Raw genomic sequence first — 72,089 nt, 5'->3', positions numbered from 1 at the left:
ATCTTTGCCATTTATAATAATAGTCATTTATAAATATCATTTTAGAGCACACATTTGAAATCAGTAGGCGAGGCTGTAATTTCCCCAGCTGTTACTCTCATGAGCGAGGCAGAAAATAATAGTTTTAACATGTCAAAAAGCTGCTGTGTCATTTATTGCACCTCAAAAATTAAAACAAATCCAGAGTTACGTGTTTCTGTACTTCCTCTAAGAAGAAAGGACAGTAACAGAAGGTCTCTGTGACGCAAGATGTGGTGTTGTTAATGCGATATGATATCCGGAAAAAAAATTCAGTTTAGGATGGCCGAAGAAACTACACTACCCATAATCCCCAGCTATCGTTTGGGACTACAGTCCCGTTGACAAACCCCGTGATTAATCTTCAAGCTCTGGGTTTTGATGTTGGAGTGGCAGTGCGCCAAGGTTACGCCGAGCGTCAAGCTCTTTGAAATGGAACGAAACCACGGCAGACTATTCAAAATTGGACTTGAACGCCCCCCCAGAACTACACATGCTGGCTATTGTGTTTTGCAAGTTCGCAACATGTTCTCTATGGCACGTCTCTACTGGGAATTGTAGTTTTAAAAGACGTTTTTGGTTTTCCCAAAATTAGAAGTTGACAGTATTAAACTGTGTACAGCCCTGGAGGTTTAGGCGATAGGAAACAAATTGGTGTGTACAAATTTAAAACATGTAATTACTGAATGGGTGAAAATCGCTTGTGTCCATAATGGGCAGCATTAATATATACCCACATGACAGCTCATTGTTACTTTGTAATTCTACTCCACCACAATTCAGAGGTTAACCTGATATTTTGACTCCACTACATTTATTTGAGTTACTTTGCAGATTCTGATTAATGATGTGAAATATAAACAACCCTTAAATCAGACTTTAGTTACACCTGAGTAAAATTCAGGGAAGGTGATTGTCAAGTGCCAACAATCAGGAGAGATATTTGATAGTTGGTGCTTGAGAAGACTAAACATTTATCTGCAGATCTCTATACAGTATAGGTCGTAATAAGGGCTTGCACAATCGACCTATTTGGTCATATGAGTTGTCAGCTGATTTTCAGACAGGTTTTTATAGAAATGGATCAGGACAAAAAGAGAGAGAATCTTTGTTCCTGAAACTTTCAGAGTGTCTTTACACAGAGGGGACACATGTTGATGTAGAAGAGACATGAAGAAGAGGGGACACATGTTGATGTAGAAGAGACATGAAGAAGAGGGGACACATGTTGATGTAGAAGAGACATGAAGAAGAGGGGACACATGTTGATGTAGAAGAGACATGTAGAAGAAGGGACACATGTTGGTGTAGAAGAGACATGAAGAAGAGGGGACACATGTTGATGTAGAAGAGACATGAAGAAGAGGGGACACATGTTGATGTAGAAGAGACATGAAAAATAAGTATTTGTGTTCAAAATGTAAGAAGTCAAAGTAAAAAGTCGTCAGAAGAAGAATAAGTAGTGGAGATACCAGAAACATTTACTTAAGTACAGAAACTAAGTATTTGTACTCCACTACTTCCCACCTCTGACTGGCAGCCAGTGAAGGAGTGGAGGAGTGGAGGAGAGGAGAACTGGAGGAGGTTGAAGACCAGTCTGGATTCTGAATTAGCTGTAGCATTCTGATGGTGTTTGACAACTCTCTGTATTTTAGACCAATCACGACCAAGCCCAGTTTCTACAGACTCTACTATTTCTACTTTCTATTCTGAGACGCGTCATGTCATTGAGGAAATAAACATGAATAAAATGAGGAAAAGAAGCAACTTGTTTTCAGTCTGAAGAAACCTCTGTTCTTGTGAAACTGATTTAATCAGAAATGTTAGTTAGTTTATTATTTGACAGCATTGTAACATCTGTTTGCTCTTCTCTCATTACATGTGATTGTTGCTGCTTTAATAATATGAGTGATATCATTATTCATATTAAAGAACAACTCTATTGTGAAATACATGTTTTTATATATTCATAGTGCACACATTATTTATCTTCTCCAATATATATTTCACTTTGTTATATATTATTATATTGTATTAAACGTCTTGAATACTCAACTCTGATTGGTCAAATTAGAAGTTTAAGAGGTTGTTAAAAGTCGATAACACACCGCTGCCAAGATATCTGTACTTTAGATTGAGATTAAATCCTTTAGAGGTAATAAACGTGTGCATTTGATAATCCACGCTGAACAGCAACGGGTCGTCCTCTCTGTTTAGGCTTCTCCTGGGAAAACTGTTTAACATTTACTCCGTATTTAAATACTTAGAAATCTCTGAAAAACATTTATTTTATTCCCTGACGAAGAGGTCTGTCAGGGAGTTCATTTAAACCGAGTAGCTCTGTATGTTTTATATGATTATACAAGTTTAAAATGTAAAAATGCATTTAGTAAAACTCTGATTTCAACTATTTAACCTCAATATTGTCTGAACTGGAAATTAAAATGCATTTTATTTTGGAGCTGATAAATGATTGGCTGCTCAAACTTGCAGTTGGATTAAACATATTTTTTATTTATTTTCCCATCATGCACAAATCACAAATGAACAATTTATAACGACATAGTTTCAATAAAACAGAGAAGGTTGAACTATAACCTGACAGAAAGCTCTGAATCTGGGAGAGATCATTTAAAATGTGAAGAATATATATCTCTTACTTCCTCTAAAGGAAGCAGATCAGCATATTTGATGAACATGATGTTACTTGGATAGAAGTGTCAGCTAAATGCACGTGTTTCAATTTAATAAAGTTTGACAGTATGATCAAAAAGCAGATTATCAAACTCAATAACAACAAGAATAAAAACATGTTTAGAATAAAGAGACAGCAGGAGGACAGGTTCAGAGGTCAGTGAATGATCCCTTTAAGAGATAAACATCACAGATATAATGATCCTGTTTATCTCTACCTGCTCTGATCCACTGTCACACACACCTTCAGTGGTAATATCTGCACTTCCTCAAGAGTGCTGATGTATGGAAACATCTTCTCAGTGAAAGTGTGTGTGAAGGTGTGTATGTGTGTGTTAGTGTCAGGATCAGAGAACGACACCTTTCCTTTGTTCCAGTCCAGATTCACTCTGACCCTCTGGAGCTTCTTCTTCAGGCGGAGAGGAATGTCTGGATCTGATGGTGAACCTGCATAGTATTTACCTTCATTGAAACCTATTCCCCAGAATCCAGACTCTATGCCTCCCTTCCTCTGGACAGACTCTGATAACACACCCAGTGACCAGGCTGTACTGTCTGTAACCTGGACATCCCAGCTGTGAGTCCCTGAGTCAAAGCCCTTAGAGCTCAGGACTAAGGGGACTTCATCAATCCTCTCTGGATTATCAGGAAGTCTCTCTACCTCCTGTTTGTCGTCTCCTAGTCTCACTCTGGTCAGATCTTCAGACAGGATGAGTTGTGGATGAGCAGTGTTTGGGTCCAGGATGAGAGGAGAGTAGGACACCATGTCCTTCATCTTGCTCCAGATGTTGAAGCTGAGGTTGCCCAGGTGTTTGGCCTGGTCTATCAGAGCTCCTGAGGGCAGCTGTGGATCCTCCAGCAGGGGGCGCTGCAGCCTCTCCACTGCAGCCTTGTAGTTGAGCAGGAAGGAGACGTCTTCAGCTCTCAGCTCCTCCTCTGTGGCTCTGACTGTGTGTGAAAGAGCTGCTATCTCTCTGCTCACAGGCTCCATCTTCTCCTCCATCATCCTCCTCTTCTGCTCCTCTTCCTCCCTCAGTGCAGCCATCCTGGCCTCCTCTTCCTCTTCTAGAAACTGGTGAAGCTTCTTGAACTGCTCCTTAATCTGCGTCTCTGTGTGTTGAGCCTGGACCTTCATGTGTCCTGCTGTTTGATCAAACTTCACTTTAACTTCTTCAAAGAGCTTCAGTTTCTCCTGAAAGGGCTGCAGAGACTTCTGGAGCTCCTCTCTGAGATCCTGAGCAGCTTCATCCATGGGAGTGATTCTGTGGTTTTTGTGTGTTTTTGAATCTCTGCAGACGAGACACACTGGCTGCTGATGGTCCAGACAGAAGAGTCTGAGTTTCTCAGAGTGCAGACTGCAGACAGCCTCTGAAGATCTCCGGTCTCTCTCCTGTACGAAGGTCTCACACGTGTTCTTTAAAGCCAGGTTACCGGGAGGTTCATCTTTGGAGGATTTTCTCCGACAAACTGGACAATCCTTTTCTTCTTTCCCATCCCACCAGGTCTGCAGACAGGCTTTACAGAAGCTGTGGCAGCAGGACAGGATGACAGGATCTCTAAAGACGTCCTGACAGACCGGACAGCAGAGATCTTCCTCTAACCTGGAAGCCATGTTGTCTCTGAGTGAAGCTGAAACACAGCAGACAGGAAGTTCAGACAGGAAGTTCAGTCAGGAAGTTCAGTCAGTCACCGTCTGATCGTCTGTTTCTCAGTCGTCTGTCTCTCTGCAGTGAGGAAGAATAACAAAGTGTTTCCTGGTTAGTCTCTCTGTTCACCTGCAACACACAGGTGTGTCTCACTCCACAAACACCAGCCACTCCTTATCAGCTCACCATAAACTGGTTTAACCTCATTGTATCTCTGCAGTACAGAACATTTTAACCGTCAAGTAGCTCACAGAGTATCATTCAGCTGTACAGTCTGAATGAAGCTTCTAAAGCAGGACTTTCAGCTCCACAGAGGAATTACCTTTGTTTTGGTGACTTGGCCCATTTGCCTAATATTAAAAAGCAGTGTCGCTTTTAAGTCAGTTTTTTGTCTGCAGTCTTAAAGAAGGCCTCAAAACCCATCTTTTCAAAATAACCTTTTCCTAGACGCTTTTATCCAAAGCAACTTACATTCTCAATACTGTGGACAATCACCACAGGAGCACTTTGGGGTGAAGTGTCTCAGGGACACAACGACATGCTGACTGCAGTGGGGTTTGAACCTGTGACCACCCGATCCGAACACCAACGCACTAGTCCACTGCGCCAGACGCCTCCATATATTTTTTATTTTGTTACCGTTCATTCTACCGTGTTCTGTTTCTATACTTACTGCTTGTAGCACTTCAGGATTTGTCTTCAACTATGAAGTTACAAAATAAAACCCATTGTTATCATCATTACTCTCACAGAGACCATCTGCTTTAATTTGCACGTCGAGTCGTAGCCAATCAATTTACTGGCAGGGAAAGCAGTCGATCACCTCAAATCTTTTAGCAGGTTTTAACGGGTATTGAGTGATGTTTGGAGACTCACCTTCAGGGGGTGGAGGGTCCGCAGGTTGAAGCAGCAGGGTTGTAGCTTCCACTTTTCTCTCCTGTAGCTGAACTCAGAGGAAGTTGTTAGTTTGGTCTGAAGGTGAATGTGATCGTCTGTTTTCAGTCCGTCTGTCTCTCTGCAGTGAGTCAGGTGAGCTCTGTCAGACCTCCTCTGCTGAACTCTGTCTCCTCTCGTGTAACTCAGGGAGTGTCTCAGTCCAAAGTGCTGATTTATTGCTGGATTAAAGGTTATAGCAGGGTTTGAGTTAAAATATGAACTAAGATGTTGTTGAAGAGGTGAAGGAGGCTCCCATAGTGTGAAGGTTTCACAACTAGACATTAGGAGTGTTTCATTTATCATTAATGAGGCTTACATTTGACTTTTTTGTAATATATTATGACCTGAGGGTTATATCATACTAACGTTTGATTAGACACCATGAGTAATATCTGAAAGGTGATATTTGAGCAGCATCAGGAATCAGAACAAACTGAGACACTGGTTTTTATCTTTTGGCTGAAAAAAAGTCTATTATTTAAACATATTTCAGGGTTTCTTGACCCTCAAAGACATCTGAACACCTCCATGTTAGAGTGTGTGTATTCACAAGTGTTTTAGTGATTGATAAGCAGGTGTTCAGGTGTGTGTTGTTACTCTAGGGAAACTTACAGGATAGTTTTAAAATCTAAAAGTTAACCGTATTGGGCTGAATATACGGAAGTTTTCACAAATATGTTTTTAATTATTAAAAGATCAGACCTTTACTCAAATTGATTTCTTTATTGGCATAATGATGTACGGATCTTATCCAGCTGTGTTTTCTGACCACACAAATAAATATAAACAATATCAACAAACATTTTAAATGTTCTTCACAAACAGAAGCTCGTCGTTCTTTTCGTCAGGTCAAAATATATTTAGTAAGATTATCGTGTAAATAGTTTCTGACAAATCAAGCGCTATTGTACATTATCTAGCATTCAACTCGTCTTCCTCTCCTGTCAGAGGTCTCTACTTTTTATAGAGATTTTACTGGGAAATTAATATTTTATTAATTACCGTTAATTAAAAAAGAAATGCTGTTATTAAGCTTTTTATGTTGTATATTGCTGTAAAGAAATAGGTAGAAAAGTGCCATGGAGTGTGTGGTATCTACACATTAAAAACATTTTACATCTGCTTTTGTTTATTCATTGTTTTGCTAAAAGCACATTAGCAAAGTGAAAAACTAACCACGTGTTAAATACAAAATAAAAGAGTTGATATTTGCTCCCAGACAGTTGATAGTTAAAATAATGTGAATGTGTGAACAGGGAGTCATTCTGTGTCATTGTCCCAAACTCTTTTAAAGGAAATGTGGATTTTCCAGGTGTTTTGTAAAATAAAATGTACTTTGATCACTAAATGTTCATGTTTCTGACTTCTGCATTTTCTTTTCATTTCCTCATTTAGGCACATTTTTCATTTAATGCTATTTTTTGTTAAATAATTCCTGATTTTTATTTTACATTTCAGTTTGTTCTTAACTTTGGAAACTCGTTAAACATCTCAAATGTACTGCTGTGTAGTTGATGATGTAGAAAACTGACCTTAGTTTCTCAACCATATTTATTTAATATGCTATATGAACATCGTACAACATATATACAAAGAAATGACATCAGGGACTCAGTGGTGGGAGAAGTACTTAGATGTTATACTTAAGTAAAAGTGTGGTAAGAGTGTAGTAATACTGTGTTACAAGTAAATGTCCTGCATTCCAAATAATAATATATATATGATATTACTGTATTATAACTATTGATGCATTCATGTGTCTATGATTTTAATTGTGCAGCTGTTAAAGGGTAAGATAACATTATTTACTGCCAGTTAAATATCCTTTGGTCCGTCACAAACCTCAACAAAAGCACCAAAACTAGGGAGGCGCCTCGAGTTTCTGAGGTTGATTTCATTCGCCTCCTCCACGTTTTTAATCCCTTCTCTCGAGAGGGCAGCAATGTACGGCAGGTCTTGACACCTAACACAAAAAACGCTATTAATGCAATTAGATGCAAGGCCTGCCACAGACTCTATGGGGAAACGCGCAATGAGATCAGCCTCAGAATAAAACAACACCGATACAGAATCAGAGACGGGACGGCACGAGCGTTTTATACAACCATTTTAAACTCCATGGCCTCAAGGACGTACAGTCTATGGGCCTGGAGTGCAGCAGCGGCTGGAGCACGGGTCAGAGGCGAGCGGCGGAGCGGAGGTGGATCCATCGCCTGGGCACCATTGACCTGGGCGGATTAAACGAGAAGTACAATTGATGGGTCCGCCTTTTTTTACTGGTGTGCTCCATTTTTTTAATCTTATTTATCTTAATGGTGTTCATATTTATGTTTTGATCACTTATTACATGTTTTATTCTATTTTATTAAACGTTTTAGCTGAATACTCCACTCTGATTGGTCAAATTAGAAGTTTAAGATGTTGTTAAAACTCGATAAACACCGCTGCCAAGAAATCAGTATTTTAGATTGAGATTAAATCCTTTAGAGTTAATAAACGTGTGCATTTGATAATCCACGCTGAACAGCAATGGGTCGTCCTCTCTGTTTAGGCTTCTCCTGGGAAAACTGTGTTTAATATTTACTCTGTATTTAAATACTTAGAAATCTCTGAAAAACATGTATTTTATTCCCTGATGAAGAGGTCTGTCAGGGAGTTCATTTAAACCCAGTAACTCTGTATGTTCATTATACAAGTTTAAAATGTAAAAATTGCATGTAATAAAACCTCGATTTCAACGTTTTAAAAACAATATTGTCTGGATTGGAAATTAAAATCTATTTTATTTTGATCTGATAAATGATTCGCTGCTCAAATTTGCAGTTGGATTAAACATAATCACACAGTGTAATGAAAATAATATATATTTGACATTTTTAAACCTCTGTTAATTGTTAATTTGACTCGGATACTGAATATGTGTTCAAATCAGTCCCACTTCTTTCTTCCTATAAAGCATGAAAATACATTTGATGACTCATCTTCAACACGGGGACGGTTACATAACTTTATCAACACAACCCTTCATGTCATTATGTCAACATGGATTTGGCAGCTTTAGTTAATTTTCAGAATCAGATTAGTGATACAAAACACAGAAATATGGTATAACTTTAAACATGCCTATAACACAAACTAAAAGTCATAAAAAATAAGCTTATCCTTTATTAGAAGCAACATTAAATCGTTGAATACATTAATGCATCGCTAACTATAAATCAGTGTATCGTAAGATTAACTTTTGGAACTTTAAAGGTCCCCTATTAAAATATTTTCAACAGTAGGCAAGGCAAGGCAAGTTTATTTATATAGAACCTTTCAACACAAGGCAATTCAAAGTGCTTTACAAAAAATGAAAGACATTAAGAAAATGGCATTTAAAATCAGTCAGCAAAGATAATAAAATAAACATTAAAAGAAGAAATACATGAATAAAAGTTACAGCGCAGTTTAAGATATGAATAGTTCAATTAAAAGCAGCGACAAAAAGAAAAGTCTTCAGCCTGGATTTAAAAGTAGTCAGAGTTGCAGCGGACCTGCAGGTTTCTGGGAGTTTGTTCCAGATATTTGGAGCATAATAACTGAAAGCTGCTTCTCCATGTTTAGTTCTGACTCTGGGGACAGAAAGCTGACCAGTCCCTGAAGACCTGAGAGATCTGGATGGTTCATCATTTAGCAGGAGGTCAGAAATGCATTTTGGTCCTAAACCATTCAGTGCTTTATAAACAGCAGCAGTATTTTGAAATCTATTCTTTGACACACAGGAAGCCAGTGTAAAGACTTCAGAACTGGAGTGATGTGATCCACTTTCTTAGTGTTAGTGAGGAACCAGTGTAAAGACTTCAGAACAGGAGTGATGTGATCCTCTTTCTTAGTGTTAGAGAGGAACCAGTGTAAAGACTTCAGAACAGGAGTGATGTGATCCACTTTCTTAGTGTCAGTGAGGACTCGAGCAGTGGTGTTCTGAATCAGCTGCAGCTTTCTAATAGATTTTTTAGTGAGACCTGTGAAGACACCATTACAGTAGTCCAGTCTACTGAAGATAAAAGCATGGACAAGTTTTTCCAAATCCTGCTGTGACATTAGTCTTTTAGTCCTAGATATGTTCTTTAGGTGATAGTAAGCTGATTTAGTAACTGTTTTAATGTGACTGTTGAAACTCAGGTGAGAGTCCATGACTACACCTAGATTTCTGGCTCTATCTGTTGTTTTGAACATTGCAGACTGAAGCTCAGCGCTAACTTTTATACGTTCTGCCTTGGCTCCAAAAACCATTACCTCAGTTTTATCTTTGTATAATTGGAGAAAGTTCTGACACATCCAGTCATTGATTTGTTCAATGCACTTACTCAGTGTTTGAATTGGAGCATAGTCTCCTGGTGAAATTGTTAAGTAAATTTGTGTGTCACCCGCATAGCTATGGTAACTTATTTTGTTGTTTTTCATTATCTGAGCCAGTAGTAGCATGTAGATGCTAAAGAGAAGAGGCCCCAAGATGGAGCCTTGAGGTACCCCACATGTCATATTTGTCAACTCAGATGTGTATTTACCTATAGAAACAAAGTTTTTTCTGTCCTGTAAGATTCAAACCAATTTAGAACTGTTGCAGAAAGTCCCACCAAGTTTTCTAGTCGGTCGAGGAATATGTTGTGGTCAACAGTGTCAAACGCAGCACTGAGATCTAATAATACTAACACTCAGGGCCGCCCCTGGCCAACTTGGGGCCCCAAGCGACATTAAATCTGTATTCAAATGTAGTTCCCTCTGTCAGCAATGTATCAACAACTACACACACATTTCTATCAGTATTTATCTGTGTTGTGGTTGACATGATGATGACTGTTAGGAGTTAAGGGGAGAGGCTGAGCGTCACCATGAAATGTGCAAATTGACATACAAATGAATAAAAGGGGAAAAAATGCTCCACGTTTTTTAGGCTGTAAACTTTAACTGTTATGTAAGCCAACTAGACAGACAGTTTATCACCCTTCCTCCTGTACATTAGCAGATAAAAGGCATAACAGACTTGAATGAATGGTAAATAAAGAATGCTGGAAATAACTGCATCTCCATTAGCCTATATGCTATGCAGAGACTGCCTTCTTCATGTCGTGAATTGCAGCTGATGTTTTAATATGGCAATTGGCAATTTGACTTATACAACATTTGCAAGTTGTATATTAGACTCATACAATAACCCACCTTCGAGTGATGCTCTAGTTTCTTCATGTTTTGTTTTTTTCCCTCTTGCTTGCGCCGGACTGAAACTGTCTTTTCACCGTCATCTCTTCAGCTGCACTAGTGGCCGTATCAAAGCCGTGATTGGTCAGATGTCGATTCATTGCAACGGTGTCGGGTTACAGACGTGCTCCCCTTGTCACCTCTCTCTCACTCTCGCCGGGGGTGCGCGGAGAACTGAGAAAAATTCTGAGTAAACATTTCCCAAGTATTTTCAGTTAAATATCACTTTGTGGTTACCTCTTTTTTGACATTTTTTGTGAACAGAAATAGAGCTCTCAAAGAAAACACAGGAATGATCAGAGTGCAACATCATTCACCACAACCTTAGAGATATTCAGACCCTTTGAGATAATTAAGTCCGGAGTGTGCCCCTTATTGTGCATGGGCTCCGTCACATGCTGAGTCAGTCCATAGCTATCAAGAACACAAAACAGTTCTTTAGCCCCTCTGTCCTGGGGGTTGTCAACATGGATGTTAAAATCACCAACAATGACTAGACGGTCAAAGTCATTTACAGGTCTCAGATATATACAGAACATGTCTCTGTTTGTCTGAAACATCAAACAGATCATTGCCGCATCCCATAATCCCCTCTGTTTCAGCCCTGTTCCAAAAGTGCTGATTCTGCGTAGGTAGCTTCAAATGCTAATGATCTGCTGCTGGCGACGCCCCTCTGTGAAGTGATTGGTTTAAAAAAAACACAATGGTGTTCTAGGGGGAGATTCAGGTGATAAGGTGTGGGGAGGGGGGTTACCTTTGTTGCTGATTGGTTAATGGTTGCACAACCCAAAAAACATTGTGACATCACAAAGTGGCCAAAATCTGATCAGCTCATTTTCAGACAGGTTTTTATAGAAATAGATCAGGACAAAAAGAGAGGGGGTCTTTTTTCCTGAAAATGTCAGAGTCTCTGAACACAGAGGGGACACATGTTGATGTAGAAGAAACATGAAGAGGGGACACATGTTGATGTAGAAGAAACATGGAGAAGAGGGGACACATGTTGATGTAGAAGAAACATGAAGAAGAGGGGACACATGTTGATGTAGAAGAGACATGAAGAAGAGGGGACACATGTTGATGTAGAAGAAACATGAAGAAGAGGGGACACATGTTGATGTAGAAGAGACATGAAGAGGGGACACGTGTTGATGTAGAAGAGACATGAAGAAGAGGGGACACATGTAGATGAAGAAGAGACATGAAGAAGAGGGGACACATGATGATGTAGAAGAGACATGAAGAAGAGGGGACACATGTTGATGAAGAAGAGACATGAAGAAGAGGGGACACATGTTGATGTAGAAGAGACTTGAAGAGGAGGGGACACATGTAGATGAAGAAGAGACATGAAGAAGAGGGGACACATGTAGATGTAGAAAATAAGTGGATTTTGCATCATTTTTATGGAACTTTGAACTTTCACTTTGCTAAGATTTTGAAAGAAGGACTTTCTTTGTTTTTTCTCCACTCTTATCCCAGCATTTATGACTACATTTCTTAGGACAGTATATCGCTTCTGAAACTATTAGAAATTGCAATATCACATCATACACAGACAATTATGTTTATGGTGGTTCAATCTATAACAAATCAGCACATTTGTATTTGGAAATTACCCATTGTTTGAGCTGACACAATAGCAAAATTAGCCAAAGTGTTTATTGTTAACCTCCATTTACACAACGTCATGGTCTAACTTTGCATTGAGGGGTTATTATTCAAGTGTAGCCTTCTTTAAAACTTCTATGAATTGTAATGCCATTTTCCAAGGTCTCAATCATTTGTAGGAAGTCAATGTCGTTTATAACGATTAGAAACTACTGATAAAAAATAAATTGCAATAACCTGGAATTACCCTGAAAGACACAATACAGTGCATCTCCACAACTTCAAAGAAGTTGGGTACACAGGCCAAAGAAGATTCACTTTATCTTACACTTAGCAATACATCTGGAAGACAATGACACAGTGCAGACACATTCTCTCATTTCCAGGAAAGAACTAATGTGGAGTGAAATATTTATCCCAGAAAGAAGTACTTGTATTTGTATTTAAAATGTTAGTTAATGTCGTCGTTATCGTCAAGGAAATCGTCACTGAAACCGTCAATGAAATCGTCAGGGTAATCGTAACGGTCGTCATCAAGGTAATCGTCACTGAAAGCGTCAATGAAATCGTCAGGGTAATCGTCACGGTCGTCATCACGGTAATCGCCTTCCTCTTCCTCATGGTCGTCAACCTTATCCACCTCTGGTAAAATATGTATTGGGAATGTATCTCTGTTGCAAATGTATGGAAACATCTTCTCAGTGAAAGTGTGTGTGAAGGTGTGTATGTGTGTGTTAGTGTCAGGATCAGAGAACGACAAATTTCCTCTGTTCTAGTCCAGATTCACTCTGACCCTCTGGAGCTCCTTCTTCAGGCTGAGAGGAATGAGTGGATCTGATGGTGAACATGCTGAGTATTCACCTTCAGAGAAACCTATTCTCCATAATCCAGACTCCATGTCTCCCTTCCTCTGGACAGACTCTGCTAACACACCAAGATACCAGTATGTACTGTCTGTAACCTGGACATCCCAGCTGTGAGTCCCTGAGTCAAAGCCCTCAGAGCCCAGGACAGAGGCGTAATTATCAAACCTCTCTGGATTATCAGGAAGTTCCTGTCTCCTCCTCCTCTCACTGAGGTCAGATCTTCAGACAGGAAGAGTAATGGATGAGCAGTGTTTGGGTCCAGGATGAGAGGAGAGTAGGACACCATGTCCTTCATCTTGCTCCAGATGTTGAAGCTGAGGTTGCCCAGGTGTTTGGCCTGGTCTATCAGAGCTCCTGAGGGCAGCTGTGGATCCTCCAGCAGGGGGCGCGGCAGCCTCTCCACTGCAGCCTTGTAGTTGAGCAGGAAGGAGACGTCTTCAGCTCTCAGCTCCTCCTCTGTGGCTCTGACTGTGTGTGAAAGAGCTGCTATCTCTCTGCTCACAGCCTCCATCTTCTCCTCCATCATCCTCCTCTTCTGCTCCTCTTCCTCCCTCAGTGCAGCCATCCTGGCCTCCTCTTCCTCTTCTAGAAACTGGTGAAGCTTCTTGAACTGCTCCTTAATCTGTGTCTCTGTGCGTTGAGCCTGGACCTTCATGTGTCCTGCTGTTTGATCAAACTTCACTTTAACTTCTTCAAAGAGCTTCAGTTTCTCCTGAAAGGGCTGCAGAGACTTCTGGAGCTCCTCTCTGAGATCCTGAGCAGCTTCATCCATGGGTCTGAATCTGTGGTTGGTGTGTGTTCTTGAATCTCTGCAGACGAGACACACTGGCTGCTGATGGTCCAGACAGAAGAGTCTGAGTTTCTCAGAGTGCAGACTGCAGAGAGCCTCTGGAGGTCTCTGACCTCTCTCCTGTAAGAAGGTCTCACTCAGGTTCTTTAAAGCCAGGTTACCGGGAGGTTCATCTTTGGAGGATTTTCTCCGACAAGCTGGACACTCCTTTTCTTCTTTCCCATCCCACCAGGTCTGCAGACAGGCTTTACAGAAGCTGTGGCAGCAGGACAGGATGACAGGATCTCTAAAGACTTCCTGACAGACCGGACAGCAGAGATCTTCCTCTAACCTGGAAGCCATGTTGTCTCTGAGTGAAGCTGAAACACAGCAGACAGGAAGTTCAGTCAGTCACCGTCTGATCGTCTGATTCTCAGTCGTCTGTCTCTCTGCAGTGAGGAAGAATAACAAAGTGTTTCCTGGTTAGTCTCTCTGTTCACCTGCAACACACAGGTGTGTCTCACTCCACAAACACCAGCCACTCCTCAGCAACTCACCATAAACTGGTTTAACCTCATTTTATCTCTGCAGTACAGAACATTTTAACCGTCAAGTAGCTCACAGAGTATCATTCAGCTGTACAGTCTGAATGAAGCTTCTAAAGCAGGACTTTCAGCTCCACAGAGGAATTACCTTTGTTTTGGTGACTTGGCCCATTTGCCTAATATTAAGAAGCAGTGTCGCTTTTAAGTCAGTTTGTTGTCTGCAGTAGTCACAATACTTATCAAAGGCCTCGAAACCCATCTTTTCAATAGAGCCTCTTCGTAGACCTTTTATTTTTTATACTATTCATTCTACCGTGTTCTGTGCTGTTTTATATTGCTCTATACTTACTGCTTGTAGCACTTCAGGATTTGTCTTCAACTATGAAGTTACAAAATAAAAGTCATGGCTCCCCTCCCCCTCCTCGAATGACTTCACTGAAATTCACTATGATAGATGTTTGGAGTCAGACTCACCTTCAGGGGGTGGAGGGTCCGCAGGTTGAAGCAGCAGTGTTGTAGTTTCCACTTTTCTCTCCTGTAGCTGAACTCAGAGGAAGTTGTTAGTTTGGTCTGAAGGTGAATCTGATCGTCTGTTTTTCAGTTCGTCTGTCTCTCTGAAGTGAGGGAGAATAACAAACTAAATGGTTTCACTTTCCAGTCAGGTCAGTTGAGGGAGGAGCAGTGTCAGACCTCCTCTGCTGAACTCTGTTTCCTCTCGTGTAACTCAGGGAGTGTCTCAGTCCAAAGTGCTGATTCATTGCTGGATTAAGGGTTGAAGTGGTGTTTGAGTTAAAGTATAAACTGATTTATTGTATGTAAACTTGTAGGCTCACATAGTGTTTCACAAACCAAATATCTGTCAAGTGGCACATCAGTTAAAAAGTGTGAACTAATTGAACTATGAACCTATCCACACTGAAACTTATACTTTTGTTTATCTTGTGAAAGGTTGGTTCGTTTAGTACGCTCCGCCCTCTAACTCTCAGCGTGAGCCTTCAAACTAAAATGCAGATTTCCCCCCGTAAAATGTTAAAGTGATGCCATACAACAATATTTCTGTTCTTCAAAAAACTGTATAATTCCTCCAGAAATATGAGTATCAAACAGAGCGTCAGACGGCAGAGACAGCTTTGTTTTTACGTCTCGTTGTTCTTTACGTCCATTTGTTTGCGGGCGTCATGTTCTCGATATAATTGATATATCTGATAAACAAGATCAGCGCCACAGTATCACCTCATACTATATCTTTCTAGAAACACCCCTGATATATAATATGATACAACATTAAGTCTGCGTTCAGTTCTTTCTCATCAGTATTTAATCAAAGTGATACAAGTTTGAAAGGTTTTTCGTCAGCTCTTGATCAATTAGCTTCTGTTTTATTGATCATCAACAACATATTTCACCTTCAAATGCAACAGAAAAAGTTTTCCAAACACATGTCATTGTCAAGTACAAAACCCTTGCACAGAATCTCTTTTGGAGATAATCAAAACATTTAAACTGTAATTCGTGGCTATATTCCAGAAGACGAAAATAAATTCACCTTGTTTTATTAGGTTTTACAATAAAAAAAAGATGAAGTGAAGGAACTTCAAAACTCTTATTAAGACACTTAATGCAATATTTGAAATTTTGAACATGAACAGTCTTAAGCCCTGAGCCTGCTTTTCAGGTCTCAGGCTCGAAAATGACATTCCCAGAACAAATGACCATATCTTCCCTTCTAAAAGGGTTAAATTAATCATCTTTTTTCTCAAAGTAATGATAAACCTGTGAGTTGGATGTAGAAGAGTCAGAATCAATATGTTTTTTATTTTAAAGAAAATTCAGATTGAACATAGTAAAAAACTGTAAATTATCGTGTCCGTCCAAATATGGGAATGAAAAGTTGATTTTAAAGAATAGTTTTTGACATGAGAGAGTTACTGTTTTGTTTATGTCTGCACATGATGTACATGGTGAAACCATCTATAGCAGTGGTTCCCAAAGTGGGGGTGCAGAGGCATGACAGGGGGGGGCGCGAGAGACCAGGAGGAAAAGTGGTTATTAAAAAAAAGATTTAAAAAAAAAAATTCATTATTGGAAAAATTATTGATTCGAAAATAATATGATGCAGTACTATTACGTCTGGGTCTCTGTGTTTCATTAAAGCTCGGCTCTCTGTGTGTGTGAAACGAGCCATTTTGTGTGCGTGCGAGAGAGAGCGCACCGGTACCGGAGATCATTGTTGTTAGCTTCTGGTTCTAGCGAGCTGCGCTAACGGATATTAGGAGTTTTTTCAACAACAAAGTGGAGGAGAGTCCTCTCCTGTCAGGCTGAGAGGCTCAGTGAGCTAAAGGACTCTCTCAGTGTTATCTCAGTGGGTCTCAAACATTTTGGTCATAGCCGTGGGAACATGTTTCAAATGGGGGGTGCTGTTGGTATGACACCAGGGCCGGTTTTGACCAATTTGCTGCCCTATAGGCAAGATTTTAGCTGGCAAGGAAAAACCTCTACAAAAGACCAATACATTACAAAAAGATAAACATATTGACATGGTGGACAGCTTATATAACAAGGCTTCACATGTATTTAGTATTATAACATGTTTTAATTGGGGGGTGGACTTCACATCCTCTAGGGGGGTCCGGGGGTGCCCCCCCGGGAAGATGTTTTTAACATTTTAAAGTAAAATGCTTCAATCTGGTGAACTTTGAGCGCCCAATTAGAGACTGATCTAGGGGGTACAACTCTAAAACACCCATATGAAAAAGATCGGTTTGCATTTTATTAATCAAATAAGTATGTGAACATTTCCAATAACCTACAATAAACAAAAACAAATAAATGTAACTTATTTTATTTGTGTTGTTCATTCATATCTTATTTGACCAGTTAACATTTATTTATTTATGCATATTTTTAAATCTCTCCAGTTTTAAACGATATTTTTGGTTCACTGTCCTATAGTATACATTGGAATGACTTCAAACCTGTTTTTATTCATCCTAATAATTATAAAAGGTGTGCCTTGGAAATATTTGTTTACATCAATTGTGATCAAAACGTTTGAGACCCACTGAGATAACTTAGACTAAAGTGAACTATCTAAGCCCTCAGAGTCCTTTACCTCACTGAGCCTCTCAGTCTGACAGGACAGAACTCTCCCTCCACATTATTGTAGAAACAGCTTCTTATATCCGTAAGCGCAGCAGAAGCTAACAACAATCCCCGCCGGTGCCGTGGTATCCCCGCGGTATCCCCTCTCTCTATCTCTCTCACTTTGGCTGTGAGCTGCGGGCGCCTGCTAAGCCAACATCCCTCACTTTCATCACTTACAGCGCCCATCGTACAGGGCAAATGGAAAATGTAACCGGGGTGAAAAGGGTGTTATCTTTACTTAATTATGAATGTTGTTACATCAAGGCTGAAAATTCGTTCTTTTTTTATTATATCTTGTGGAAGTGCAGATCCCCTGTCCTCCACAAGGGGGTGCTGCAGCACCCTCAGCACTCCTACTTCCCACGGCCCTGATTTTGGTCACCATTAATGGAAACAATTTTTTCCGAGGCACACGTTTATATGATCATTACAGTTATAAAAAATAAGAGAATAAATGAAAAACAGGTATGAAATACTATATGACAGTAAAAAAAGAATAAAGTTTAAAAGAGTGATTTGTAAAATATCCATAAAGAAAAAGAAAATCTGCTTACAGTTCTGCTTCATATGGGTGTTGAGAGATGTATCCATAGATCTCTTAATTTTGCTCTCAAAGTGCACCAGATTGATGCTTTTAACTTCAATATTTAAAAACAAAATCTTCACGGGGAAGCATGCCCCCGGACCCCCCTAGAGGAGGTTAGGTACCCTCCCCCTTAAATCATGTCCACATGGATATGAATTTAAATGCATTTGCACACATCTTGTGTCCATATCTTTCTGTTTTGGTGGTCGTGCCACACCGTGCACGTGCATGCGCGAGTCATGTTCAGATATCTGGATTAAGAGGTTGTTTTTTCTTTGCACAGCATGAAAGAAAGGCGAATGGATGGGCTGTGATTTTAGTATTTTTAAGCAAAGGTCAATAATTTGTACGGCCCTCAGAGGATGTTGAAAAGATTTAAATGGCCCTCGAGAGGAAAAAGGTTCCCCACCCCTGCCTTAAGGTTTCGAACCTTCGTCGCCAACAGGGTTTCAAAAATACGCAGCGTATCAAATCCATCTTAGTGGAGATATGTTCCCACCGCAAGCAATCCTGCCGACTGGGCTTCCAGGGGAGTCAAAGTGGAAACGCTCCTTAAAGATGACACATGGGTGTCTGGACCTCAGTTTCTCACTGGACCTGAAGAACAGTGGCCTGTGAACCCTGATGGCTCTGAAACGGCACCAGAAGACCCTGAGGTCAAGATAAGTCTGAATGTGAACGCTGTGCAGGTTGAAAAAGAGATGGATGCTGTAACCCGATTGATCAATCACTTCTCTTCTTGGATCCACCTGAAGAAGACGGTTGGTTGGGTCCTTAGGTTGAAAAACCTGCTGCTGTGCCTTAGTCTGAAGAGGAAGCAATTGAGTCTGACTCTTGCTCAGTCTGGCTTGAATAAGGAAGAACAAGACCGAGAGATAAAAAAGGAAATGCAGACTATCAAGGCTCAGGTGGTCTCTGGTTTTCTTTCTATTGAGGACCTCCGAAAAGCTGAGAAGGAAATTATCTGCTTTTGCCAAAGAAAAAGGTTTCCTGATGAAATCAAAGGCTTGCAAAAGGGACAAGGTGTGAAAAGGACTAGTCACATCTACAAGCTCAACCCAGTACTTGAAGATGGTGTTCTGAGAGTGGGAGGACGTCTCAGTAGAGCAGCAATGCCTGAAGAATCTAAACATCCTGCTATATTGGCAAAAGATCTTCACATTTATGACATCATTCTACGGCAAGTACACCCAGATGTGGGACACGGTGGTCGTAACCACATGCTATCTAGCCTGTACAAAGATACTGGATTCCTGGTGCTAGTGTGGCTATAAGGAAAACCCTGTCAAAATGTATTGTTTGTCGGCGACTAAATGGAGCTCCAGGAATGCAGCAGATGGCAGATTTACCTCGAGACAGAGTTTCTCCAGATGAACCTCCATTCACTCGTGTTGGAGTTGACTATTTTGGACCTTTTGAGGTCAAGCGAGGAAGGATTGTACAAACCATTCCAGACAGAAGAGGACTCGTACATCAGGTGCGAGTGAAGACAAAATCTAGCTATCTGGACAGGCCTATCACAAAGATCTGCCTTCTACAGGAAGCAGAAGAGCCGTGAGGAAATTAATGAACTTCATAGACTTTGACATTGACGTTTTTTCCGACTTTTTACTAAGTGATAGTAAAGATCACTCCTTCATAGGCTAACAAACTATATATTTTTTATTTTATTTTCTATTTTTTGCCTAAAGAAGAAAAGGTTTTTCCTTGATTGTCTCCTACATCATTTTTCAGTTGTGTAATTATTATTTTGATATAATTAGGGGCCGGAATGTAGGAGCCACATATGAAGCCATTTCTGTGTTTGTTACGATACATGTTTTCTGAGTCACTATAGGTGGTGGGCGTGTCATTGGATTTGTGTGGTGACGTTTGTACTTATAATCCGGGTGCTTTTACCTGCGCACTTGGTAATAGATGGGCGAGTGAGCTAGAGAAGGACAATTTTTGTTGACCGCACGCACGTACGCATACAAGGATATACGCATATGGAAATGGAATATTGCATTTTTGCTTTGGAAATTAAAGGTCAAACGCATACTTTTGGAAAGACTCAGTTTTTGCGTGTCCACAGTGTTTTTTCTCTTGTTTAGTCCCTCGCGGCACTTTGTTTAAGATTACTGCTGCAATACTTGTAATAGGTGCTATACAAATAAAAAGCTCATTACTAATATTATTATTTTTATTGTAAATGACCTTTAATATGTCTAACTATATTTAAAATGGGTTACCTTTTTAGAGAAGTGATTATATTTGTATACCAATATTTTCCTATGGTAAAGTTTTCTTTTTGCACTTTTATTTTGATAGTAATAAGATCGGGACTCTTATTTTGAAGGAACTTTTACCGGTTAAATCGGTTTACTAATAAAGATTTAGCCCCAGAAAGCACATGGTTACTTAGCATCCAAAATGACGTCATTCTGCATGTTAACCTGTGTTGAGATCTCCATATCAGGTTGAATAATTAAAACGAAAGTTAGTTATAATCAAATATAATCAATTATATTCTTGTATAACCCACAATGAAAATGCTTCATATTTTAGGTTTTTCTATATTTACAGACAAAACACAAGTGGTTCGTTAAATTGAGTGTAAGGCCTATAATGATTTATGGGTGTCACTGATAAGGGAGAAGGCAGTTTATTCCCTCTCCTCTCACAGCAGTTCACAGGGAGGGGGCTCCGGACTTAAGGAGAAACACACTGAGGCCCCAAAAAGGTGGTTATGTCATAGCCGAGAATAATATTTTGCAAGTCCTGCAGAGTAGGGGTCATGTCCTTTTTACACCAACATGGGAAGGTGTGTCTTATGCCATAGCCAATAGAATATGTCTGGTCATGTCCAGTCCTGTACATCAGAGGCCATGCCCAGTTTCCACTAATATGGGTATGGAGGAGGTGTCTTAGGTTTTTATATCCTGTTGTTGAGCATAAAGACACTGCTTTTTGGGAGAGAGCGAGAGAGAGGGGGGGGGGGGGTTTCCCCTGGTATGCTCTCTCTCGGTAAAACATGGAGACATGTTCCAGTATGAACCTGAGAATAATAGGGCCCCTTTAAGTGCATTATGTAAGACGACCAAACAATGAAACCTTAGAAAAGAAGAAACCAAGACATTTTTAAAAGATGGTTCCTGCATCAGCTAAACAGAGAGGACCTTTGTGATTCCTATATAGGCCTTCAACAGGACAGACGGGTGCCATTTGTGTTTTATTGAACTAAGCCTAAATTACAGCATTTTGACACTTTTTTTTTACTTAAAAAAAATAAAATCTACCAGTTATAATAGTTTGGTAAACCTTTATTTTTCAGCATTTTGTTGACAAACCAAAAAACACAGATTAATATATAATAGGGGATGCACCGAATATTCGACCGCCGAAAATTATCGAATGTCAGAGAACAGGGTTACGTTGATCATACTCCGCATATTTGTCCGGGTGTTTTGATTTCAAGTGGTGGAGTAATCCCGAAGTGGTGAAAGTCTTTGCAGTTACACCCCCTCGAGAAATGTCAGCTGAACACGTTTTACAAATCGCAATCCGCGCCTCTCTCTCTGATATTTTTAAATATCTCCAAGCGGCAGACATGTTGGCTGTGAGCCAGCCGCGAGCATGGTCGCGCGCCGTGCTTGTCGCCGCGTTTTGATTACGTCATCACAACAACACGTTAGGTTACCAAACTTATAGGTGCATTTGTTGTTGTTGAAGGCCTGGCTGTTACAGTCTTTATTTACACTATTTTGTTGTAGGCCTACTGGCCTAGATGTTTATGCAGTTTTAAAGCACCTTGTCTTTGTTCTGAATGCACTTTGTTGTAGTTATCCTAGAGAGAAAAGAAAATGCACTTGACTTGGAATTAATGTACTGTATGCATTCAAAAGTGCTGAATAAATGTTTTATGGACCCATAATAGTGATTATTATTTAAGTTAAGTTTTGCCATAATCATGTTTTTTTTCCATAATCAGGCAGCTGAACCACATTGGTAAAAAATGTATACATTATATATATATATTTCTATATATATATTTCTAAATATATATATATATATATTTCTATATATATATATTTCTATTAATCATTTTCGGCCTTTCGGCATTCGGTTTTCGGCCAACTGTTTCCTATTTTCGATATCGGTTTCGGCCTAGAATTTCCCATTCGGTGCACCACTAATATATAATGTATTGTGCTTGATTCAAATGTAAAAGTAAATGGATCTGATCAGTAGTGCATGTTGCTGCACTTCTTTATATAGCTGTAATAACAGCATTGGATTAAACAAAACAATCTAATCTAAGAAACAAATCTGGCAGAGTATGACATCCAGTAATTAAAAAACTCAAATCTTGCTACACTTCCTGTTGTTGAAAACATACATTCTTAATGAAATATTTTACGTGAAGTTTCCAAATATTGCATACGGATTACACTTACAACCTGCTGTCATATAACAAAGTCCACCTGCTTGTCTTCTGCCTCCTGGAGACTTTTTAAAACCACATCAATTGTCCATTATTGCAGCGACAGCGTCTGGTTTTATTCCCTTCAGTTTGACTGGCAGTGGATTGAGGCTAGCATCCTCCACAAGTGGCTGTTTTTAAAAATGTCATTTATAAATGTTGGTACATTTTTATTTCTCAGCATTTTATTGACAAACCTGAAACAGAAAATTCCCGAACACGAATAATATATAATGTGTTGTGCTTGATTTAAATGTAAAAGTAAACGGATCCGATCAGAAGTGCATGTTGTTGCACTTCTTTATTTACCTGCAATAACAGCATTGGATTAAACAAAACAATCTAACAAACAAATCTGGTAAAGTATGACATCCAGTAGTGAAAAAACGACATTCTCTCTACACTTCCTGTCATCTGTCATTGAAGATATAATTTCTTAATGAAATATTGAACGTGATAAAGATGATTCTCAACCTGCTGTCATATAACAAAGTCCACCTGCTTCTGTCTGTTTCCTGGAGACTTTTTAAAACCAGGTAAATTGTCCATTATTGCAGCGACAGGTTTTATTCCCCGATCCTTCAGCTGAGCTCCTCCTCGTCTAACCTCAGAACCACTTCGTCTTTTCTCTAGTCTTTTCTCTAGTCTTTCCTCTAGTCTTTCTTCTAGTCTTTCTTCTAGTCTTTCCTCTAGTCTTTCTTCTAGTCTTTCCTCTAGTCTTTCTTTTCCTCCTCGTCTAATCTCAGAACCACTTCGTCTTTTCTCTAGTCTTTCTTCTAGTCTTTTCTCTAGTCTTTGCTCTAGTCTTTTCTCTAGTCTTTCTTCTAGTCTTTCTTCTTCTCCTCGTCTAACCTCAGAACCACTTCGTGTTTTCTCTAGTCTTTCTTCTAGTCTTTTCTCTAGTCTTTCTTCTAGTCTTTCCTCTAGTCTTTCTTTTCCTCCTCGTCTAATCTCAGAACCACTTCGTCTTTTCTCTAGTCTTTCTTCTAGTCTTTTCTCTAGTCTTTGCTCTAGTCTTTTCTCTAGTCTTTCTTCTAGTCTTTCTTCTTCTCCTCGTCTAACCTCAGAACCACTTCGTGTTTTCTCTAGTCTTTCTTCTAGTCTTTTCTCTAGTCTTTCCTCTAGTCTTTCTTCTAGTCTTTCTTTTCCTCCTCGTCTAACCTCAGAACCACTTCGTCTTTTCTCTAGTCTTTCTTCTAGTCTTTCCTCTAGTCTTTCTTCTAGTCTTTCTTCTCCTCCTCGTCTAACCTCAGAACCACTTCGTCTTTTCTCTAGTCTTTCTTCTAGTCTTTTCTCTAGTCTTTCTTCTCCTCCTCGTCTAACCTCAGAACCACTTCGTCTTTTCTCTAGTCTTTCTTCTCCTCCTACTCCTCTTCTTCTTTGTGCTGAACCACTCCTCCTCCTCCCACCCCCTCCTCCTGTAGTCCTGCAGTCCAACACCTCTGTAACCCTGTTTTCTTCAGAAGTAGACGGACACTCATCCGCACCTTGCACCGGGTTACGTAGATTCCCTGAGGCTTGCATCCTCTTCATGTGGCTGTTCCTCAGAGGGCTGCTGAACCTCTGATTTCTGGAGATCCTGTCCGAGGAAGGGATCCGACTCTCGCTGTAGCTCCTTCTGGGAATCCTGGACGTTGATCGACAGCAGGAAGTGCTACAAGCGGAGTATCGTATCCGGCAGATAGTGCAGGCGCATCCAGAAAGTAGTGCCGAGTGATTGGCCAAAGAGGAGAGGAAGGTGAGAGGGAAGGAGCGCTGACACTGAAGGATACACTTCGGAGAGCTGAGGCGAGAGGAGGAGGACGCAGGAGATTTATGGCAGCTGGAGGAAAAATCTCCCGAATTCCCACCTTCCTCCTCCACGGACTGGATTTGCCTCCACTCCAGTTGAAGAAGCCTCTCTAAGTATCTTTCCAAAGGGCCCACAGCTCTGGGTCTTGGAGCCCCCCGACCCTCCGTGTTGTAGAAAACCGCCAGATGACTCAGACTCCACGAGTTAAAAGGCGGAGGCAGGAAGTCCGGGAAGTCAAAAGCACCGAGTCCGTGTCCTCTGGGTCGTTGGCAGCGAGAGGAAAGGTCTTCAGCCTCGATGACTTCTGGTCTCAGGTTGAGTTCAGGGGGAACACGGCTAAAAGAGCCCACAGGAAGTCTCTCTGATTCGGACAAGTCGCTGTCGCTGTCGCCATCGACGCTCAGAACTCCTACCTGTAGCGGACACAATGATATAGAAATAAAACAGATAATTAACTTAAAGGTCACCTATTGTGCAAAATCCACTTCTTCATGTCTCTTCTACATCAACATGTGTCCCCTCTTCTTCATGCCTCTTCTACATCAACATGTGTCCCCTCTTCTCCATGTCTCTTCTACATCAACATGTGTCCCCTCTTCTTCATGTCTCTTCTACATCACCATGTGTCCCCTCTTCTTCATGTCTCTTCTACATCAATATGTGTCCCCTCTTCTTCATGTCTCTTCTACATCAACATGTGTCCCCTCTTCTTCATGTCTCTTCTACATCAAGATGTGTCCCCTCTTCTTCATGTCTCTTCTACATCAACATGTGTCCCCTCTGTGGAAAGAGACTCTGAAAGTTTCAGGAACAAAGATTCTCTCTCTTTTTGTCCTGATCCATTTCTATAAAAACCTGTCTGAAAATGAGCTGATTAGATTTTGGCCACTTTATGATGTCATAACGATGTGTTGTCTTGTGTAACCATTAGCCAATCAGCAACCAAGGTAACCCCCCCGCCCCCCCTTATCACCTGAATCTCCTCCTAGAGCACCATTGAGTTCTTTGTAACCAAATGTCTCTCAGAGGGGCGTGGGGAGGGGCTCCTTATTTTCATCTAAAGTAACAGACAGAGAATCAGCACTTTGGAAACAGGGCTGAAACAGAGGGGATTATGGGTAATGCTGCAATGATCTGTTTGGTGTTTGGAGTCAAACACTTCAGAGACATGTTCTGTATATATCTGAAACCTATAATATATTGATGAAAAACCTTATAATAGGAGACCTTTAACAAACTTCAATAACTAAGAATACATTTACTAGAAACACTAACAGCAAGAAATGTTTAAAATATAAGGCGATATAAAGCTCCAACAGTACCTCTGAAGGTGTTTCCAGGAGATCAGGGCTGGTTTTTGACAGATTGTGGCAGGGAAAAGCTTCTGAGTGTCGGCTGGTTCTTACACCGCTGTGTTCTTTATGCTGAGAAGATCTGTCCTCTGCAGGAGACGGAGGATTGCTCTTAGACTCCGAGGATCCCTGAGTTCTGGAGGGAGAAGTTAACATGATGTTAGTAAATATATTCCGTTACAATAGTTAAGAAAATGTAATCAGTAACCTAATGAGTATCTTTTGGATTGCCTCAATGTTAAATGCAATGCAAATAAAAACAAAGAGACAAGAAATATCAATTGGATGTTTTCAAGTGTATTGTGTAAGACAACATAACAATGTGACCTTAGAAAAGAAGATGCCAAGATATTTAGGATCAGAAATCATTTCATCAAGCATGTAGTGAGAAAACCTCCAATCATCATTGTGACTCGTTCCCAATAAGCAGTCCGTACTGAGGTTACGTTTAATAAAGTTTAATAAAAAAAAAAAACAGACAATAACCAAAGTAGAACCAAACAGTCAACAAACGGTATTTGAACCAAATCACCTCCTTCTCTTACCAAACAAACCCAACAGGTAGACTACATACCTTAAACCAGATCCACGTGACAATTGTGGTGTAAAAAAGTATGATAAAACAATCAACAATGGCCAAATTAGTATGTTGCTCCTACAAAGCATATCCAGGCAGCAGCCTACACACCAACACTGAAACACATGAGCACATACTACAGTTTAAAAAAGAAGAAATAAAATCTGAGCTGACAGAAAATGCTCCATTTTAGTTTAATACAAAAAGTTCAGCTGACACGCACTATTTTATGAACATATGGTTCACCTGCTTAATTAAAAACAGAGCAAATGAAGCAAAGAAAGTGGAAACCATAAAGCAGATTCAGGCAGTAGAAGATTAGATTCACACTGAAAGTATTATCAAACAGAACAGCACAGCTCACAGAGAAGAGATAACATCTGATCCTTTACAACACACACTATCTGCTGTTTTTAGGGTTTTAGGAACACTGTAATCCTGCTCTCTGAACTCTGAAATCAGTCTCACCTGTGATGAGAGGTAGCTTGTTTGGTGGAGGGGGGGTTCGGCTTCTGCTTCCTTATCTGCTGAAGCCTCTATGAACAGAGAGATGGTATTAATAATAATAATAATAATAATAATAATAATACATTTTATATAAGGCTCCTTTCATGCCTCACACACAACTACTAATACACCTTCATTCTTTAAACATATCCTCACTTCACAGTAATGGTGAAACTTTTTCACTGTTGCTTCATCGGACAATCCAGAATATTTTGATTCCCATTGCAATTTCTAAGAGCTCTAGGTCTAGGAGATGTCTTCAAATTGCTTGGCAAAAAGATCAAAATTCTATTAGCAAAAAAATATGTCTAATCATAAAATATGTAACATTGCTGCTTAAAAAATGATATGTAGTCATCAAAATGGTTTCCAAGCGGTTTACAGGATGGATTATTCCTCTCATACCTCCAGTTGTGCTTCACTCTCACCTTCTCATTAATATTTTCTTGACTTGGTAGCATGTACTGCGGCTGCACCGGCTTCCTTTGTGCCTGCCGCCGGCCCATTCTGCTGCTTTGGAAGAAGAGAAACCGAGGAAATATTAACAAACACAGCCAATGCATAGAAAACACACAATTCAAATCTAGCAACACCATTATATATCCTGTCGTTTGCGTGTATTTCGTTTTATTAGGAAGGGGGATAAATGCATTTGCAGATCAAACCGCGGATACACGGATCCATGGAGGCGTCAGAGCATCTGTCTGAACATTTTATTAGATCATATTGAATCATATGTGAGATACCTGGCCACACTAGGCGTGTTGTTGTTCTTCCTGTCCCTGATGATGGAAACCCTCGACGCGTGTTGTTGTGGCGCGCGCTCCTGCAGAATGGTGCCCATCCCAGCTTTTAAAAGGCACCAATAAAAAGAGGCAGAGGGCTGAAACACGGTGGTGTGATCATATTGAGTGGGCTATTTAAAAAAAACAAAAAAACAAGCCCCCTTATTTTGTATAAAAGATGTCGACCTGAGAATGGATTCAGCTGCGGGTCCGTGCGTAAGATGCGCGAGCACCGTGACGCTTCTCTGTGTAGTAATAATTATTTAAATGTGTTTTCTACAACCCCAGAATGTCAAATAAAAACGCCACTTTTATTTCTTGTTTTTACATCCTTTATTAGAAAGATGCCTAATTATATAAAAAATAAAAACAGTTTGCCGTGCACCCTCCTCCCTGTACCTTTTCGTATAATTATTATGTCATTCGAAATAAATAAACGTACACCAAAAGATACAACATATTACTGTTGCTTCATAATGCAATAAAACCAGCCTGCTATTTGGCAAACAGCCCCCTTCGTTGTACAGTAATCCAATGTATGCTCGTGATGATTTACGGTAGGAGCGTGCAGAAACAGATTTCAAAATAAAAGTCCGTCCTCGTGAACATTACTGGTAATTTATTCCGTGCACCTTACTAACAATTGATTTTCTTCCGTGAACAAGTTAACAGAACAGTGACTTGACTGCAATGCTTTTTTACGTGTGCTTTTCATCTTACTAAATGGTCAAATGATGAACATTGGAACTGGGGGGCGGGGCAGAATACCCGGAAGTTAATTCAAAACAAAAGCCCTCGCACGCTCCATCTGAAAACTCCTGGGAATATCTTGGATGAAGATGATGTGTGGTAGGTTTTGGCAGCACTGGAGTCCAACTCTAGTCATTATGTTAAAAAAAATTGGTTAAAATATGAACATTAATAACTTTAACCACAGAGATGAGACGCACCCTTACAATAAGTACTCAGATATTGAGAAAGTACTCAGATAATTTACTTTAAATAGCTTCCCCCTAAAAAGTAAAAGTCCTGAATTCAAAATGTTATTTAAGTCGCATTACACAGTCAACTGAATTTAGAATTAAAACAATACATGTACTGTAAGAGCATTTTAATGTTGTAGGGCTACGTTAAAATACTGAGATATGTAGTAAATTACTATAGAATATCATGTGTTTTTATACTCAACCATAGATCAGTGCAGTCAAAATGTGGATATCAGCTGTTGACCTGATTCATGTCATCACTGCGGCTTCATACCAGAATAATGGCAGAAAACAGATTAAACCCAATTGCAATACTCTAAAGTGTCATAATTTAGTTATTTTCTGAACATCGACATAAAAATCTGTGTGAATTGAAAAAATAATTTCCATTGAATTATTTAAAGTCAAACTTCATCATACATGAACTAATAAGAATACAAATGGACACAGTGGTGAGATTCACAGCAGTTTTTATTCAGAACCTGTTGTTAGAAATGTTATATTTCTTAATACTTCTCTGACCTAATGTAAGCCATATAAGAAACTCAGGCAGTCTGTTACAAATATTTCCATTTCGTAACTCAATCGCATGGATTAATAACAGTCTCTGAGGTCACTTGGGTGTGGTTCACAACAGCATGGATCAGGACTAAACAATCATCTATTAGACTAATTACAAGGCTTAGTCAAATACTCGATTCTGATTGGTCGATTGGTACATTCCAGAAGTCTTTTATTTTTCGCTAGGAGACTGTTGCTAAGGAGAACAGACCGTTGCTAAGGGGAATCAAGTGACTATGTGCAGTGATATCAATCCGCATAAAGAAGTCCGGTCAATTTCACGTCAGCTGTGAACAACAAGCTTTAGTTTATCCATGAGAAAACACCATGATTAGTTTTTGAAAATAGATTATTATATTTGTGGAGAGCCGGAAACTTTGGATTCATGACGGCTAAACTGTCCACAGAAAAGAAAAGGGCACAAGAGAAGGAAAGAGGTTAAAAGACAGAGCGCTGGACGTCAGAGAAATCAGCAGAAGAAGACAGACAGGAAGTAAACACAAACAGGAAAAGCAGAAGAAGACAGACAGGAAGTAAACACTAACAGGAAAAGCAGAAGAAGACAGACAGGAAGTAAACACAAACAGGAAAAGCAGAAGAAGACAGACAGGAAGTAAACACAAACAGGAAAAGCAGAAGAAGACAGACTGTGGTCGTTTCTCAATGTCGAGTACACATGCTGCAGAGCAACCATTTCAAGTATACTACGTCATAGTGGCGCCGAAGGACTGTTTAAATGCCCAGCATTCTGCGCCACTCTATGACGTAGTATACTTGAAATAGTTGCTCTGCAGCATGTGTACTCGCGATTGAGAAACAGACAGGAAGTAAACACTAAAGGGAACAGCAGAAGAAGACAGACAAATTATTTTTAAATCATTTTTTATCAATATTCCTGAAACAAGTCGTTGGTTTATTTTGTACGCAGCCGTGTAATAAACTGGATAATGTGCAGCGATCCTGATGTTTCGACCACCTTGCTCATCTCTTTCCTACTAAATCACATTGATTACAAACAGTCTGAGGTCACTTGGGCGTATTTATATGACAGTCCTTACTACAGCATGGATCAGGACTCAACATTCATTTGTTAGACTGATTGATCGTGTTAAGGCACAGGATTAGTATTCACTAATGAGAGGCAGTCACTTATAGCGAGAGCAAATCACTCCATCCTCCACTTTTCACCGCTTCCTCCTCCTCTTAATACTCGATGGTCACTGCCTTCGTCCTCAGGTATTCATTCAGAGCGTCTTGTCCTGTTGCAGAGAAAGACAAACAGACAATAAGTACTCAGATATTGAGGAAGTACTCAGATCCTTTACTCTAAATACTTCAAATACCCCTAAAAGGGGATTGGCCAATGGCTGAGGGAAATGAGTAATTGCTGTTCTAAGGAGAAGATAACTTATATTCTGAAAAGGAAAAACGAAACCTTTGATAGGGTTAGGGACCCGTTTACTCAGTTAGGGAATGATAATGTTTCAAACATGCTTCGAAATAAGAACAATGAGAATCCACGAGAGCCATGTGGCTGAAAGGAAAAGTAAAGTGCTTCTTAAACTGCTGGGACTATGAACACTTGTGAGGATAATGTTGCTACTGACCAATTGTTTTTATCTTTATTTGTTTTCATTTCATCTCTTTTTTATTATATATTTAAATTGTATTTGTTGCCTGTGTGTGTTTTGTCATGTTGTTTAAAATAATGAAACATTAATAAACATATTGTTTAAAAAAAAAAAAAAACACCCCTATAAAGTAAAAGTCCTGAACTCAAAATGTTATTCAAGTAGAAGTACAGAGTCAACTGAATGTAATGATCAGAAGTTAAAGTCCAAAGTGTGCAGGATGGCTTTTTCACATCATTACAAAATATATAATCCTGTTTTTATCAATAACAGATACTTTTAAGAGCATGTTAGGGAGCTCCACAAATCATGTAAAACCCAGATTTGGCACAAAAAAGGGGGAATACACGTTTCGCAATTATGCCACATCAAGGTGGAACGCTCTTCCCACTACTGTAAAGGAAAGTAAAACTATACTTACCTTCAAAACCTCTCTTAAAGAGCACCTTCGGGTAATGGTACAAATCTCAACCTGTCGTACAATGGACAGCTTCCCCCCCCCATCTATGTATATACTCGCATTTTAGACTCTGTTACTAACTGTATATCTGTAGATTTGGTATGTCTTAAATGTCCGGTTAGGATGTATTAGAACAAAATCTAAAATAAATTGTAAGTAAGCCATCTGTATGTCAAATATGTCTTAAATGATATGATGGATTGGAAATGGGGGACCCTGATGTAAACAAGACGAAAGTATTTCTCTGGTCTGCATCCCCTTAACAATTGTATGTTTTGAGCTGTACTGTACTGTACCCAATATACAAGCTGTTAATAAACTTTTCAATCAATCAATCAATGTTGTAGCGTGTCAGTATGGAGACATGTCCATCGTGTTTAAGTGATTAATTGTTTAATTGCAAAGCCAATTCTTCCCCCCTGCCCGAACAACAGATCCAGAGTCAGCGGTTTCTTACCGAGGTCTTTTCCAAATCCGGACTGCTTGAATCCTCCGAAAGGTGAAGCCACGTCCGTCTTGTTGTAAGTGTTGACGAACACGGTGCCGGCGTTCAGCTTCTCGCTGACGTACAGGGCTTTGCTGATGTCCCGCGTGAAAACCCCCGACGCCAGGCCGAACTCTGTGGCGTTGGCTCTCCTCAGGACGTCGTCCACATCACTGAGGCAGGGAGAAGAGAGGAGGGAGGGGATACACAAGAGGGGATGAGGCAGAGAGAAAGGCACAGAACCTCTTCAGCATTTTCTCAAACATACGTTAAGTATTAATCACAGCAGCTATTATGGGGTCATAGTTTGTTGGAACGAGGTCTTCTATTTCAGGTTTAATCTGTATTCCTAAATATTTAAAACCTTCCAGGGAAATCTGTTTGAAGAGCTGGATTAAGTCTTTCAGATTCTTTAGGTAGAAGAATGTTACATTTTGAACTATTCACTTTATACCCTGAAAACGTACCGACATCCTTTATCAGTTTATTGAGCGCTGGAAATGACAGTTTTTATAAATAAAACGATATCAGCGTAAAGGGCCAGGCGATTTTCGATGCCCCCCAGCTGTTACATTAAGTATACATTGTACATACAACCAGTACAGACCACTGTCTCATTTTATGCATATATTTTGCTTTTCATTTCTAAATGACAGACCCTGGTTACGCATTGTCGAAACGCAATAAAAAGATTTTTGATCAGGAAAATTAGTTAAGTGTTTGCCGGTCGATCTGTTCAAACAAATGAGCTTTTGGTCTTTGTCATGGTTTGATACACAGGGTCAAGACAAGCTTCTTCTCCAATTTCTACAGCGTCTTCAGCACTGCTTTTCTGAAGCCTTAAAGGATGTTTCCTTTGAAGTGTCGGAGAGGCAGCACAAAAAGGGCAGACTGCTCAGAATAAAGACTTTGGGTTCTGCCATTTGTTTTTAGATTACATGATCTCCTAATTGGAAACAATAGAAGACAGATGCTCAGAAATGGACACAGGCTCTTACCCGCCCTTGAACGAGGAGATGATCATGATGGGGCCGAAGGACTCTTCTTTAGCGATGAACATGTGGTCCTGAACATCGGTGAAGAGCGTGGGCTCGAAGAAGAAACCTGGAGGCATACATAACAACCAGAGAGAACGTTACTTATCTGCCTGATGGCACCTTATAAGGAGTAGCGTTACTCTTCTCGTCAAAAACAATGGAGTCAACCTGCCTCCTAATGGCTGACATCATGAAGGTTTACCTGGTCTCTGCACCTGTTTTCCTCCACAAATCAGCGTGGCCCCCTCTTTGATCCCAGTCTGACAGAAATCCACCAGTTTGTCCAGGTGGGCTTTGTGATTCTGAGGTCCGTGGTCTGTGGACCGGTCCAGAGGATCACCGACCTTCATCTTCTTCACCTCCTCAACCTGAGAGAAACACATACAAATGATCAGAGATGGCAAAAGTACACACATCCTTTACTCAAGTAGAAGTACAGATACTCATGTTTAAATACTCTGGTGAAAGTAGAAGTACTGACTAAACTTCTTTACTCAAGTGAAAGTAAAGAGGCTTTGAAATGTACTTCAGTAAAAAGTACCCATAACTAGCATCTGTTTTAAAGAGTACCTGACCTCCCTTTATATTAATAGAACAATAATGTCATTGTTAGCTAATGAATGTTTCCATGGTGACCAACGGCAACATGACAACGTTTCCATTGGTCCCTCTTCTTTAGAGAAGACCAGGAAATGATGGATACACGGATCGTGTTCAAATCAATAGGCACGCAATGACTCTAAATAATAATGATCACGCCACCAAACACACATTCAGACTAAAGGAACCAGCCTGTTTGGAAAATGAGAGAAGTAGAAAGTACAGGTATTTGAGTTCAACATGTGAGAAGTAGAAAGTACAGGTATTTGTGTTCAACATGTAAGAAGTAGAAAGTACAGGTATTTGAGTTCAACATGTGAGAAGTAGAAAGTACAGGTATTTGTGTTCAACATGTAAGAAGTAGAAAGTACAGGTATTTGTGTTCAACATGTAAGAAGTAGAAAGTACAGGTATTTGTGTTCAACATGTAAGAAGTAGAAAGTACAGGTATTTGTGTTCAACATGTAAGTAGAAAGTACAGGTATTTGTGTTCAACATGTGAGAAGTAGAAAGTACAGGTATTTGAGTTCAACATGTAAGAAGTAGAAAGTTCAGGTATTTGAGTTCAACATGTAAGAAGTAGAAAGTTCAGGTATTTGAGTTCAACATGTAAGAAGTAGAAAGTACAGGTATTTGTGTTCAAAAGGTAAGAAGTAGAAAGTACAGGTATTTGAGTTCAACATGTAAGAAGTAGAAAGTACAGGTATGTGTGTTCAACATGTAAGAAGTAGAAAGTACAGGTATGTGTGTTCAACATGTAAGAAGTAGAAAGTACAGGTATTTGAGTTCAACATGTAAGAAGTCAAAGTAAAAAGTCGTCAGAAAAATAAGTAGTGGAGTAAAGAACAGACACCAGAAACATGTACTTAAGTATAGTAAGGAAGTATTTGTACTCCAATACTTCCCACCTCTGCACATGATATACCTGCACTTTTTTTACAAGACTGTAACCTGCACTCACATCTGCACACTTATGTACATATATTAAACATGTTCATACAAATGCTCAACTGTTTACTGTGATACCCTGTACCAATAGTTAATTTATCACTTTATTTTTGTTGTATTATTATTTTAATTCTTATTCTATTTTATCTTTATTTGTACCTTGTGTGAATCAATTCTGCCCCTGCTGCTGCCCCCAAGGGGATAAATAAAGTTCCATCTTATCTTATTTTATTTTATACACAGATGCAAACTCAAAAAACTCAGTGAGTCAGGGTTTCATTTCAAAATCTCTCTCCATCTCATTTCAGTTTCAGAGCTTTTATGGAATTGAAGATTCAGTATAACATTGTGTCCGCCAAGCTCAAGCATTATTGGCTACATTTAAAATATAACTAGCTATGTGACGATGAGATGCAAAATGACAGGGAATAGGATTTTTATGTCATCAATAGCAAGATGGCCAACTTTTTCGAGAATACGAGCAATCTGTTGACTTCACCTGTACGACTCGTCACTGTGTTGGCAGTCACTATTGACACATTCAATATTTAGAAAACAGGACAAAAGCACTGAAATATATCCAATGCCTCTAGGGCAGGGGTAGCCAACACGGTGCCCGCAGGGGCAACGTGAGTCGCCCGCCAGGCATGTTCTAAAAATAGCTCGCCAAGCAAATCCAAAATGTATAAAATACACAAGGAAATGTAATTAAAAGAACCTACCCTATGCATAAACGAAACCTCAATCATAGCGAACCCCATCTACTTACTACAACTCTATATCTATCTAACACCCCTCCTCCCCCCACCCCCACAATGAATATCGACCAATCACGTTCTTGCTTGATTTGCGGGACCAGCGTTGCAGTCGGGAAGAAAAGCAATGTGGCACCTCCCCGCTGATTTTCCTTCTGGCAGAATCTACACATCAGCCCCATTGAACAGCCTATCATGCCAGCCTATACCACACATGAGGGGCAGAGTTTTAATGTGTGTGTTGTAACTTGCATATATATTTATTGCACTTGACGCACACACACACATGGCGTAATTTCCTTTAAAAAACTGTTTAAAAGGGGAGTGATTAGTCAAATATGCATAAATGAAAAGAAAGAATGCTAACTAGGTAACATAAGATAAGAATAAACAAGTTGAAATGATTTGTTATTGGTTCTGATCATATCCTAAAGATGTTTGGATTATTGAAAAGTATACAACTCCCTTTCATCTGAGTGTTGAGAGCTGTATCCATCAATTCATTTTGTGCTCCAGATTGAAGCATTTCACTTCAACATTTAAAAAAAAATTCCCCTGGAGGATGTGAGGTCCCCCCCCAAAATAAAGCAGGTTAAAATAATTAAATTGCATACATGTTATTTTAGTAAACACTGAAAACGGGTCCCACAGACCCAAACAGCACACAAAGGTTAAAGGTAAGCATATAATAATGTTAAAATGTGCTAAATATATACACTGCAAAAAACTAAAAAAGAGGAGTAAAAGTAGCCCCCGACTTGTTGTTTTTTGAAAGTAGCCCTCGTCCTAAAAAAGGTTGGTGACTCCTGCTCTAGGGAGTGTTTTGCTGCTCAAACCTCTGAACATACGGCATTCTCAGTGCGAGATAAGAAGAGAAGCACGTACCACTCTCTTCACGAAGTGGTCATGAATGGAGTCTTCCACAAACAGTCTGCCGGCCGCGATGCAGTTCTCTCCTTTGTTGAAGAACACGGAGCTCATGCCCTGAAACAAAGTTAAAAGCACACACCCAAATGTAAACCAACACTGAAATAAAAGGAAGTTGGAGACGAGCCAAAGACATTCAGCATTCATCACCGCCGCCATCTTGGCATTGTTGGGGGAGCTTGGGAATTAAGATTTCCATTTCTACACAGGACAATAAAGCCTTTGGATGTTTGGATCTTTGGATGTTGAAACACACCAGCGTTTAATTCCTGCAGCCATTTCAACAAAACAACCACAACCCTTCTTCCAATGACTCACCATGCGCACGGCCTTGTCCATGTCACAGTCGCTGAAGATGATGAGGGGGGACTTTCCTCCGAGCTCCAGAGACACTTTCTTCACGTTACTGACGGCACAGCTTCAGAACAGAGGAGGTAAACACACAGATGAGCAATGATGGAACATGTTGTTTACAGTTTTGTAAATATGTGTTACTTCTCCTCACCTCTTCATGATGTGTTTCCCGACTTCAGTGGAACCTGTGAAGCCCAGTTTACGGACGTCAGGGTGGTCGGACAGACGCTGACCCACCAGAGCTCCTAGAAGAATAGAATCGGAGGATCAATCACATACACACATACAGCACAGTGACATTTGACCTCTGCCTTTAACCCATTCTAGTACTAGGAGCAGTGGGCAGCTATTGTACAGCGCCCGAGAAGAAGAAGATGAAGAAGAGGAAGAGGAAGAGGAAGTTCACTTTGACTCTTGTGGAGCTAGACGATGAGCTGCCGATAATTAATCCAGCATAAAACAGATTGAGAGTGAGACCCCACCTGATCCAGGCAGGATGTTAACGACTCCTTTGGGAATCCCCGCCCTCGCCGCCAACTCAGCAAACTTCAGGGCTGTCAGTGGAGTGACCTGCAGACACACAGCAGCATTTATTAAAACCATCTATTTTCCAAATGCATGTGTCTGTGTTGTGTTTCGGAAACGAGGACGCTTGATAGCGAAAAGGGGCTCTAATATAATCATCTTCAGGTGTGTATCAGTATGTAGTGTCTCTACTTTAAAGAGTCCTCTCCTGCTGATGTTCAGGTGTATATCAGTATGTAGTGTCTCTACTTTAAAGAGTCCTCTCCTGCTGATGTTCAGGTGTATATCAGTATGTAGTGCCTCTACTTTAAAGAGTCCTCTCCTGCTGATGTTCAGGTGTATATCAGTATGTAGTGTCTCTACTTTAAAGAGTCCTCTCCTGCTGATGTTCAGGTGTATATCAGTATGTAGTGTCTCTACTTTAAAGAGTCCTCTCCTGCTGATGTTCAGGTGTATATCAGTATGTAGTGTCTCTACTTTAAAGAGTCCTCTCCTGCTGATGTTCAGGTGTATATCAGTATGTAGTGTCTCTACTTTAAAGAGTCCTCTCCTGCTGATGTTCAGGTGTATATCAGTATGTAGTGTCTCTACTTTAAAGAGTCCTCTCCTGCTGATGTTCAGGTGTATATCAGTATGTAGTGTCTCTACTTTAAAGAGTCCTCTCCTGCTGATGTTCAGGTGTATATCAGTATGTAGTGTCTCTACTTTAAAGAGTCCTCTCCTGCTGATGTTCAGGTGTATATCAGTATGTAGTGTCTCTACTTTAAAGAGTCCTCTCCTGCTGATGTTCAGGTGTATACCAGTATGTAGTGTCTCTACTTTAAAGAGTCCTCTCCTGCTGATGTTCAGGTGTATATCAGTATGTAGTGTCTCTACTTGAAAGAGTCCTCTCCTGCTGATGTTCAGGTGTATATCAGTATGTAGTGTCTCTACTTTAAAGAGTCCTCTCCTGCTGATGTTCAGGTGTATATCAGTATGTAGTGTCTCTACTTTAAAGAGTCCTCTCCTGCTGATGTTCAGGTGTATATCAGTATGTAGTGTCTCTACTTTAAAGAGTTCTCTCCTGCTGATGTTCAGGTGTATATCAGTATTTAGTGTCTCCATTCTTTAATGTTTAAAAAGCTCTTTATTTCTCTCTGACCTGAGCAGGTTTCAGGACCACGGTGTTTCCCGCTGCCAGGCAGGCGGCTGTTTTCCAGGCCAACATCATCAGAGGGTAGTTCCATGGAATCACGATGGCACACACTCTGAGGAGAGGAGAAAAAAGGAGAAGATGTTTGCTTATTATACAAGTCTATGTTGCTAATTCATTGATTAGGGTTATGTGGGACAAGCAATGCCGTGACTGTTGATGATTATAACATTTTAAAAGCTCAAATGTGTGTGTGTGTGTTTCTGTGTCATGTAAATCCACTCTCACCCTATTGGTTCCTTCTTGGTGAACGTGAGGTTACGATTGGGTCTCGCCTGGTTGATGGGAATGGTGCTGCCCTATGAACAAACAAATATCATCTTTTAATGCCATGTATTTTCCATATAAAACTTTTATTTGGTGGTTATACAAGTTACATTTTAACATGGGTTTGATTTAATTTCACTCCAGGCTTCCTCACCTGGATCTTGTCACACCAGCCTGCAAAGTAACGAAAGGTCTGGATGGACATGCCCACATGAGTCTTTAGAGCCAGAGTGTAAACGGCTCCAGAGTCGATGGCCTCGATGGTGGCCAGCTCCTCCTGATGCTCCTCCATCAGGTCAGCCAGCCTGAGGGGGGAAGTAGTGGAGTACAAATACTTTCTTACTGTACTTAAGAACATGTTTCTGGTATCAGTACTTTACTCCACTTCTTATTTTTGTGACGATTTTTAACTTTTACTTCTTACATTTTGAACCCAAATACCTGTACTTTCTACTTCTTACATTTTGAACACAAATACCTGTACTTTCTACTTCTTACATTTTGAACACAAATACCTGTACTTTCTACTTCTTACATGTTGAACACAAATACCTGTACTTTCTACTTCTTACATGTTGAACTCAAATACCTGTACTTTCTACTTCTTACATGTTGAACCCAAATACCTGTACTTTCTACTTCTTACATGTTGAACCCAAATACCTGTACTTTCTACTTCTTACATGTTGAACCCAAATACCTGTACTTTCTACTTCTTACATGTTGAACACAAATACCTGTACTTTCTACTTCTTACATGTTGAACTCAAATACCTGTACTTTCTACTTCTTACATGTTGAACCCAAATACCTGTACTTTCTACTTCTTACATGTTGAACCCAAATACCTGTACTTTCTACTTCTTACATGTTGAACCCAAATACCTGTACTTTCTACTTCTTACATGTTGAACACAAATACCTGTACTTTCTACTTCTTACACTTTGAACACAAATACCTGTACTTTCTACTTCTTCCATGTTGAACACAAATACCTGTACTTTCTACTTCTTCCATGTTGAACTCAAATACCTGTACTTTCTACTTCTTACATATTGAACACAAATACCTGAACTTTCTACTTCTTACATGTTGAACACAAATACCTGAACTTTCTACTTCTTACATGTTGAACACAAATACCTGTACTTTCTACTTCTTACATGTTGAACACAAATACCTGTACTTTCTACTTCTTCCATGTTGAACTCAAATACCTGTACTTTCTACTTCTTACATGTTGAACCCAAATACCTGTACTTTCTACTTCTTACATATTGAACACAAATACCTGAACTTTCTACTTCTTACATGTTGAACACAAATACCTGTACTTTCTACTTCTTACATGTTGAACACAAATACCTGTACTTTCTACTTCTTACATGTTGAACACAAATACCTGTACTTTCTACTTCTTACATGTTGAACCCAAATACCTGTACTTTCTACTTCTTACATGTTGAACTCAAATACCTGTACTTTTTACTTCTTACATATTGAACACAAATACCTGTACTTTCTACTTCTTACATTTTGAACACAAATACCTGTACTTTCTACTTCTTACATGTTGAACACAAATACCTGTACTTTCTACTTCTTACATGTTGAACACAAATACCTGTACTTTTTACTTCTTACATATTGAACACAAATACTTGTACTTTCTACTTCTTCCATGTTGAACACAAATACCTGTACTTTCTACTTCTTACATATTGAACACAAATACCTGTACTTTCTACTTCTTCCATGTTGAACACAAATACCTGTACTTTCTACTTCTTCCATGTTGAACACAAATACCTGTACTTTCTACTTCTTACATGTTGAACACAAATACCTGTACTTTCTACTTCTTCCATGTTGAACACAAATACCTGTACTTTCTACTTCTTACATTTTGAACACAAATACCTGTACTTTCTACTTCTTCCATGTTGAACACAAATACCTGTACTTTCTACTTCTTACATGTTGAACTCAAATACCTGTACTTTCTACTTCTCTCATTTTCCAAACAGGCTGGTTCCTTTAGTTTAAATGTGTTTGGTGGCGTGATCATTATTATTTAGAGTCATTGCGTGCCTGATCACAATCCGTGTAATAATAATAATAATAATAATAACTTTTATTTATATAGCGCTTTTCAATAACCCAAAGTCGCTTACAAAAAAAATTAAAAGTACAGAAAGGGGGTGAACAGGCAGAAGACAACATATTGGACAAGAAAATTGAACATGAACATTACATGAACAGGCAAAGGACAACACAGGGGGGGAGCAAGCATAGGACAACGAGCAAAAGACAACATAATGGAAAAGAGGAAAGAAAAAGTTGATGAATGTATGAATAAGAGATGCAGCGTGGGGTGAATAAGAGATACAGCGTGGGGTGTGAGTGAAGTCAGTGGGTTGGGGGGTAGGGTAAGTTGAAGGCTTGGGAGAAGAGGTATGTTTTCAGCTGGGTTTTGAAGGTAGACAGTGTGGGAGAGTGGCGGACAGATTGGGGGAGGGAGTTCCAGAGACGGGGTGCTGATCTGGAGAATGCTCTGTTGCCAAATGTTTTGAGTCTTGATGGTGGTACTGTGAGGGAGAGAGTGGAGGAGGATCGGAGGGCTCGGGGGGGGTTGTAGGGGATGAGGAGGTCAGAGAGGTAGGGGGGGGCTAGGTGGTGAAGGGCTTTATAGGTGAGGAGGAGTGTTTTGAAGATGATGCGTTGTGTATCCATCATTTCCTGGTAGAGATGTCCCGATCCGATCACGTGACCGGGGATCGGAGCCGGTCACGTGATTTTCAAAAGATCCGAATAGGGAGAAAAAAATCTGGGATCGGGTTTTTTTTATTTTTTTATTTTTTTATTATTCAATGTTAAAAAACAAAAATGACCATGTTCAAGTGTTAAAGTCATCCTGAGGCCTTAGTTTTGGTTTCAAATTACAGAACATCATGTATGTGTTGCTTCTTTTGGGCTTGTTTTCATAGACCTGGTTGCTTATTTCTCTCAAATCTGGCAACAGAGTGGGCGCAGTGTCTAATTGTAGCAGTAAGCTAACGAGTACTGATAAGTAACTTTATTTTGTTTTGATCCAATGCTGCACAACTGAACTGATCCAATGCTGCTGTGAAAGAAAGAAGCTATATCCATGTTGCATAGAATATCCAATTTAAATAAAAAAATAACCTTAAGGGACAACTTGAATGCTTTTTTTTATTTTTTCTCTTAATGCATTGCATAAAGATCGGATCGGGAAAAATCGGTATCGGCAAATTGTCAAAAACTAATGATCGGAGCAAAAAAAGGTGATCGGGACATCCCTATTTCCTGGTCTTCTCTAAAGAAGAGGAACCAATGAAAACGTTGTCATGTTGCCGTTGTTCAGCATGGAAACATTCATTAGCTAAAGCTTTTGGGGGTTTCCCTCTCCTGTAGTGTGTTATCAGAACATGATGCAGGTGTTTTGCTACTGACTTGTAGATGAGTCTTCCTCGGTCTCTGGCGTTCATCTTGCCCCACTCTCCCTCCTCGAAGGCCTCTTTAGCAGCAGAGACGGCCGTGTTCACATCACTGATCTGAGCCAGAGACACCTCACAGATGGCCTACAGGAGAGAGCATCATAAAGCAAGAAGAGAGGATAAAAACAGCATTTCACTAAGTTTGAATACTGGTGAGGGAGACCTTTAAATCTTGATTACGTCAGGCTGTAAAAACTGCATTATGTCGAAGTTATTATATAACTAATATTGTTCCAATGAGTGCCTATATCTAACAATTTAGCACGTTTGAGTACAATATATAAAATAATTACTTTAACATATGTTTGATAAAAGACAGAAGTGACGTCAGATAAAGTACTTTTATATTATGCTGCTGCAACACAAACATTTCCCAAATTGGGATCAATAAAGAACATCTTATCTTATATGTAATAATTGTTGGAGCTTTTCATTGATTTATATTCTTTAATAGTTAAAAGAAATGTCTCTCCTGTTTTGTTTATAGTAAATGTATAATTATTTAGTTTCATTATGTCAGGTAGATGTTCATGCTTGTATCTTGAAGGCAGCTTTGGGCACCATGTAATCAGGTGTTTATAGGAGACAGGTGGAGGTGGGATTAGTGACGAGTGCAAAATCTAAAACAAATAAAATAAAACACTATCTGTTACACCAGACAGAATTTTCTTTGTGCATTTTATTTCCTCTGGGTTTCAATAATCCAACCTTACAAAGACAATTGCTTTCGGCCTCTTACCGTGCCGTCGGTGGGGTTGATGGTCTTGTAGGTCTTCCCTCCCTCTGCATCGACAAACTGTCCGTTAATGAACAGCTGATGAGGCATCTTGATGGTCATGTTGTTGATGTTCTTCTCCACCTGAGGAACAAACAGTCCCGTCAACACCTCGTCGTCTTCACCTTTACTTTCAGCAGCAGTCGGTCAAATCACTCACGTAGTCTACGACGAGTTCCTCCTCATCATCCTCGCCCCGCAGCTTCCTCACACACATCTGGATGAAGTCCGTGAAGGTGCAGTTCATGTAGACGTCTTCGTTCTGAAGCTGGCAGTCATTGGACAGGAGCTTCACCTCCTCCACCAGTCTGAGGACAGCAGGGGGGAAAGAACATGCTTTTATACGTGACCAGAGGTGGGAAGTAGTGGAGTACAAATACACGTTTCTGGTATCAGTACTTTACTCCACTACTTATTTTCTGACGACTTTTTACTTTTACTTCTTACATTTTGAACTCAAATACCTGTACTTTCTACTTCTTACATGTTGAACTCAAATACCTGAACTTTCTACTTCTTACATGTTGAACACAAATACCTGTACTTTCTACTTCTTACATGTTGAACACAAATACCTGTACTTTCTACTTCTTACATGTTGAACTCAAATACCTGAACTTTCTACTTCTTACATGTTGAACACAAATACCTGTACTTTCTACTTCTTACATGTTGAACACAAATACCTGTACTTTCTACTTCTTACATGTTGAACACAAATACCTGTACTTTCTACTTCTTACATGTTGAACACAAATACCTGTACTTTCTACTTCTTACATGTTGAACACAAATACCTGTACTTTCTACTTCTTACATTTTGAACACAAATACCTGTACTTTCTACTTCTTACATGTTGAACACAAATACCTGTACTTTCTACTTCTTACATGTTGAACTCAAATACCTGTACTTTCTACTTCTTACATGTTGAACCCAAATATCTGTACTTTCTACTTCTTACATGTTGAACTCAAATACCTGTACTTTCTACTTCTCTCATTTTCCAAACAGGCTGGTTCCTTTAGTCTGAATGTGTGTTTGGTGGCGTGATCATTATTATTTAGAGTCATTGCGTGCCTATTGATTTGAACACGATCCGTGTATCCATCATTTCCTGGTCTTCTCTAAAGAAGAGGGACCAATGAAAACGTTGTCATGTTGCCGTTGTTCAGCATGGAAACATTCATTAGCTAACAATGACATTATTGTTCTATTAATATAAAGGGAGGTCAGGTACTCTTTAAAACAGCTGCTAGTTATGGGTACTTTTTACTGAAGTACATTTCAAAGCCTCTTTACTTTTACTTGAGTAAAGAAGTTTAGTCAGTACTTCTACCAGAGTATTTTTAAACACGAGTATCTGTACTTCTACTTGAGGAAAGGATGTGTGTACTTTCGCCCTCTCTGTAAGTGACCCTAAATGAGTGTATCCATTACAAAGCCTCTATTGTATTGCAGTAGTCTTGTTGTTAGTGATAAAATGTTTTTCATATAAAGACAAGATAACACCTAAACTTGTGGAGAATGCAGACTTCTTGACTGCTAAGATATTTGTTGAGTGTATCTTTCTGTTCTGTAAACAGTGAATAGATTTGGTTCCTTCCTACATCAAAGATGAGGTTGGTCCATACACTTAAGCACCATTTTTAACAATTTGACTTCTTTTACACCAGATGAACTCCATGCATCACCTTCATTACCTGACCACATCCATGGAAGCAGCACCAGACTTAAAGAAATCAGTGGAGTCTTCGATCTGAGCGACGTTACTCAGAATACTCTGCCACACCGCCTGCGAGAAACATGGTCAGAGTCAACACTGGACATCTTTTGTTCGGCAAATTCATCCTAGAAACTTCTCAGTTTCTGATGGGAAAATACTGAATGTCCTCTTCCAGTATCAGAGTAACAAAGGTATCCCAACTGTAGCTGACAGGATGTGTGATTACCTAGAAGAGCATCAGGACTGTTCAGGAACTAGCTGATGCTCTGTATGTGATGACTACTTCCATTCTGGAGAGGATCACAAATACATGGATCCTGAGATTGAAGATTTTGAGATTATTGAGAAAAAGTCAGTTTTTTTAGAAAGTCAGTTTTTTTAGAAAAAGTCAGTTTTTGAGATTTTTGAAAAAAAGTCTGAATTTTGAGATTTGAGAAAAAGTCAGATTTTTGTAGAAAAAAAGTCAGACTTTTTCCCATTTTTGTAGAAAAAAAAATCAGACTTTGAGAAAGTCAGATTTGAGTTTTTTGAGAAAAAGTCAGAATTTTGAGATTTTTGAAAAAAAGTCAGATTTTTTGAGATTTGAGAAAAAGACAGAATTTTGATCTTTTTTAGAAAAATACACAATTTTGAGATTTTTTTGAAAATGCCAGAATTTGGAGAAAAAGCCAGAATATGACAAGCATGATCATTTCTGACATGGAGCTAATCTGAAGTAAACATTGAATACTGCTTTCTATTCCTCCATCTTGTGACTGTGTAACTCCCTCTCTTGGATATCAGCATGTGAAGGACACTGTTCAGGAACTACTTGATGCTCTGTATGTGATGACTCCTTCCATTCTGGAGAGGATCACAGATACATGGATCCTGAGGTTGAAGCTCAAGCCGGGGACCAGTGATATTTCTCTAACAGTGAGCTGTAGACTTCTTCCACAGAGTGATGTTTACCTTGATGTGTTTGGCGAAGGTCTTCTCCTCCTCCGTGAGCTCCACAGCAGCGCTGCTCCCCGAGCTGAAGAACTGAGCTGCAGCGATCATCTTCCCGTCCTCAAACTGCAGATTCTTCACCAGCAGCTGCAGAGAAACACACAGTCAGATGTGAAACCTGTCCCACCTTAAAGTAAGCTATAAAATCATCTGATCAGCGTGGTGTAGGTGTTATGTCAGTCTTATGTCTCATCACATGGTAAGCTATATAATGTATGTTAAGCTGATGCCAAGTTCAGAAATGTTTAGAGAAGGCCTCAGGTTATAAAAACAGATAACCTTTGTTAGTTAACTACGCCTAAGGATGTCATGAGATGATGACTTTTCAACATATACAAGTGTAGCTTTCAGAGAGAAAAACATGTGACATGTGTGTGGCAGGCTGCATGATCAAATGTGTGCGTTAAACATGCTTAGGGGAAATGTGTGTGTGTTCATTGCAGTGGCTATATGTGCTGTATGATTGTTGCTACTGTTGGCAGCAGGTGATGTACTCCCCATTATTGTTTGTTTGTTGCAACAACTAAATAATAATTACTGACCAGCTGTGTCTATGTCTATGAGTGCTGAATCTCCACAACATAGGCTCAGGAGAAATGTGTCTGATAGAGTTAACAAAAGAAAACACATTTATTTGACTCTTATTTCACACCTTTCTGTGTCTTGTGTTTTTTGGTGTAAACATTTAAATAGCCTGCAGGAAATATGCACTCTGACTGATTGGTCTGTCTTTGAATACATTAAGAAGAAGAAAACAAAAAGACATCATACCGTCTTGCCGTCGTTTCCGAACAGCACGAGGCCAGCTTTGGTGACGATGGCGGGCCGAGAAGCTCCTTGGATCTCCAGAGGCTGACTGTTGGCTGAAGGACCGTTTTCCACCAGGCTGGAGCCGTAGAACGTCACTTTCTAAACAAAGAGAGACAGGAAACACGACTTAGACTCTACAGTTGTAACAGTCATTGGAAATATTCTCACTTCTTGTAAATCGGGGCTTAGCAACGGTCAACAACATATGGAATGTCTAAATTGACCAATATGTTTAAGAAATAGCTCAGGACAGGCCGCGGTATATGCTCATTATATCACAGCTAAGGGGCGTGGTTCGGCCCGACGCGAAGCGGAGGTAGCACAATTCATTATGTCAAACCTTGGAATGTATCTAGATATCCCTGCCCTAATGCCAAAGTAACTGCACACTGAATATGTTTTGCCGTTAGATGTCTATGTCTGGACCGCTGCGTAAAAAGGAGGCTTTCTGCCCCGTTACTTCTCCGCTGCTTTCTTGTTCCAGTTTGCTTTTCAGCCCAACTGTATACCGTGTTTCTCAGGCGCGGAGGGATACTGACTTGTTGTGAAAAGTAACCTACAGTTCTACCCGTGGTATATGCTCAGTATATCAAGGCTAAGAACCAATCAGATTGCTTGATTTGATTTGTCCGTTTTATAAAATAGTTATAACATAAGTCAGTCAGCCATTCATATAATGCTCAACAGATTGACCTATTTCATAAAACTAATTCTGTTCTTCATATAAAAATACTTCCAGATTTTCTTGTTACCTGTCCATCCACCTCCGCCCAGGCTCCGGGAACTTTGTCGTTTCCTCTGATCCAGTTATGGAGAGCCTCAGCGGACTGGTTCCAGTCAATCTGCCATCACACACACACACACACACAGACACACACACAGTCGGATGGAATATAAAAAAAATCAAAACGTTGAAAAATGTTACTTCCCATTTCACATCCATCCGTTTAATTAAACACATTTTTCTTATTTAAGATACATTTTTGGTTCTGAAAATACCAAGTTGACTTTTTTGTCACATCGGACATCTCAATCTCTTGAAATCATTTACCGGAAATGTCAAAGATTTCAAACCAAACACATTAGGAGAGATGGTTTTCATTGTAAACTATTCTGCTTCGATGCTAATTTAATGACAGCATTAGTTTGCATTGTTACATCCAAACAGCCTTTCTTTGATTAAACATTCAATAACCAAACTGATCATTTACAGTTTTATTCAAAGCTGTAGTGAAATTCTGTAAATCACACAATTCTATACATCATTATACGCCTAAGGTAACAGGAATTAATGCTACTTTTATCACTCAGCAGATTACTATCATGTCCCCTCCACCTCTCACATCACTTCCTTCACTTGGTGTTTATTGATCTGTCAGCTGTTGTTCTTTAATACCTTAGCGTTGTCTTTCTTCTGGATGCACTCATACGTGGCGCCCTCCTGAGGCTGGACGATCTTCGGGGCCTTTCCTTCTGCAATCATCCTCACGGCGTCCACCTGAAACACCACAGAGGTTAAACACGTGAGATATCTGTGTGGACTTCAGCATCTCATGTTTGTTATGTTGGGGACCCAAAGAGAGGAGGAGCAGGAGAGCCCACTGCGTCTCCTTTATTCAGCTTTTTTATTCATCTCTGTTACCCTCACGGAAAATTTAAACAGGACTTTTTTTCACATAAAAAATCCCAACGTTCAAAATCTACTGCTGGAGAAGCTTTGGCGAAAAGAGTGAAAATCAGTCACATTAATACAATAGAGCGGTGCAGTGACGAGTCCTAAAACCAGGAAGTGAGTCAGCATTTTACCACTTCCTGTTCCCTCGTCTCAGAGCCAATGGGATCTCGTCTCCATAGGATTTAGGAAAATAGCTGAAATACGGTCTGTGGTTGAGACACATTGAAGAGACGGATCACGTTTTGTTCTACGACATCAAATCCATCAGCATTGACCCCACTGCTGATCTCTGAAGAGTTTCCGTGTCTGAAAAACGATGGTTGTTACCAAGTGGCTGAATAGGACTACAGAAGTCGTGGAGGCCGTTGTACGTCATTACGCCGAACACGTAAACACTCCTCTAAAGTTTGTTTGCCCTGTTCTGCTTGAAAGCAAGTACCTGCCTCCTGCAGACTGTTCAAACAAACGTTTCAACTCGTACCATTTAGAATCTGTATTTTTTAAATCATCGTGTTAAAACGATCAAACGACAATTTTCAACAATCCTATGGAGAAATCCCGTTGCTTTTTGTCGAGGGAACCCATGCGCAGCTTACTTCAGGGTCGGCCTAGAAAAATATGTCATCCCTGCACCACTCTACACAGCTTTATTTATAAAGTACTTTAAAACCTCCAGACCAAAGTGCTGTACAGTCGAATAAACAAAAAAGTAACACAGCTCAGCTCACACACCATAAAACAAGTAAAAAATATTAGACAATTTAAAGCAATAAAAGCAACAATCCACAAGATGTCAAAACGCTAAGGAGAAGAGGTGGGTTTATCAGAAGCGGTTTAACAGGCCTGTCTGATGTACAGATTATTCCACAGAGTGGGAGCCGCTACAGAGAGAGAACTTCACCCACAATGCATTGCCCCGTCCCTTCTCTTACTGTGCCTTTGACCCCCTCGGGGAACAGGAACCTCTTGTAGATGGTGTTCACGGTGTCGTTGGGCTCCACCTCACACTCTCTCTGCAGGAGGATGGGTCCGGTGTCCAGACCGTCGTCAGCCCAAAACACCGTGAACCCTCCCTTCTTATCCCCGTGGATCAGAGTCCTGAGGGGCACACACAGGAGGAGTGGATTACATGAGGGGAAACCAAAAAAGGTAACCCTTACAGAAACATTAAAGGTCACCTATTGTGCAAAATCCACTTTTCCATGTCTCAACTACATCAACATGTGTCCCCTCTTCTTCATGTCTCTTCTACATCAACATGTGTCCCCTCTTCTCCATGTCTCTTCTACATCAACATGTGTCCCCTCTTCTTCATGTCTCTTCTACATCAACATGTGTCCCCTCTTCTCCATGTCTCTTCTACATCAACATGTGTCCCCTCTTCTCCATGTCTCTTCTACATCAACATGTGTCCCCTCTTCTTCATGTCTCTTCTACATCAACATGTGTCCCCTCTTCTCCATGTCTCTTCTACATCAACATGTGTCCCCTCTTCTCCATGTCTCTTCTACATCAACATGTGTCCCCTCTTCTCCATGTCTCTTCTACATCAACATGTGTCCCCTCTTCTTCATGTCTCTTCTACATCAACATGTGTCCCCTCTTCTCCATGTCTCTTCTACATCAACATGTGTCCCCTCTTCTCCATGTCTCTTCTACATCAACATGTGTCCCCTCTTCTCCATGTCTCTTCTACATCAACATGTGTCCCCTCTTCTTCATGTCTCTTCTACATCAACATGTGTCCTCTCTTCTCCATGTCTCTTCTACATCAACATGTGTCCCCTCTTCTTCATGTCTCTTCTACATCAACATGTGTCCCCTCTTCTTCATGTCTCTTCTACATCAACATGTGTCCCCTCTTCTTCATGTCTCTTCTACATCAACATGTGTCCCCTCTTCTTCATGTCTCTTCTTCATCAACATGTGTCCCCTCTTCTTCATGTCTCTTCTACATCAACATGTGTCCCCTCTTCTTCATGTCTCTTCTTCATCAACATGTGTCCCCTCTTCTTCATGTCTCTTCTACATCAACATGTGTCCCCTCTGTGGAAAGAGACTCTGAAAGTTTCAGGAACAAAGATTCTCTCTCTTTTTGATCCATTTCCATAAAAACCTGTCTGAAAATGAGCTGATCAGATTTTGGCCACTTTATGATGTCATAACGATGTGTTGTCTTGTGTAACCATTAGACAACCACCAACCAAGGTAACCCCCCCCCCCCCCCTTATCAGCTGAATCTCCTCCTAGAGCACCATTGAGTTCTTTGTAACCAAATTTCTCTCTGAGGGGCGTGGGGAGGGGCTCCTTATTTTCATTTAAAGTAACAGACAGAGAATCAGCACTTTGGAAACAGGGCTGAAACAGAGGGGATTATGGGTAATGCTGCAATTATCTGTTTTGTGTTTGGAGCCAATCAGAGACAGGCTCTGTATATATCTGAGACCTGTAATATATTGATGAAAAACAGTATAATAGGGGACCTTTAAGTGACCCTCCCCACCCTGCTCACAGCGACCTGTCCCTCTACTCACCAGTTGATGGCGGAGGCCCCCCGGTGGCGAGGCAGCAGGGAGGGATGGTAGATGATGGAGCCGTGCTGCGGCCGCTCGATGACCTCCATGGGGATGAACTGGGAGCAGAAGGGCAGGACGTTCAGATCCGCTCCCACCGCCTCGTACTGGGACACCACCTCCGGGAGGGCCTTGCCCTTCAGCCGCCAGCGAGGGAACTTAAAGACGGGAACGCCATCTTTCTCTGCCTCCGTCGCTGTGAGGGGAAACAGAGACGGCAAAAGTACACACATCTTTTAGTCAAGTAGAAGTACAGATACTCGTGTTTAAAAGTAGAAGTACTGACTAAACTTCTTTACTCAAGTAAAAGTAAAGAGGCTTTGAAATGTACTTCAGTAAAAAGTACCAGTAACTAGCAGCTGTTTTAAAGAGTACCTGACCTCCCTTTATATCAATAGAACAATAATGTCATTGTTAGCTAATGAATGTTTCCATGCTGAACAACGGCAACATGACAACGTTTCCATTGGTCCCTCTTCTTTAGAGAAGACCAGGAAATGATGGATACACGGATCGTGTTCAAATCAATAGGCACGCAATGACTCTAAATAATAATGATCACGCCACCAAACACACATTCAAACTAAAGGAACCAGCCTGTTTGGAAAATGAGAGAAGTAGAAGGTTCAGGTATTTGAGTTCAACATGTAAGAAGTAGAAAGTACAGGTATTTGAGTTCAACATGTAAGAAGTAGAAAGTACAGGTATTTGAGTTCAACATGTAAGAAGTCAAAGTAAAAGGTCGTCAGAAAAATAAGTAGTGGAGTAAAGTACTGATACCAGAAAAATGTACTTAAGTACAGTAACAAAGTATTTGTACTCCAATACTTCCCACCTCTACAGGAGAGTGTGATGTAATCCCTCAAATAGTTCTTTGACTTGGTGTAATATTGATCTGCTGTTTAATACCTTTGTATGCTCTTTGCTTGTTTTACTGTTTTCGTTTCTCTTTTTAGTGATATAGGAGTTACAAGACAAGTGCATACACGTACAGGGTCACAGATACACAGAAGTAAGGTGAATTTACAAAACGAAGACAAATAACAAATGACTAAATATACATGGAGACCAAAAAAAAACCCTGTTTGTTTGCGTGTGTTTTTCCTAATACAATATTATCAAACTGCTTTTACTGCTTTCATCGCTGCTTTTATTTGTTTATATTTTAAACTGCATCGAGAGAAGCCTGAGAAGTGTCTTTGTACACGAGTAAAATTATAAAAATATAAAAATATAAAGATTTCCAGAAGACGGGAACGCCATCCTTCTCCGCCTCCGTCGCTGTGACGAGAAACAATGAGGAAAACCCTCAAATAATGCCAAGTAAGGTAAGATTAAGATAAGACTTTATTCATCCTGAAGGAAATTGTTGAGCCAGAGTTACAAAAATACACGAAACACTGCAGCACAATAATAAAACGGTACACTAACAGTGCCGTAAAAAGAGCAATTAAATATCTGCAGGAAAATAACATTAGAAGTGCCTTTGTATTCTCTTCTGCTTTTACTGCTTTCATCGCTGCTTTTATTGATTTGTTTATATTTTAAACTGCCACTATTATAAAGATTTCCAAAGTGAGGAAAACAGAACTCGTTTAGAAATATTTTAGATACGTTTAGGTCGGATTGTTATCAAGCTAAAGAGACAATTAAGGTTAAGTCCTAGTCCCTAGTTTTCACTCGACTAGCAAGCCAACACATTGTACGTGATAGGCTAAGGGGCGGGACATCTCCAAGCGGTTGACCAATCACAACAGAGCCGGCCAGCTAACCAATAAGAGCAGCTCTGGTTTCAGACAGAGGGTGAAAAGAGGTGCTGCAGCACAGGCAGTATGAGAACAATAAAGAGCTTTTTGAACATTAGAGCATGGAGACATGTAGAGACACCACATACTGATATACACCTGAACATCAGCAGGAGAGGACTCTTTAAAGTAGAGACACTACACACTGATATACACCTGAACATCAGCAGGAGAGGACTCTTTAAAGTAGAGACACTACATACTGATATACACCTGAACCTCAGCAGGAGAGGACTCTTTAAAGTAGAGACACTACATACTGATATACACCTGAACATCAGCAGGAGAGGACTCTTTAAAGTAGATACACTACATACTTATATACACCTGAACATCAGCAGGAGAGGACTCTTTAAAGTAGAGACACTACATACTGATATACACCTGAACATCAGCAGGAGAGGACTCTTTAAAGTAGATACACTACATACTTATATACACCTGAACATCAGCAGGAGAGGACTCTTTAAAGTAGAGAAACTACATACTGATATACACCTGAACATCAGCAGGAGAGGACTCTTTAAAGTAGAGACACTACATACTGATATACACCTGAACATCTGCAGGAGAGGACTCTTTAAAGTAGAGACACTACATACTGATATACACCTGAACATCAGCAGGAGAGGACTCTTTAAAGTAGAGACACTACGTACTGATATACACCTGAACATCAGCAGGAGAGGACTCTTTAAAGTAGAGACACTACATACTGATATACACCTGAAAATGAGCATTAAATGTCCTCTTATTGCATATGTACATGTCAATGAGAGGGTTAAAACGTGTTGCTCTATCTCATAATCATTACATTTGGTTCTTCCCTTCCCTATTCATAACAGTGCTAACAAATCTAATATATCCATATCACTGATGCTAGATATCGTAGTGACCCTGAGAGATTGATAGGAGAGCTTTACTGAATTTGTTTCTTTGTTTAGTGGAGTATTAAAAAGGGACAGTGTGACGAGTCCAAATTTCAATTGGCAGCACCCTGAGTTCCTGGTTTGTGTTTTCATTGAGAGGACGGACAGTTTTGAGGTTTCTCACCCAGAGGGTCGGCCTTCCCATCCTTGTCGGGGATTGTGAAGACTCCTACGATGGTGTGTCCATCTTTCCTCAGCTCTTTGTAAACCTCCTGCCCAAAAACACTCTGACCAATCACTGCGATCTTCATCCTCACAGCTCACTGAGATCTGCAGAGGCGGACACACCATCAGAAAATACGTTTGTAATTAGTACGAGCAGTCAGAGTACATGGATCATGAGAGAACAAATACACGTTTCAGATTGCAAGTGAGGGCAAGGCAAGGCAAGTTTATTTATATAGCACCTTTCAACACAAGGCAATTCAAAGTGCTTTACAAAATGAAAGACAAAATGGTATTTAAAAACAGTCATTAAAAAGCAGAGATAATAAAATAAACATTGAAAGAATAAATACATGAATAAAGGTTACAGTGCCGTGTGAGATATGTAGGATAGTGGTGGAAGAAGTACTCAATCTTTTATTTAAGAAGTATTAATACCACAGTGTAGAAGTACTTTATCCATAACAAAAACCATTTAATTTAATACTTTTTTAATCAATAATATGACCTAGCAAAATAACTAACCAAACAAATGGAGTAAAAAGTAAAATATTTTATACCAAATTGTAGTGGATTAGAAGTATGAAGTAGCATAACATGAAAATACTCAAGTCAAGTACCTTTAGATAACATTATGATAAGTACAGTACTCGAGTAAATGTATTTAGTTACGAGCGTCTGTTTGCATGTGTGCATGTTAGCATTGACTCATGATGGAGCTCTGTGGATTAGGGCAGATTTGTAAAGACTGAGCGTTCAGAGGACATACGTTTCTACTTTTACTTGACTAACATTTTGAAAACAAGACTTTTACTGTAACAGAGTATTCCTACACTCTGGTACTTCTACTTTTACTAAAGTACACGATCTGAGTACTTCTACTTTTACTCAAGTCCAAGATCTGAGTACTTCTACTTTTACTCAAGTCCAAGATCTGAGTACTTTTCCCAACTCTGTTAGGTTAGGGTTAGGTACAGTACTTGAGTAAATGTACTTTTTTAAAATGTCATCATTGGTGCTATATGTCTTATAGAGCAGTATTTTGTATCAAATTGAGCATGTTTGAATGTATTACTGAGGTTATATAGCATACAAAGTGTGTCTGTATATACTCAGCATAGAAACAGTATCATTATCAGGTCCAACACAATTAATGAATCAGGATGAATCAGAATGACTGGATCAGAAAGTGCACTGTAATCATGACTATCTGTCTCAATCTGTTCGACAGTTTGATGACCCCGAACAGAGAGGGGCGGGGTCTGTTGTCCTGCCAACCAACCAGATCCCTCAGTGTGGACCTATACTCCGGTATTAACCAATCACAAGCACGGAGGGATTTGACAGTTGACCGATTGAGGGGACAACTTCCATGAACTCATGCATATTCATAATATCACACTTTAAGCTGTGCGTGCGTGTGTGCGTGACAGTGGTTGCGTATTTGTGTGTATGGGTGTGTGTGTGGGTGTGTCTGTGTCAGCATTATTCCTCTCGTATAGAAACAGAAATCATCTCACCCTCTCGCAACTTGCTGCTCTCTGCCTGGAAAGAGAAATCCGACCAGCAGCATTGCTTTAAATCCAACCCCCCTGGCCGATTGCATAACATGGAAGCAGAGCACTGTGATTGGTAAGGAAGGTGCCAGGGGCGGCAAATCAGCTGCGAGAGGTCAATCACGTGGCCGCTGAGAACATTAACGATGATGAATCAATAGAACAGGTGTCTCTGTAGCATTAAACTGACTCTGTGTAGTTTCTGAGCATTACTAGTACTCAGATCTTGTACTTTAGTAAAAGTAGAAGTACTCAGATCTTGTAGTAGAGTAAAAGTAGAAGTACTCAGATCTTGTACTTGAGTTAAAGTAGAAGTACTCAGATCTTGTACTTGAGTAAAAAGTACCAGAGTGTAGGAATACTCTGTTACCTCTGAACTGTAGTGGAGTAGAAGTACAAAGTAGCATAACATGGAAATACTCAAGTAAAGTACAAGTGCCTCAAAATTGTACTTAACTACAGTACTTGAGTAAATATACTTAGTTATTTAGCACCTCTGGTATTTTCCCGTTCTGCTACATTCTCACTACAAATGTTCATATTTAGTTACTTTGCAGATTTAGGTTATTTATACAAAGTATATAATACATGTAGGTTAAGATACCCAGTAGTATATAAAGTTATTTCGAATAATCCCCATGATGGCCAGGTGTAACAAAGACACATAAACGCATCAATACAGTCATGTAAAATGTACGGTGTCTAAATGGGCCATTCTGCATAATGAGTACTTTTACTTTTGGTACTTAAACTATATTGTTATGTTAATGCTTTACTTTTACTTGAGTAATATTTACTTTCAGGACTTTTACTGATAAAGTTGTTTTGCCCCTGCAGATGAAGGTCAGTGGACAGGAAGATCAAAGTCTGTGGAGGAGGAGAAGCAAAACACAAAAGGTTAACCTGCACATGTTCAACTCAACACACACACTACGGCCTTCTGTTATTACATCAGGTAACACCATCTGCACTGTGTTGCACGTGAGTTATCTCCTCAGTGGGGTTTCTCAGCAGCTCTTAATTGGATTTCCCTTAACAGTCATAAAACACGTCTTGTAAACGTATCTGGCTATATTTACTAACTCTCGTCCTCTCATGTCACATAACCTCCAGTTGTCTCTCATGTTAATGATCCACTCACAATAGTTGACCATTAGAGCACATGTCTGCTTTCAGTGAGAATAAGATGTACTTTAGAATAGTATTTCAATTTCAGATCATCCGTATCTTTCCCTTTTCATTCACAAGCAGTGGTGTAAAGTCACTACGCACTGTACTGTACTTTACGATTTTGAGGTTCTTGTACTTTACTTGAGTATTTATAATGTGTGCTACTGTGTACTTCTACTCTACAGTTCAGAGGTAAATGGTGTACTTGTACTCCACTACATGTATTTGATACCTTTAGTTACTTTACAGATGTGGATGAATGATGTGAAATATAATCAAGTGTTAAATCAGACTTTAGTTCCACCTGGAGTAAATCCACCAGCTACCCTGCAGTATACAAAGTCATTCAGACTAGCTGCACCTTTACCAGCTTTGAGAACACTTTCATGATCAATCATTATAAAACATATCATATCTATTATTCTGAAATGGACCAATCTGCACAATGACTACTTTTACTGTTGCTACTTTCACTATATTTTGATGAGAATACTTTTCTACTTTTACTTGAGGAACATTTTGAATGCAGGACTTTTACTGTAACAGAGTATTCCTACACTCTGGTACTTCTACTTTTACTCAAGGACAAGATCTGAGTACTTCTACTTTTACTCAAGTACAAGACCTGAGTACTTCTACTTTTACTCAAGTACAAGATCTGAGTACTTCTACTTTTACTCAGGTACAAGATCTGAGTACTTCTACTTTTACTCAAGTACAAGATCTGAGTACTTCTACTTTTACTCAAGTACAATATCTGAGTACTTCTACTTTTAGTCAAGTACAAGATCTGAGTACTTCTACTTTAAGTCAAGAACAAGATCTGAGTACTTCTACTTTTACTCAAGTACAAGATCTGAGTACTTCTACTTTTACTCAAGTACAAGATCTGAGTACTTATACTTTTACTCAAGTACAAGATCTGAGTACTTATACTTTTACTCAAGTACACGATCTGAGTCCTTCTACTTTTACTCAAGTACAAGATCTGAGTACTTCTACTTAACTATGAGATGTTTCCCTCTCTCTCCACCAGGGGGCAGCACTAAACCATGAAGCTGATGCCGCTCAGGCTCCAGCTGCTCTACACAAGGGAGCACTCGTGCAAACATAAACAAAAAAAAGATATACTGTTGGTTTCATTATGGTATATTGTGAATCTATTGTGTTAGTGGAGGAAACCAGAGGAAACGTAAGTCGAGCCCTGGAGGTTGAGCTAAACATGTGTTTTTAAACAGATGTTTATCTGAATGATGTTATGCTATGCAGTAAACCTGCTGTTTATTACATTTGCTTTCAGTTCAAATGCGTAGGCTACATTAAAACACTCAACAAAAACTTAAAACCCCTTCAAATGTTCAAATTAAATCAACAGGTGACCGGACTCATTTTCACGTTAAAGTGCCTGAAGTTTTCAATTAAGATGCACATTTTAGGTTAAGTAATGTTTTATCATATTAAACAATTGTGTGGAATCATAAAGTCATAAATAGTGAAGTTATGTCAGAAATCACATTGATTTATGACTTTTGACTTTTGACCCCCGATTTTAATCACTTATTCCTTGAGTCAAAAAGTGGAACTTCATCATAATTCTTTTGGGTTTATGGTTACAGGGCATGCACAACAATATGAAATACAAATAACAATAAAAGCAGCAAAACTAATTTGGGCATATTTTTGTTATTATTTATTTAGCATTTTAAGAAATTATATGGTTAAAGGGCTAATAAAAAACACAAGACAAATATTTAAAAATACAAGAAAATTATATAAAAATACCCAGAACAATCCACAACAATAAGGTGTTAATTATTAGAATATTTGATTTATCATTTGTGTTTTACTCTCAGTTTAATGTCTGCTCTCTTTAGTGTTTGCTCCTTTACTCCCCCTCATGGAATTACAGAGAAAATGGAGAGGGGAGTCTCACACTGACACGTGTGTGTGTGTGTGTGTGTGTGTGTGTGTGTGTGTGTGTGTGTGTGTGTGTGTGTGTGTGTGTGTGTGTGTGTGTGTGTGTGTGTGTGTGTGTGTGTGTGTGTGTGTGTGTGTGTGTGTGTGTGTGTGTGTGTGTGTGTGTGTGTGTGTGTGTGTGTGTGTGTCCTGGTTGCCTCAGTGTGCCCCAGTCTCTGTTTCCACCCCAGACGTCTGAGTGTGTTTTCACACTGAGGTTCCACAGCTGGAGATTCATGGCTATAAATACACACTCTGCACACCACGTCCTCCTCAAGCTTCCTGGAATAAACTTAAACACCTGACCCCCCCCACCAAACACCTCTCACACACACACACACACACACAAACACACACACACACACACACACACACACACACACACACACACACACACACACACACACACACACACACACACACACACACACACACACACACACACACACACACACACACACACACACACACACACACACACACACACACACACACACACACACACACACACACATACTGTGTATTTCACTATCTAAGAACACCTATTAGAACATTTTGAGTCAACCTCTCTCTAATAACTAACACACACTCAAGTGAGTTAACATACATGAGCGAAAGATGGGTTTATTTTGGTATTAAACTATATATGTGTGTGTGTGTGTGTGTGTGTGTGTGTGTGTGTGTGTGTGTGTGTGTGTGTGTGAGTGTGTGTGTGTGTGTGTGTGTTTGTGTGTGTGTGTGTGAGTGTGAGTGTGAGTGTGTGTGTGTGTGTGTGTGTGTGTGTGTGTGTGTGTGTGTGTGTGTGTGTGTGTGTGTGTGTGTGTGTGTGTGTGTGTGTGTGTGTGTGGGGGTGTGTGTGTGTGTGTGTGTATGTGTGTGTGTGTGAGTGTGTGTGTGTGTGTGTGTGTGTGTGTGTGTGTGTGTGTGTGTGTGTGTGTGTGTGTGTGTTGTGTGTGTGTGTGTTTGTGTGTGTGTGTGTGTGTGTGAGTGTGTGTGTCTTTTTGGAAGGCCTCCATGTTCACCTTGACACCAGTCATCGTGGCCGCACCACAATGCACATTTGTATAACATTAATTGTAAACAAACTGCATTTATATATCAATTATCCAGTCTTTGTGACCTCTCGAAATATACAAGTCAGCATTTTCCCATTCACACACATTCATGCGGAGGCAGAGGCTGCATGTTCGGGAAAGAGAGGACATATTTCTGAAAGAAGGGACGTTTTGGAAAGTGAGGATGAAATGAAACGCTCGGCCTCTGCACTGCTTAGAGACAGTGATAAAAATACTGCTGCATGTTGCAATAAAAGTTTTGGATCTGTCTCTGAAGGGAAATGTGTGTTAAGCGGCCTTGGGTCCCTTGAAAGGCGCTGTGAAAATGAAATGTATAATTATTATTAGATGTCCCATAATCGTGGCTCACATCTGCAATCATCAATAAAGGTAGCTCAAACAAATACATCATTTTTAGTTCGCTACGTATTCTTCTTTCTGTGTGTTTGTGTGCACCATAAATACCAAAGAAAAGTGTGTAAATATGTGTAAACCTACTTGGTAATAAAACCCATTCTGATTCTGCTTCTGATTCTGATCAGGTGATGGAGCTACATTTAAAGTTCAATGGACGACTTGTGTGCAAAACAAACCTAATTAGTCAATAAAGCATTTTTTTTTGTACCATAGCCACTGTGCATATTTTGCATCGTAACCCTAACCCTAAACGTATATCTGTGACTGGACTATTTACACTATCAGATGTGCTGGTATGTTGTTTAATGAGATGTAAATGCAGTGTCATCCATCAAGTTATCATGGTGTTGGCACGAAGTAAAAAAAAACCTCTAACTAGTAAAGGATGCCTGGCTGAGACGTGGTCAGCTACGAGATGATTCAATCCAAATATCTTCTGCTTTGGTGTCAGCAGTTTTTAGACTGGATTCTTGTCTGCACATGATTCCTCTTCACCACTGTTTGTTCGCCTGCCACTGACCTCACTTTCCACGCTCTCTTTTGGCCAGAAACGTTTCTCCAAATCACTCGGGGCTTGTTTCCTGACCCGGTCTCCACCACACTCTTAGCATGTGTTAATTATAGAGAGGAATCCATCATGACTCCTGTCTTCTTGCCCATCCAAATGCGTCTCAAAAGACTAGGATTTGAGTTTGAAGTGGGGGGAAATAAAGTATTTTGTACAAGCTGTGGGCTACCTGTTAGTTTGTTTGAGGAAAACATGCAGCACTGGATCGTTAATCAGTTGCTGGGAAGGGATTCGAACCCTGGACCGCTGGAGTCTAGCATTAGGAGTTTCTAATGGGTGCAAACAGACGTGGCTTTCTTTGACATCACATGGACATGAGCCTTCGGGACATGGAGGCAGTTGCAGCTTTTCTCTGGAAGCACTTAGTCAGACCCAGGGGAGGCAGCAGGACTACATTTGTTCTCAATTTAGCTCTGAGATGAAAGCAGCCGGTGGATTTATGGCACCTCCGTGTGCAGGAGGTATGCTGCATGATGTGGGTCTGCAAACTGAACAGGCCTGAACTGCAACAGCTTCCTATTTCATTTCATCATCTCAAAGCTGTGTGTCGAGTCTGGCTGTCTTTGAGATATTTGTCCTCTGCACAGACTGACAATTCTGCTTCACCCAGTCTGAGGCGTCCTTTAGCCTGAAGGCAGGAAGGGGGAAATGGTTGCAATTAAAGGATTTAGTTACAACATGTTTTTGCTGCTTTTAAGAGAATGACTTGTGTACTCTTGGTACATTTGAGGCTTTATGTGAGTCTTTAAAGAGTCCTCTCCTGCTGATGTTCAGGTGTATATCAGTATCTAGTGTCTCTACTTTAAAGAGTCCTCTCCTGCTCATGTTCAGGTGTATATCAGTATGGAGTGTCTCTACTTTAAAGAGTCCTCTCCTGCTGATGTTCAGGTGTATATCAGTATCTAGTGTCTCTACTTTAAAGAGTCCTCTCCTGCTGATGTTCAGGTGTATATCAGTATCTAGTGTCTCTACTTTAAAGAGTCCTCTCCTGCTGATGTTCAGGTGTATATCAGTATGTAGTGTCTCTACTTTAAAGAGTCCTCTCCTGCTCATGTTCAGGTGTATATCAGTATGTAGTGTCTCTACTTTAAAGAGTCCTCTCCTGCTCATGTTCAGGTGTATATCAGTATGTAGTGTCTCTACTTTAAAGAGTCCTCTCCTGCTGATGTTCAGGTGTATATCAGTATGTAGTGTCTCTACTTTAAAGAGTCCTCTCCTGCTCATGTTCAGGTGTATATCAGTATGGAGTGTCTCTACTTTAAAGAGTCCTCTCCTGCTGATGTTCAGGTGTATATCAGTATCTAGTGTCTCTACTTTAAAGAGTCCTCTCCTGCTGATGTTCAGGTGTATATCAGTATGTAGTGGCTCTACTTTAAAGAGTCCTCTGCTGCTGATGTTCATGTGTATATCAGTATCTAGTGTCTCTACTTGAAAGAGTCCTCTCCTGCTCATGTTCAGGTGTATATCAGTATGTAGTGTCTCTACTTTAAAGAGTCCTCTCCTGCTCATGTTCAGGTGTATATCAGTATGTAGTGTCTCTACTTTAAAGAGTCCTCTGCTGCTGATGTTCATGTGTATATCAGTATCTAGTGTCTCTACTTTAAAGAGTCCTCTCCTGCTCATGTTCAGGTGTATATCAGTATGTAGTGTCTCTACTTTAAAGAGTCCTCTCCTGCTGATGTTCAGGTGTATATCAGTATGTAGTGTCTCTACTTTAAAGAGTCCTCTCCTGCTCATGTTCAGGTGTATATCAGTATGTAGTGTCTCTACTTTAAAGAGTCCTCTCCTGCTGATGTTCAGGTGTATATCAGTATCTAGTGTCTCTACTTTAAAGAGTGCTCTCCTGCTGATATTCAGGTGTATATCAGTATGTAGAGTCTTTACTTTAAAGAGTCCTCTCCTGCTGATGTTCAGGTGTATATCAGTATCTAGTGTCTCTACTTTAAAGAGTCCTCTCCTGCTGTACATGTCTCCACTCTTTAATGTTCACGTACAATGTGTTGGAGCGCTAGCCAATAAAGCGCTAGTGTTAGTGATGTTGTGAAGTAAACAAAGGCATGTGATGTAAGCACTCACATTCAGGCGCCCAAAACATTCAATCCAAAATATCATTCTGGCCCTTCTACTAACCTCTATTTGTGATTTTATAAATATTTATAGTTCACTCAGTATTCATTATTATTCATTTGTTAATAAACAGTCTTTTCCATATTAAAAACCAAAATGATGGCCCGTTCTGAGTCTATCAACATTTTCAATTCTTAGGGAAGCCCCTCAGCTAAGGTGAGCCACGAGGGTCATAATAAAGGAGAAAACTTTTGTGTGCAAATTGTAATGTAGTTATGAACTCCAGCGATGTATTATTATATATGAAGGGAACAGACCAGACTTTATCACGTTGGTTGCAGTCTTCAACCTCACAGCTAGCGGCCACCAAATCCAACCATCCAATGTTTGATCAGCCATCATGGCATGAGTAAATAAATGCTTACAAATACATCTTACATTCATTGCTCCCTCATATCATGCAGTAAAAACAGCCTTTAATGAAGACATGACATCATAGGTAAGGTTTCCATGGTTAAACACACTATCCCATAGTACACAGTACACAGTACACAGTACACAGTACACAGTACACAGTACAGTCCACACACTGTTTTTCTCCCCAACAGACTGACAGACAGCCTGTCTCCCCTGCAGCGTCACCACCGATCAACACAAACACACTTTAGTTTGAGTTTTTAAAGCAGCAATTCATCTCGGTTGCCGGGCAGGTTGGGTGAGCTGCCGGCTGGAGGAATAAATGAATGAAGGGTGAACAGGAGAGCGGTTCTCTGCGGGACAGAGAGTCCAGTCTGGTTTGATATCGGAGGAACGGTCCCACCACTCAGCCTCAAATAAACACCCTCCAACAAACCTCCATGTGTTTCTGAAAAGGCATCTGTGCATTTAAACCATGTGACTGTAGGTTAGGGTGAGCCACAGGTCTGTCTATAGGCATATATATATATATATATATATATATATATATATATATATATATATTTGTATTGTACATCTACTTTGAGAAAGGTGTGCATTTTTATCCACACCTGACGATATAATTATTGGCTGGAAAACCAGACTCACTTATCCAGAAATGTCAGACTTTCTGTGGGTGGGTGTTGATATCCCTAATAGCTCCGTCTTAAACACAATTAATGGATTCATATTTTTAAAGCTCTCTCAAAAGCCATAAAGGGAATAATGTGCTCGTTGTACAAACTTAAATGTAGTGTGACAAAGGCTGGCGTTGTTAGAAGACATGTGACGAGAGGATTGACCCAAAAATACAGAGAAACCGGTTGATTTCAAGAAGTAGACTACATTTTCTACCACCAGACAGAAAAGGAAAAACCTCCAGTGTCAATCAATCAACTAATCAACGTGTATTCATTAAGGATAAGATGAAACTTTATTTATCCCCTCGGGGACATTCAGGTGTTTATAGCAGCAACAGTGTCAGAGTGAAAAACAGGATATCACGTTAAACGTTGATCATTTTGCCCAATGTCATACGTTTGGCATTGGTCTCAGGGGGCTGTACAGTGTGTACAGAATGTGAGCCCCTCTGTCCTTAGACCCTCACAACGGACAAGGGAAAACTCCATAAGAAACCCCACAGTTAACGAGGACAAGATGGAAGAAACATCGAGGACAGCAACAGAGGGCGAGGCCTAAAATACCTGCCAGGTGAGAGACAACTCTGGGGTTCAATCTGCAGAGCTCTTTGCAAACACCAATGATCAATATGTGAAAGAATATCAAAAAGGACTTCCTGTTGTCTTCTTGGCTTTCATTGGTCAGGACGAACTGGATTAATCCAATTACCTATACCCTTGTATCTTCATCAATGTTTAATTCATTGTTTTGATTTAGACCCGCAGATTTGAATTATGAAACTATGGTCTCTAACACAGGAGAGTGATCTCACAGAAAATACCTTATTTTATATTCAGTAACTGATACTCTCTCTATATATCAGGCTGAGAAAAGGGCTTACTCTCAAAACACACACACACACACACACACACACACACACACACACACACACACACACACACACACACACACACACACACACACACACACACACACACACACACACACACACACACACACACACACACACACACTGTTTATTGTATAGCTCAATGATGCCCTTTCCAACAAGACATCTGTTGTGGTTTTGTGTTTGCAAATGTCACATTTAGAAATGAGGTAATCATGACAATAATAGGAAGCCAAAACGTTGCATAAAACCTGTGTGATCTCTGCCATAATGTTTCTCACTGCCGTTATCTTATAGCTTTGAAACCGCAACACATGTCTGTCTAGTGTCTGACAGGAGGCCTCGTTGTTTCTATTCCCAGCTGCAAACAGCAAGCTGAGCAAAAATCTCCCTGTGAGGAAAACAGATTATTCTCAGATGTGATACAGAGAACAGCTGAACTAAAACAGACCTGCAGCGTGTCTTTTATTAATTTCTGGATCACGTTCTGGTGCAAGTACTCAGATATTATACTTTAGTAAAAGTAGAAGTACTCAGATATTATACTTTAGTCAAAGTAGAAGTACTCAGATATTATACTTTAGTCAAAGTAGAAGTACTCAGATATTATACTTTAGTAAAAGTAGAAGTACTCAGATCTTGTACTTGAGTAAAAGTAGAAATACTCAGATCTTGTACTCGAGTAAAAGTAGAAGTACTCAGATATTATACTTTAGTAAAAGTAGAAGTACTCAGATATTATACTTTAGTAAAAGTAGAAGTACTCAGATCTTGTTCTTGAGTAAAAGTAGAAGTACTCAGATCTTGTTCTTGAGTAAAAGTAGAAGTACTCAGATCTTGTACTAGAGTAAAAGTAGAAGTACCCAGATATTATACTTTAGTAAAAGTAGAAGTACTCAGATATTATACTTTAGTAAAAGTAGAAGTACTCAGATCTTGTTCTTGAGTAAAAGTAGAAGTACTCAGATCTTGTTCTTGAGTAAAAGTAGAAGTACTCAGATATTATACTTTAGTCAAAGTAGAAGTACTCAGATATTATACTTTAGTAAAAGTAGAAGTACTCAGATCTTGTACTTGAGTAAAAGTAGAAATACTCAGATCTTGTACTCGAGTAAAAGTAGAAGTACTCAGATATTATACTTTAGTAAAAGTAGAAGTACTCAGATATTATACTTTAGTAAAAGTAGAAGTACTCAGATCTTGTTCTTGAGTAAAAGTAGAAGTACTCAGATCTTGTACTTGAGTAAAAGTAGAAGTACTCAGATCTTGTACTAGAGTAAAAGTAGAAGTACCCAGATATTATACTTTAGTAAAAGTAGAAGTACTCAGATATTATACTTTAGTAAAAGTAGAAGTACTCAGATCTTGTTCTTGAGTAAAAGTAGAAGTACTCAGATCTTGTTCTTGAGTAAAAGTAGAAGTACTCAGATCGTGTACTTGAGTAAAAGTAGAAGTACTCAGATCTTGTACTTGAGTAAAAGTAGAAGTACTCAGATCTTGTTCTTGAGTAAAAGTAGAAGTGCTCAGATCTTGTATTAAAAGTAGAAGTAGAAGTACTCAGATCTTGTACTTGAGTAAAAGTAGAAGTACTCAGATCGTGTACTTGAGTAAAAGTAGAAGTCCTCAGATCTTGTGCTTGAGTAAAAGTAGAAGTACTCAGATCTTGTACTTCAGTAAAAGTAGAAGTACTCAGACCTTGTACTTGAGTAAAAGTAGAAGTACTCAGGTCTTGTACTTCAGTAAAAGTAGAAGTACTCAGACCTTGTACTTGAGTAAAAGTAGAAGTACTCAGGTCTTGTACTTGAGTAAAAGTAGAAGTACTCAGATCTTGTACTTGAGTGAAAGTAATAGTCCCAGAGTTTAGGAATACTCTGTTACAGTAAAAGTCCTGCATTCAAAATGTTCCTCAAGTTAAAGTAGAAAAGTATTCTCATCAAAATATAGTGAAAGTAGCGACAGTAAAAGTAGTCATTGTGCAGATTGGTCCATTTCAGAATAATATATATGATATGTTTTATAATGATTGATCATGAAAGTGTTCTCAAAGCTGGTAAAGGTGCAGCTAGTTTGAATGACTTTGTATACTGCAGGGTAGCTGGTGGATTTACTCCAGGTGGAACTAAAGTCTGATTTAACACTTGATTAGATTTCACATCATTCATCCACATCTGTGAAGTCACTAAAGGTATTAAATACATGTAGTGGAGTAAAAGTACACCATGTACCTCTGAACTGTAGAGGAGTAGAAGTACACAGTAGCACAAAATGGAAATACTCAAGTGAAGTACAAGTACCTCAAATTGTAATTGAAGTACCGCACCAAATCCTATGAGCACCGTAACCGAGGCATATTTCAGTCTGTGTTCTGTTTCCCGCTCATTCCACTCGCCCATGCAATTTGTTTCCCATTAAAACAGAGTGTGATCAAAGCACTTCCCCACTCTCTCTTTCTCTAACCCTCTCTGTTTCCCTCTCTGCTCCGACCTGTGGTTTCCCCCAGAGAGTCAGGCTGGCTCACAGACAGAACAACACAAACATCATTTACATAATGCTTCAAGACCTGGAAGGAACTCGGAGGAAAAAGAGCTCCTCTCTCTTCGTTGACAGATTAATCTGCAGAGACGTTTAAATACATAGACGTGGCAATGATAAATATACGGATGTCAGGCCTGATGGAGGAGGGATGTGGTGAGGAGGAGTGAGATATGATGGCTTCATTATATCTGCTTTTATAGAGAGATGATTTCATACATTCTCCTAGTATGACCATGATCGATCACCAGGGTTAGAGGGGTTCGTTTGAAGATGTAATATAATTACTGGTTAACTGTAAAAACAATCAATGTAATCAATAACCTCATCTGATTATCAACAAATACAAATAAAAATGTCTGTAAATGTCCAAAATCTGTTTAAAGTTAAACAAATATTAACAGAGCACCTACCATGTTCCCTTTAGTTTTTACTTCCTGTCTGTCTTCTTCTGCTGTTCCCATTAGTTTTTACTTCCTGTCTGTCTTCTTCTGCTGTTCCCGTTAGTGTTTACTTCCTGTATGTCTTCTTCTGCTGTTCCCTTTAGTGTTTACTTCCTGTCTGTCTTCTTCTGCTTTTCCCTTTAGTGTTTACTTCCCGTCTGTCTTCTTCTGTTGTTCCCTTTAGTGTTTACTTCCTGTCTGTCTTCTTCTGCTTTTCCCTTTAGTGTTTACTTCCCGTCTGTCTTCTTCTGTTGTTCCCTTTAGTGTTTACTTCCTGTCTGTCTTCTTCTGCTGTTCCCTTTAGTGTTTACTTCCTGTCTGTCTTCTTCTGCTTTTCCCTTTAGTGTTTACTTCCCGTCTGTCTTCTTCTGTTGTTCCCTTTAGTGTTTACTTCCCGTCTGTCTTCTTCTGTTGGTCCCTTTAGTGTTTACTTCCTGTCTGTCTTCTTCTGTTGTTCCCTTTAGTGTTTACTTCCTGTCTGTCTTCTTCTGCTTTTCCCTTTAGTGTTTACTTCCTGTCTGTCTTCTTCTGCTTTTCCCTTTAGTGTTTACTTCCTGTCTGTCTTCTTCTGTTGTTCCCTTTAGTGTTTACTTCCTGTCTGTCTTCTTCTGCTTTTCCCTTTAGTGTTTACTTCCTGTCTGTCTTCTTCTGCTTTTCCCTTTAGTGTTTACTTCCTGTCTGTCTTCTTCTGTTGTTCCCTTTAGTGTTTACTTCCTGTCTGTCTTCTTCTGCTTTTCCCTTTAGTGTTTACTTTCTTTCTTTCTTCTTCTGCGCAAAGCATTGTGGGGATTTTAAGACCGCCGAGTCTACACATGTGCAGCATCAAAATGTCTCCAAACGAAGTACGCGGGCTCGGTAGAATTCCAAGTATTTCTCTCAATAAACGATCTAAAAAGGAAAGCGTTGTTGAATTATGTGCCTTATATTTCATTTCCTTTCTTTCTGACAGGTCGCAGTTCTAATGATGACCAGGCAACCAAGTATTTACACCCTCAGTACAGCAGCTCTCCACCTCTGACCTTCACTCTGACTTTTACTACCATGAGCCCCTCTCTGTTAAAACGCTGGCTTACCCCCCCCCCCCCCCCCTCTCCTTTAGCCTGAGCCTCTTTCACTGTGTGTTACATAACCCTGTTATTCACACAACTCTCAGTCCTTGTTGTTCTGCTGTGAGCGTCCACAATGGGGGCAGTGTTTAGCTGACCATCAGAACCAATATTGATACACTCGTGAGTTCAGATCCTGTTCATCAGTCCAACACAAGTTTACACCAACAGAAACACACTCAGTGCTCTGCTCGCAAACAACTGCAACTTCAGCATCTCACTGAATAAGACTCTGAAGAGTTCATTATCTGTTTCTGTTTCTGTGTTACAGCATACATAGTTTTAGTGTGCATGTAAACGGTCTGCAAAGGCTACAATCCCTGTTTCCTCCAGAGGGAGTTTCTCTCCTACACACACATATTAAATTATATATACAATTAGGAAACCTAACATTTTAGCATAATATAGGGCCCGTAATAATAATCTTGTTAATCTAGTCACATTGTGTGATGTTCATAATAGGCACAGCTTCTAGGTTTCATGTTCGTAAACTCTTTCAATGAAACAACTTCCAGCAACTTAGTGCGAATTCCTGGAAGTGTTTATGACGTGATTAGTGTAATTGTACAATTAGCTTCTCAATCATCCAAAATGTGAGTTGCTGTTAGAACTTTTCACAGATTAAAATGTATTCTAAAGCACTGTGCTGGGTTTTAATGGTTGATGTCAAACTCATTGATCTGTTACTCCAACAGATTATATGACATCATCTTCACAGTAATTGAAACAACATGGCCGGACCAACGCAGTGTTTTAAATAAATCTGACCACCCAGTTAACTGTAGCTCATTGATTCCCTGGTATGCCAAAAAACGATCAACATATCAATGGAGAGGTGGAGAGTGGACACACATCTCCTCTGTTTAATCCACACTAATATATGAACCTCACAAGTGCAGCCGGTGGAGAAAGACCCTGCTGAGGTTTTGTATTTGTGGACATGGCAAAGGACCTTACAGACTCTCATGGAAACATGTGACATTTTAAAGGTGTGCTGTAAAGTTTTATATGTAAGGGATAATGGCAGCAAGGCAGCAAGGCAGTCATTAATTAAAAAAACAACAACTGACAGGGTGAGAAGGTGTTCTTATTTTATTGACCGCCTCGCTGCACATTATCCCGTTTATTACACTCTGAAAAAACGAAACACTTCATTCACAATAATGATTTAAGCTTTTTTTTATTTATTTTTGTAATGATCGTATTGCTTCCCTGTTCTGTTCTCCTTAGCAACAGTCTGTTAGCAATAATTAACAGAACTCTGGAATGTCCAAATAGACCAATCAGAATCGAGTAGTGTAGGAGGGGAATTACTTTAGTCTGCCACTGTCTTTTCTTTTTTTTCCCCCTTAAGTTGTTTGGATCTAAGGCTTATCAAGTCATACCCTTGGTGTTCAGTCAACATGATAACACACACACAAGGACACACACACACACACACACACACACACACACACACACACACACACACACACACACACACACACACACACACACACACACACACACACACACACACACACACACACATACACACACACACACACACACACACACACACACACACACACACACATACACACACAGTATGGCAGCCTTTCAAAGTGTGTCAACAGGGCCGGATTCAAATCTAATGTCTATGGATTTATGGGCATTCCTTCACGCACTGTGGAGAAGAAACCCCTGCTTGTTCCCCTTGAGCCCGAATCAAACACACCCCCCCCCCCACACACACACACACACAGTCTGCTTACTGTTACATAACCAGAGCCCCATTATTACACACTTTGTCAGCCAGGGGGTCCGTCTTTCCCAGCAGCACTGTGAATTAATCAAACATACGTGTACCATTGGAAGAGAGTCTGTGTGTGTGTGTGTGTGTGTGTGTGTGTGTGTGTGTGTGTGTGTGTGTGTGTGTGTGTGTGTGTGTGTGTGTGTGTGTGTGTGTGTGTGTGTGTGTGTGTGTGTGTGTGTGTGTGTGTGTGTGTGTGTGTGTGTGTGTGTGTGTGTGTGTGTGTGTGTGTTACAGAGAGCTTTCCTCCATGCCTTCCAATAACGAATACACAGGATCATGTGCGACTCATGAGGTCACACTGTTGTATTTCAAAGACCCACATTTCCTAAAGTCAGATGCTGTTACGCTCTCGTCATGTGTGTGTGTGCATGCGTGCGTGCGTGCGTGTGTGTGTGTGTGCGTGTGTGTGTGTGTGTGTGAAGCATGGAGTGACAACAACAATGACAGGTCACACACAGCAGCCTCTATTTTGGTCTTTTATTCGAGCTGCAAACATATTTTCAAGGCCACGGAATGTGAAAGTCACCCCAAACAAAAAGAGACATGGTAACAATGTGTGTGTATGTGTGTGCGTGTGTGCGTGCGTGCGTGCGTGCGTGCATGCGTGTGTGTGTGTGTGTGTGTGCGTGCGCAGAGGCCAAACCACAAGCTATCTTGAGCCACCAATGTCACCGTGCTTTGTGTGTGTAAGTGTGTATTTTTGAAAGCTTTTCACAGAGTTACTCATACTATAATATAAATACACATCTGACAGTATTCACTATGAACAGTATAAGGCAGTATACACATTAGCAGCATAGAAAATGAATAGATCAGATATAAATAAGACAGTATAATACAGACACAGTACAATATGAATTATACACCCTATTGACATCTTTAAACACTATGAATACATATGAGTATGAAATAGAAATACGTGTTGCTAGGTAACAACATTCGTTCTTTGCGTGTGAGTATTATTCTCTTTGTGTCGCTGTCATTGTGGATCAGCTGTCAGACATCACTCCAGCAGACAGGAATATCACCTTGTTCGTTTTCAGACGTCTCAATCTTCTTTTTGTATTGTGTTAAATCCTGATATATACAGATAATAGCAAACACACACGCTCATTACAAACACATGCTGTGACTCTCTTTATTCTTCACTACGAACAGAAGAATCTGTGATCTTTAACAACACAACACCCCGTATACCCGGCCGTGTTATGGATCAACATGAATGTGATGAAGCCTTTTTGTTGTTCGAGCTTTGGTTCCTTCCACTGTACTCTGCTCATGCCTTTTCTATAAACTTAATGGGGTCATGTATTGTTGTATGCGCTGTGTAGCAGAATACATTCACAGTGTCAACATAGAACAATCCTAAAACAAAAAAAATGAAATAATTGGTCCACTTACTACAACAATTATTTGTAATGCTCATATAAGATTCTCAAGTTTGCAGGTGACACCACCGTTTTTGGACTCTTTTCCGAGACCCCCACTAACACTGGAACTTATTACATAAATTACATACAGGCTCATTTGTTTTGGTCATGTGATTTAAAATGTGTGTAGGTTAGATGTCGTAAAGATTGATGCCTGACTTCTCCTCTAAAGCCATATGATGGTGACATTTCAGGGTTCAACTGAAATGTCTCAACAACTATTGGATTGATCATCATAAAACGTGGTACAGATATTTAAGGCTGGTTCCAATTACCTTGATGTAAGCCTGGCATGTCAGAGTTTTGATTCAGCCAGTGAAATGCATGAATACAAACAGGAAGTAGAATTAAGTATACATCTAATTAACATTGACATATTGCTTCTTCACTAGGGAACCTCCCTTGGCTGCTCGCTCTACTTTTTTGAGTACCTGACATCCTTCTGTCACATTTACATTGAAAGTACTGTGTAAAACCAGTTTTCAACACACCAGAATCAAGCTTAGCTGACGTAGCTCATCTCTGCATCCTGACATGCTGCAAAACTAATTAAAAAAGCACAAGTCAAAGTCAACTTTATTGTCAATCTTTCAGTCTGTGTGTACAGACAGAGAGATCGAAATACCGTTTCCCACAATCCCGAATACAAATATGTATACAAATATGTATATCCTACAAACACAATCAACAGACACATGTACTACACCTCCCATGAGCCTCATTAAGGCCCTCTGTGCCGTGCTGATTGGACAGAATGGGGTTCTTGCTTTGTAAACTGAAC

At 39.9% G+C, this 72,089-nt stretch overlaps 2 protein-coding genes and 2 pseudogenes across 6 annotated transcripts in view; all 4 read right to left on the bottom strand.

Annotated features, from left to right (window-relative positions):
- LOC307041522 (E3 ubiquitin-protein ligase TRIM39-like) overlaps nt 1–5,303 on the bottom strand; it is a 21,672-nt pseudogene extending 16,369 nt beyond the window's left edge. The window contains exon 1 of the transcript XR_013810666.1: nt 5,235–5,303. The product of XR_013810666.1 is annotated as an E3 ubiquitin-protein ligase TRIM39-like (transcript). The remainder of the gene's footprint in view (nt 1–5,234) is intronic.
- LOC307038946 lies at nt 2,512–14,970 on the bottom strand (annotated as a pseudogene). The gene is made up of 4 exons (XR_013810665.1): nt 14,801–14,970; nt 12,604–14,230; nt 5,235–5,301; nt 2,512–4,341 (listed from the first exon to the last, which is right to left on the bottom strand). The product of XR_013810665.1 is annotated as an uncharacterized misc_RNA (transcript).
- Nucleotides 14,971–22,108: 7,138 nt separating this feature from the next.
- On the bottom strand, nt 22,109–27,867 carry LOC307041499 (uncharacterized protein). Of its 3 annotated transcripts, XM_079684950.1 has the most exons (6): nt 27,493–27,864; nt 27,175–27,259; nt 26,708–26,775; nt 25,633–25,798; nt 23,357–24,723; nt 22,109–23,197 (listed from the first exon to the last, which is right to left on the bottom strand). In XM_079684950.1, exons 1-6 carry the CDS (start codon nt 27,588–27,590, stop codon nt 22,999–23,001), a joined length of 1,983 nt encoding a protein of 660 aa, XP_079541076.1. In that variant the 5' UTR covers nt 27,591–27,864; the 3' UTR covers nt 22,109–22,998. The 3 variants fall into 3 exon arrangements, with proteins under 3 accessions (XP_079541076.1, XP_079541075.1, XP_079541074.1); XM_079684949.1 differs by having other exon boundaries at nt 22,109–24,723; nt 27,175–27,256; nt 27,493–27,867; XM_079684948.1 differs by having other exon boundaries at nt 22,109–24,723; nt 27,493–27,865.
- Nucleotides 27,868–28,970: 1,103 nt separating this feature from the next.
- On the bottom strand, nt 28,971–54,863 carry aldh1l1 (aldehyde dehydrogenase 1 family, member L1). The gene is made up of 23 exons (XM_079684945.1): nt 54,747–54,863; nt 53,186–53,331; nt 50,289–50,523; nt 48,687–48,852; nt 47,476–47,577; nt 46,832–46,921; nt 46,041–46,178; nt 45,231–45,356; nt 44,257–44,348; nt 42,713–42,860; nt 42,517–42,636; nt 41,734–41,861; nt 38,413–38,563; nt 38,220–38,290; nt 37,941–38,046; nt 36,757–36,844; nt 36,426–36,519; nt 36,239–36,338; nt 35,879–35,977; nt 32,893–33,058; nt 32,652–32,757; nt 31,627–31,826; nt 28,971–30,337 (listed from the first exon to the last, which is right to left on the bottom strand). The coding sequence occupies exons 2-23, from the start codon at nt 53,310–53,312 to the stop codon at nt 30,282–30,284; spliced, it is 2,709 nt and encodes a 902-aa protein (XP_079541071.1). The 5' UTR covers nt 53,313–53,331; nt 54,747–54,863; the 3' UTR covers nt 28,971–30,281.
- Between the last annotated feature and the right edge of the window lie 17,226 nt (nt 54,864–72,089).

The sequence above is a fragment of the Notothenia rossii genome (assembly GCF_949606895.1).
Source record: "Notothenia rossii genome assembly, chromosome: 5".
NCBI lineage: Eukaryota > Metazoa > Chordata > Actinopteri > Perciformes > Nototheniidae > Notothenia > Notothenia rossii.
Note: the sequence above shows the minus strand (reverse complement) of the source record. Positions and strands in the feature narration are given on the sequence as shown.

What these genes read in the sequence shown, in the direction of transcription:
- LOC307041499 (XM_079684948.1), bottom strand. Translation starts at nt 27,590, where the DNA reads ATGGGCACCATTCTGCAGGAGCGCGCGCCACAACAACACGCGTCGAGG. An exon ending in CAAGCTACCTCTCATCACAG is followed by an intron (nt 25,799 to 26,707) that starts GTGAGACTGATT and finishes TTCTCCCTCCAG; the next exon opens with AACTCAGGGATCCTCGGAGT. An exon ending in TCCTGGAAACACCTTCAGAG is followed by an intron (nt 24,724 to 25,632) that starts GTACTGTTGGAG and finishes TGTCCGCTACAG; the next exon opens with GTAGGAGTTCTGAGCGTCGA.
- aldh1l1 (XM_079684945.1), bottom strand. Translation starts at nt 53,312, where the DNA reads ATGAAGATCGCAGTGATTGGTCAGAGTGTTTTTGGGCAGGAGGTTTAC. An exon ending in CCTTCGCCAAACACATCAAG is followed by an intron (nt 44,349 to 45,230) that starts GTAAACATCACT and finishes TGTTTCTCGCAG; the next exon opens with GCGGTGTGGCAGAGTATTCT. An exon ending in GCTTCCATGGATGTGGTCAG is followed by an intron (nt 42,861 to 44,256) that starts GTAATGAAGGTG and finishes TGCTGTCCTCAG; the next exon opens with ACTGGTGGAGGAGGTGAAGC.